Genomic DNA, 62,500 nt, shown 5'->3' with positions numbered 1-62,500 from the left:
AAAGGCTAAATTGGCATTCTCAACAAATTTGAAACGAATATTTTTGTGTTCGTTGATAGCTCACACGGTAGAGCCACGCTCTCACCTGCCAGGCGGAGTTGTCGTACCAATAAGGTCGCAGGTTCAAACCCCACCACCGCCGCGAAATAATTTTTATTCTCTATTGTCTTCTGGCACTTTTCTATTCACTTCATATCTTGTTACTACTACTACTACTACTACTACTACAACTACTACTACTACTACTACTACTACCAATATGTCTTTTATCTTCCATTATAGTCTGGAAAGTTCTGTTCCCTGACGCTGACCTCTGCTTATCAATTAGATCAGCCCCTGGGGCACACTATCCTCTACCCACGCCACGCTTACATTTCATTCATACTGCAACCACCATTGAGTACAGACGACACAAGTTATTTTCCATTATATTTTATTTGTTTTCCACGTTTATTTGTGTATTGTTGTGCTGACGAAGGGTTTGTACCCGAAACGTCCATTGTCTGTTTTGTTCCCATACGAAGCCTTTCCATTTTCACTCTTTCGTTAGTATTTTACGATCACCGGCTTCAGGCAGCCCTTACCGTTTTCTACTTTTCCATTCTCAACAACACCGCCAAAAGTAATGGGCACTAATTGATATCGAGTAGTATCTTCTCAACTATCGACGAAGCATTTTATTACGAATGATAATCAGTACTTTGCTAATTAATAATGGCGACTATAGAGCAGTAAAGTTAGGTGCCCCAAACGTAAACAAAGGTCGAGAAGCACGTGGCAAACCACATGTTCCTGTCTTGACAGCTCACGTTCCAATGTAAATAATAGAAAAAAATAACCTTTAAAATTTGGCTGTTAGGTGGCAAAAGAAACACATATTCATAAATACTCGATCATGCATCAAATAATGTCTAGATATGGATATTTTATGGAACAAAAGGTAAAATTTTCTAAAATTTATCAAAAGTTACAGTCTATCTATTTTTAGACCAGAGCAAATTATTGCGCTGGTGTGAACAAAACGAGAATTATTCGGAGCCTGATTTTCATAATAATTTAGCCTTATATTATTATTTCTGCAACTGTTAGATTTTATGTAAACATATTTTCAATACTGAAAGTGTATTGCCTACAACTCAAACTACAAAATTGGGAGACCTATATTGTGCGTAAATTATTCCGGTCCCTAACGGAAATCACTAGCAACTTGTTATTGTTTACGTTTGGGGCAGCAAACTTTACTGTTCTATTGTCATGAGTCTGAGATTAAAAGCGCGATTATGAACTTGATATTTTGCGTTGGTTTTGAGAGTATTTTCATTAGGCTACAACAATAAGACCCTAATAATGTGCGGGCCACCCGACACGACTTCACCTGTACTGATCGCAATTTGATTCACGCAATCGTCTACAAATATTGCCACAAGGCATAACGTAGAAGAAATTGGCAAGAGATTAAGCGACAGGATTGGACAACATCTGCGGCCCATTGAAAACGACGGGGACAAACCTGTCGCCCACCACTTCAACTGTTCCAGTCATCAAGGATTGCATGACAATCAACTTGCCCTCCTTCTGTTCTGCCACACCATTGAACAACTTAGGGTATACAGAGAGGCAGGACTGATTCATAACCCTGTCATCTCACGGCATTAACTTAAGACTGGAGCTTTTGAAAATATTATAAAACTTTTATCTCTTGCCCCTCCGACTCCCCAGGAGTCTATACATCAAATTGCACAAAACCTATCATTATTATCTTTATCGTCACAACACTGCTGCTGTTGCTACTACTACTACTACTACTATTATTACTACTACTACTACTACCACCACTACTACTACAACAACAACTACTACTACTACTACCACCACTACTACTACTACTACTGCCACTACTACTGCTACTATTACTACTACTACTACTACTACTACTACTACTACTACTACTACTACTACTACTACTACTGCTGCTACTACTACTACTACTACTACTACTACTACTACTACTACTACAATAACTATTATTATTACTACAAACTACTACTACTACTACTACTACTACTACTACTACTACTACTACTACTACTACTACTACTACTACTACTACTACTACTACTACACTACTACTGCTACTACTACTACTACTACTACTACTACTACTACTACTACTACTACTACTACTGCTGCTACTACTACTACTACTACTACTACTACTACTACTACTACTACTACTACTACTACTACAACAACTACTACTACTACTACCACCACTACTACTACTGCCACTACTACTGCTACTACTACTACTACTACTACTACTACTACTACTACTACTACTACAATAACTATTATTATTACTACTACTACTACTACTACTACTACTACTACTACTACTACTACTACTACTACTACTACTACTACTGCTACTACTATTACGATTGCTACTACTACTACTACTACTACTACTACTGCTGCTGCTGCTGCTACTACTACTACTACTACTACTACTACTACTACTACTACTACTACTGCTGCTACTATTACGATTGCTACTACAATTACTACCACCACCACTAATACCACAAAAAATTATAGTACATCTTTTATAAATATTCATTGGGTTTAGTTTTAATTCGAAATTATTTGTTTTCAGGAGCCGTCCATTTCCTGTTCCATCATTGTTTTACAATGCTATTCTTTCATCTCTCATTCTCATTCAAATTTGTTTCATTCATCCTGTTTTGTTGATAAAGGGGAAACCCGAAACGGCCACACTATCTGTCTTCGTTAATTTAATTGAAGCTTCCATTCCATTTGACTACTGTTGTTACTATTATGTTAAATGTTGCGAAAAATGGAGAATAAGGTTTTAGACAAATAATTTAAAGGATGCTCTGGATTACTATATATAAATATATAAGTATGATCAAAAATAAATCAAGAAACATTTAAAATCGTCACCATATCTGAATTTGGAAACCTAGCATAAATCTGTTTGCAAATATCCTTTTTCGTATAATGAACTGTGTCAGTATCTTTGATTTTTTTTAAAAAATGTCTCAATCTGCCTTCTACACAATATGCACTGTTGATTTAACATCTCTGCACTCTATTGTTTACAAGAAGCACCCAGGGCAAAAATCTTACACATGCTGTCTTTCTTGACTCCTTCCAATTTAAAACCGTCTTTTGTCGTTTATTCCAACAAACACTGACAATGCAAAGATCTAATTTAGAGGCATGTGGGCGTGCGGTTGGACACATTGACTCACATGCCTCAGTTAGTAAAGTAGCAATAGAGTCACATTTTACAAAATTGATAATCCAGTCATTGATGAAACGTCATCAAGTCAATTTAGACAGCTAGAAATCAACGAATAAACTATCCATTAGTTTAAGTTGAACAATCTTGCAACTTCACTAACCGAAGCGCCTGATTCAATGTTTCCAACCTTATGACCATATGATTCTAAATTAGATCAAACATGGTCAATGAATTTTGGAAGCAAAGACTTCAGTTGTTTTTCTGAGTGGAAAGAAGGCAAGCAAGAAAATACATATACATGTTTTGCCCTACATGCTTCTTGTAAAGAGTTGAATGCAAAAGGATTAAAACCGCGCGTGCGTATCGTGGAGAATAAAAATTGAGGTAAAAGTAAAAATCTTAAAAATAATTACACATTTCATAACATCAAAACCTACATAGCCAAAGAGATTTTCGCTATATTTCAAAATATAAGGACGCTTTTAAATGTTTATACTTTTTTAAAATCACAAGTAAAAACCATTAAAAAAAGATAGTATTAATAGGTTATTTCAATGCAGGTCAGACACATAAACGGTTAATTGGAACATGGCTTAATTGAAACGATTTTTTACGTAAGTGGCTCGCGCTGTACAAGCACACCCAACACACACGTTTATCTTCAAAGATCGTGGGATTAGGAGAGTTCTGCGTAAAAGTAACTTTGGTTAACCCGCAAACTCCTACCGAGTATTCGTGTGCTGAATGTCGCCGAAATACTCCTTATTCTTTATGACAATGTTCTTGATCTATGTCGAACAATCATTTCTATTAAACTAACAATTTTTGGTTAAGACATGGATCAATAGAAAGTTACAAATGCCATGAAAATTGTGAAGAACAACTGCCGAGATATTATTGAAAAAAAAAAAAAAAAAAACATTAAAAAAAAACAGTACAAGATATCGATACCCAACAATGGTTGCTCATCACCCATCACTAAGCACATTCTACTTTCTACTTTCTATTTTAGGCAGTGAGGCTAAACGTCTACTTTCGTTTGTTTGTGAGTGGTTAGCCCGTTATCGACCAAAATCATCATAAGATTGAAAATTGTACCACAAAATGGATTCAAAAGATTTACACATTACAGAAGAAACTGAACAAAATACATCTACCTCAAAATCTTCATTAAAGAAGAAGAAGAAGCACAAACCTGGGATCATTTATCTAAGTAGTGTTCCAGATTACATGCCTTTACCGAAACTGAAGTTGACATTCTCAGAATATGGAGAAGTCGATAGAACATACTTTCAGCCTTCAGGTGAGATGATACATTTAATCTTAATTTTTTAAACCATCTAATAAAAGCGTTCTTGTTAAAAACCGTTTTATGTTGTGTCAGTGTAGTCGGGTCATGTCTTGACAATTCAATGACAAAGTAGTCAAAGTAAGAAGTAAGAGAAGATATGAATTAATTAGTGAGGTTTTTAAAATGGAGGCAACTTTAACCCTGCCCTCATTGCTCTAATGGGAGGCCTTCTGAAAGCTCCTACATCCCCAGTATTCTTTTTTTCCCTATAATGTTCTAGTAGGGGGTTTGTGAGGGAAAAACTTTTTTGAAAAAAAAAAAGTCTCCCCCCTCCTAACCCCCTACTAGAACTAGAACATTATAAAAAAAGTTCCCCCCCCCTCCCAAACCTCGTCTCGTACTAGAACATTATTTAAAAAAAAGAATTCTGGGGATGTAGGAGCTTTCGGAAGGCCTCCTGCCCTAATATTTAGTCCACGAAAGAAAAATGACAAGACTCTACTTCAATCTTTGGTGAATATGTCTATGTAAAGAAACTTCTTTTTCAAATATTACAATTTACACAATTTAGTTTTATCTTCAGAAAGAACATTTTGAGTGATACTGACCATACAAATTTTCTGAGATTACAAGTTAAAGCACAATAAGAATAATAATTATGATAATGATGATATTAATAAGGAAGCCGCTATTTTCACCGTATGGTGAAAATAGTCTGTCATGCTATTTTCACCGTACGATGAGCGGGTGGTTGGATGGGAGCATCACCATTGAATCATATACCTATGATGTTCGCATGGGTTTACGATCCGATAGTGATGTCGTTTCTTCTTCTCTTTACTAGCCTATCCTGCTTCTTTGGTTTGTGATTGTATTTTTGACAGGGGATATTTTTTTTTCTGTAAATCTTCTGCCTGTTTGTTCTTGGTTATTTTTAATTTAGCTTATGATATCTTTAGGTTATGATTTTGATTTACATTTGTACTATTTTTGTTAGATTGCTTGTTTTTTTGTTTCAGCGGTCTCTCATATAACCTCAATTGTGTTGGAAGAGACCTAAAGCAACAAACAAAACAAAAAACCGTACGGTGATAATAGCCTGACCGTGTGGAGGAGGCTATTTTCACTGTACGGTAATATCTTGGTGAACTATTGTCACCGTACGATGATGATAGTGTGGGAGACTTTTTTCACTGTCCCGTAATATTATGGTGGACGATTCTCAGTGTACGGTGATAATAGTGTGGGAGACTTTGTTCAACATACCGTCATATCTTCGTGGACGATTTTCACCGTACGGTGATAATAATGTGGGAGACTTCTTTCACCGTACAGTGATAATAGTGTGGTAGTGGTAGACTTTTCACTGTCCCGTAATATTTTGGTGGATGATTTTCAGCGTACGGTGATAATAGTGTGGGAGACTTTTATCACCGTATGGTAATATTTTGGTGGACGATTTTTACCGTACGGTGATAATAGTGCAGGAGACTTTTTTCACCGTACGGTGATAATGGTGTGGAAGGCTATATTCAGTGCACGGTGATAATAGTGCGAGAGACTACATATGTGACCCTTCACCTCAAAACGGTATTAAGTCGGGTTGGTTAAGATGTTGAAAATTGAATTTATAGCCAGAAATATCAGACTTGAGTTTATACGATTTATTGAGGAGAATGGATACTATATTTTGGGGTTTTAATACCTACAGTTTATATTTTTGACCAGTTTAACATTTAATTCGGCTTTTAAGCATCTGGATCGTTCCGACATAATACCGTTTTGAGACGATGGGTCACATATATTCATTATAATGGTGTGGAAAGCTATATTCATCGTACGGTGATAATAGTGTGGGAGACGATTTTCATCTTACGGTGAAAATAGCCTGACACACTATTCACCGTATGGTGATAATGGTGAAAATAGCCTGAAACACTATTTTCACCGTACAGTGATAATGCTGTGGAAGGCTATATTCAGTGTACGGTGATAATAGTGTGGGAGACGATTTTCATCTTACGGTGAAAATAACCTGACACACTATTCACCGTATGGTGATAATGGTGTGGAAGTGGAAGGCTATATTCAGTGTACGGTGATAATAGTGTGGGAGACTATATTCACTATAACGGTGTGGCAGGCTATATTCACTGTACGGTGTTAATAGTGTGGGAGACTATTTTCACTGTACGTTAATATCTTGGTGGACGATTTTCACTGTACGGTGATAATGGTGTGGAAGGCTATATTCAGTGTACGGTGATAATAGTGCGGGAGACTACCTACATATATTCATTATAATGGTGTGGAAAGCTGTATTCATCGTACGGTGATAATAGTGTGGGAGACGATTTTCCTCTTGCGGTGAAAATCGCCTGACACACTATTTTCACCGTACGGTAATAATGGTGTGGAAGGCTATATTATTCACTGCACGGTGATAATAGTGGGGCCGACTATTTTCACCGTACGGTGATAATGCTGTGGAAGGCTATATTCAGTGTACGGTGATAATAGTGTGGGAGACGATTTTCATCTTGCGGTGAAAATCGCCTGACACACTATTTTCACCGTACGGTAATAATGGTGTGGAAGGCTATATTATTCACTGCACGGTGATAATAGTGGGGCCGACTATTTTCATCGTACGGTAATATCTTGGTGATAATAGTGTGGGAGACTATTTTCACCATACAGTCATATCTTGGTGGACGATTTTCACCATACGGTGATATATGTGGAAGACTTTTTTCACCATCCCGTAATATTTTTGGTGGACGATTTTCAGCGTACGGTGATAATAGTGTGGGAGACTTTTATCACCGTACTGTAATATTTTGGTGGACGATTTTTACCGTACGGTGATAATAGTGTAGGAGGCTTTTTTTTCACCGTACGGTAGTATCTTGGTGGACGATTTTCACCATACGGTGAAAATAGCCTGACACACTATTTTCACCATACGGTGATAATGATAATGGTGTGGGAGACGATTTTCATGTTACGGTGAAAATAGCCTGACACTACACCATTTATCGTATGGTGATAATGGTGTGGAAGGCTATATTCAGCGTACGGTGATAATAGTGTGGGAGACTATATTCACTATAACGGTGTGGCAGGCTATATTCACTGTACGGTGATAATATTGTGGGAGACTTATTTTTACCGTACGGTAATATCTTGGTGGACGATTTCCACCGTACGGTGAATATAGCCTAACATTTTCACCGTATGGTGATAATGGTATCTTGGTAGTTAACAAATGGTTTAAAAAATGGATAAAATAGCATAGAAACAGCAGGGGCAAACAATTGATTTGCATGGCATATGCTAATGGATTCCGCATTTTCATGTGTCTGATTCCCAAAGCAGTGCAACAGGGTAGGCATGTCTGATACATCCTTGGTTCAAGTCCAGCTGAGATCGGTGCAAAGTTGAGTCCTTGGAAAGGACTCTTCTTGACTCACATTCTATCACATCACTTGTGAATAAAATGAGTGACCGGTTGGTAGCATAGGTGTCCCTATTGAAAAAGCTATAAATGTTAAGTGGATATTGTGCTGCATCACCTTTACCAATACTGCTACAGTGCAATCCGCATATTATTGTGACTGATGATATTTTATGTTATTTCCGATAAACGCGTAAAAATAAAGAAAATCTGAAGGTAAAATGCAAGGCCTTGTGTATCAATGAGAGGAGTCAATTCCGAGCTGTTTTAGGTGCTGAGAGTTTTTGGTAGCTTTTAAAAGTGCCATTTTAGATACTGGGGTTTTTAATGTTCATAATGTCATCAGTTTGATGAATTGAAGAAATCCTTAATTATGAAAAACATTTTTTAGAATGATATTACTCACCTTTTATGCTTGTGCAAAAATGTCAGACAGTGATTGGTGAACTAGTAGTAGTAGTGAGCATTGTCGTTGGTTGTCAGAACATAAAAGACATTGATTTCATTGAGCAAGCTTTTTCATTTTTGATCAAAAGTTTCAAATCTGTCTTAACTGGGTATCTCATGTGTGGGATTTATTAAATTATATGTCATATATTAATTTCATAACTAATAATATGTAGGTGGGGGTGGGGGATGGGACTTTAACTCGACGTCATTATGAGCGAGATGCCATTACGTCATTATTAGTGCGTTATGCTGTAGATTAAATGTTTCAGCACAATCTAAATTGATTCTAGTTTCCAGATTTGATTTTATTTCAATTTAATTTTTTTCTTCTTATCTTTTCTACAGAAAAATATTTTAACTTCAGAAAAGGCCAGATGTTCAAAGAAGGTTGGGTTGAATTTCGACGAAAAAGTGTGGCCAAATTGGTTGCAATGACCCTTAACAACAAATCGGTTGGTGGCAAGAAACGAGATTCCTGGTACAGTTGTATTTGGAACATCAAATATCTGCCAAAGTTTACCTGGGAGGATGTCAATGCAGATACGGAGTTGAAACGTCAACAGCGAAAGAGTCAGCTTCGGGCTGAGATCTCACAAGCTAAAAAACAAACCAACTTCTACTCGGCCAATGTTGAGCAGGGAGAAGCCTTAGATAAAATGAACAGCAAACGATCGAGATTAGGAAAGGAGAAAAAATATACAGAGTTTGTCCACATCAAACAGCGGTTGACAGAAGATGAACATTTGGCGAATAAATCCAAGAGGAGGCAGGAGGGCGGTGACACAGTCGACAGCAAAAGGAGAAGGGTCCTCGATGAGTATGAAAGGAAGCATAAATTTGTTATGAGCAATATTTTTGGTTGACACTCTTCTAAGATTGAAGATTCAATTCAGTGATACGGTTAAGCAGTGACTTTATCAAGAACAATATCGTTGATGGGTGTTTTTTAAATACAGTATCAATTTGGTATGGAAAAAATTAATGATTGATATTACATCAGTCTTGTGTTTTAAGAGCCTTTGCAAGTGGTGGATTTCATTGTAATGTATGGCAATTACTTATGGCGTATTCAAAGAGGGCTAAAATACTCTTTTACTCTATATTGTTGTAATTCAAGCAGATGCCAAGAATGATTTTATTTTTCCTCTTTTCAGTCATGTCAAATGTGAAGTAAACATGACAATGTTTTTCATTGTTTTATTTTTTAAAATCATGGCCTCCCTCTTCTATTATGGCAAGGATGAACCAGATGCACTAAAAATTGAATTTAATGTCAGAATTATGACATTTGAATTAGATAAAGATACTTTAATTGAGGAGAATGAATGTGTTGTTTTTGATGAAAGTTAAAATCTGTAATTCTAATAATAGATTATTAGACTTCAATTCAATTCTTGTACCTGGATCACCCCAACATATTATGCTATTGAGACAAGGGATCCCAAATCTTCACTATTATCCATCATCATCAAATCTAACTAAAATTTATTGGGGATGTTGTGTTCGTCTGCCTAGGCCAGTCATGGTTTGAGTCTTCGGTATTGCATTATTTCGTCTCAGATCTTTTGCTATTATCCATATAATCCATTTATTATTTATTATTTAGCAACATTCATGGATGTATTACCAGATTGAAATGAAGTACATCAATTATAAAGAAAGTGACACATTTTTTTGTTTGCAAATATGGGTCGAAAATCTTGCATTTTGGGTTGATGCAGTTTTTGAATAAAATTAAGTTATGTGTGTGCAGAAGGTTTGCTTATTTTGATACACGTTGATTACAAATATGTAATCACAATTTTAAATCGATCGACTATTAACAATTTAAGAAATTTGATTTTAGTCAATTTATCAGAGTTCAAATCACTGAATTCTCATAATTGCCTGCATTCGTTCAAGCGTGTTGAAAAATCAAGCATGTTTTGTTTCTACTTGTACGGCGTTTGTTCGACATCAACGGTTTCTCCTCATTGAACATTGATGTCATTTTTTTGTGGCATTCAATTGTCCGAATGGCGTAAACGTATATATATATATAATCAAGGCCCAAAATCACCCATTTCGTCATGAGAGCTATTGTACTTCTTCTAGCTATTTTTTGTATTTTATAGAACCTCTGCATTTGCCATAATTATAGCAAATATTTTATTATACTACAGATTTATTTCTTGATCCTAATATTTTACGACTGATAATTGACGTCACTATTCTGTCTTACTTTTTGTGTCTGTTGGTATGAGAAGTGGGTGAATCCTTGTTATTGTTCCTTTATATATAAGGAACGAAATTGACATCACTCAGGCTTTTTTTAGTTTTTATGCCACATTTTTATGAGTATTCCACTAAATTATATGCAATCAACTTATATTAATGTCAAGATTACACATGTTTTATATATTGTATGTTTACCATGCAGATGCTATGAGTATTTTAGCTGACTGCATAGCCTCAGTTAGTCGGCTAATGGCCCTGGACTCTTTTTCTACCCAGTCAACTCAACAAACAGGTTGGTCAAATTAATCAAACCACAGTCGGACAGATAGTCCTTGTTTATATCTCTTTTTGTTAGTAGTCTAATGGCCCCCGGGAGTCGGCTAATGGTCCTGGACTCTTTTTCTACTCAGTCAATAAACAGGCAGGGTGGTCAAATTAATCAAACTACAGTGGGAGAGATAGTCCTTGTAGTTTGTCTCTTTTTGTTAGTTGATTTTAGTCAATTTATCAGAGTTCAAATCACTGAATTCTCATAATTGCCTGCATTCGTTCCAAGCCGTTGTTGAAAAAATCAAGCATGTTTTGTTTCTACTTGGTACGGCGGTTTTGTTCGACATTCCAACGGTTTTCTCCTCCATGTGAACAGTTGATGTCATTCTTTTTGGGCATTCAATTGTCCGAAATGGCGTAAACGTATATATATATATATATCAAGGGCCAAAATCAGCCCATTTTCTGTCATGAGAGCTAGTTGTACTTCTTCTAGCTATTTTTTGTATTTTATGAGAACCTACTGCATTTGCCATAAATTATAGCAACTATTATTATTACTACACAGAATTATTTCTTGATCCTAATATTTTACGACTGATCTAAATTGACGTCACCTATTCTGTCTTACTTTTTGTGTCTGTTGGGTATGGAGGAGTGGGGGTGAATCCTTGGTTATGTGTCTCCTTTTGATATATAAGGAACGAAATTGACATCACTCAGCCCTTTGTTATTGTTTTTAGCCAGCCATTTTTATGAGTAGTTCTCACTAAATTATATCAATCAGACTATCATTTAAATGTTCAAGATTACACATGGTTTTATAAATTGGTATGTTTTACCCGGCTGGCAGATGCTATGGGTGAATCTTGGTAGGTCTCCTTGATTAAGAGAAATTGACATACTGCAGCCTGTTATCGGCTATTAGCCAGGACTCTTTTTCACAGTCAGACTACACATTTAAATTTCAATACACAGTCAATCAGACTAGTCATGTTATATATTTTGTAGATCAATGCCCGAGTCGGCTAATGGCCTGGACTCTTTTTCTACCAGTCAATAACACAGGTGGTCAAATTAATCAAACACAGTGGAAGATAGTCCTTGTAGTATTTTGTAGCTACTGTCTATGCCTCAGTTAGTCGGCTAATGGCCCTGGACTCTTTTTCTACTCAGTCAATACAAGTGCACAGGTTGTCAATAATTAATCAATACTACAGTGGAGAATAGTCCTTGTATTTGTCCTTTTGTATGTCTAATGGCCCCGGTTTGTTTTAATGTTCATAAAATGGTCCAGGCACATGCTTTTTCTTAAGTAGTCAATAAATGGCATTCGTCATGTAATAGAACGAGAGATGTACCAGTTTGTTATGTTTTAGAGTTTTATTTGTGAGTAAATCATAATGGCCAGCATTATGATTTAATATGCTCAATACACAATGTTGTTTGGTTATACGGTGCAAATATTGTGAGTTTCTAAGGAGAAATCATTTTTCTGAAAGGTTGACAAGCTTTGTTTTGTTTTTACAATTTAAATTTGTGAGTGTTTCATAATCACATTAGAAAAATTTTCAGCGTTGTATGTTTGAAATAAGAGTGGCGTGATATTTGAGTAGAAAAAATTGTTTTTTGAAAGGGGAAAAAATGGGTGAAAAGGAGGAAAAAAAAAAAAAGAGAAGATGCGTTTTATGCATTTTAAATGCATTATAGTTATGCTTGTAACCTGTAATTTTCAACCATTAGTGGTAATGGCAACTCCAATTGTAACTTTCCATAAAAAGATCAATAAAGTTAATCATAAAATATTTATAAGATTATATTATTTATCTTTTTTTTTTTTTTTTTGCGATGATTTGAGATGGCCACTTGGTTTATACTTCCTCATCGGTTCACAACCTGTATCTCATTTATTCCCATACAAATACAAGCATTTGCCCTTACCATGTGATTGGTATGTTCTAGAATGAGATCATTTCTCTTATAATTATAAGAGAGAGGCGAACACTGACATCATTTTGTGAGATATATTTTATTCCCTCTCTTTATTGCACGTCTTACTGGTTGAGGTTCCCGACCGCCCATAGTGGGCAGGCTGGGTGGGGTTCCTACCTCCCATAGCGGGCAGGGAGGTACTTGCAAGTTGCTGTCTTCTATCCCCTCTTATCTGTTTTCCAATTGCTTTCTGTCTTTGTCTTTGAATGAGATTGCTTGTCCTGACCTTGGTCGGAGTCCTTGGCTGAGAGGGAAACAGTCGAATGTATAGTTATAGGTTTGGGAGATATTTTTTTTCCTTGTAAATCATCTCTGTTATGTACTGTTATTTAAAAAAAATTTTAACATATGATTTGTAAACATTTGAGCGTGTTCCTCTTAGTGGGATCTATGCTTGTCTCTGGATGAGACTTTTAGGTGATCTCATACTAAGTATTTTGATAGTGGGGTCTTGGAATGGACATCTGTTTCCTATTTGAACCAATTCCCCTTTGTCTTACCTTTTCTTGGATGCTTTAATTGTAATTCTAGAACTTTTTACTATCCCGTTTTCTTCCTTTTTACTGGCGCTGATATGACCTTAATGTGTTGCAAGCGCCGTAAAACTCTTAAAAACAACACAAACATAGTGGGCAGGGAGTGAGGTACACTGTTGTGTCTTCTACTTCTATCCCCTGTATCCGTTTTCCAATTGCTAGATTACTAAGTTTTGTACTGACCCTGGCTGGAGTTCTTGGCTGGGAAGGAAACAGTCGAATGTATAGTTTTAGGAAATGACAATTTTTCCTTGTAAATCAACTCCCTGTTATGTACTGCTATTTTTTATTTTTTAACTTATGATTTGTAAATGTTTGAGTGCATTCCCTTTAGTGGGATCTTGGGCTAGTGTCTGGGTGAAACATTTAGGTAATCTCAAAATAAGTACACTAGTAGAGTTCTCTTGGATCTACGTCTGTTCCCTATTGGTACCATTCCCTTTTGTTTAACTTTTTCCTCAAGTCCTTTTAATTGGACGTCTAAAATGTTTTAACTATCCAATTTTCATTCTTTTTAATGGGGTTGATATGACCTAAATGTGTTGAAAGCACCGTAAAACCCTCAAAAACAAATTGCATACATTGAAAAAAAAAAATTACGGCTTTCTGCGCATGATCATCAGATGCTGTCACCTAGATATTCCATGATGGAATATGGATACGATGTTGTCAAACGCTTCTCTAACCCCATTGATCTATATTCTGTGGCATCACGGATGGAATATAAAATATATTTTAATGCTGCAGTAAAACGAATTTCAGTCTGTCTGGTCGTTTGAGATGAGAATTACATGTGAGCCGTGAACCTGGAATATTGTGAGTGCACTCTATTCCTGTATTGAGAAGAAGAGTTTTAGGTTCATCCGTTGAGAAAGCAATGTGAACGAGTGAGAATGTAGTGTGAAGTCGAAGTTGTAAGAAAAGTGGGCCCACTGTCTCGGCCCTAATGGAGATCATTCCACAAATTTTGTCCTTGACATTATGCATAGCATGCCAACTAGCTAATACTATCACTTTTCTGCTGGAGTGTGTTCATCAACATCTGTGCTTCATTCCCCTTGACATGCAGTAGGGCTGCTTCTTCATCTTCATTAACTGACGCGGGTAGTTAAGTCTCTTTCTTTCAATCTATTAGAAATGGCATCAACAGAGATGTCACTCTTTATTGCTACGTCTTGATTGATTTTAACATATTCCTTTGGATGACATCTAAATTGCCAAGACGATCAAACAGGCAACACAGCTGTTTGTGCGGCTTTTTGGTCTTGTTATAGATCATTCAACTGGTAGGTCCTTGGGTCAAGTCTAGGTGTGCAAAGTTGAGTCCTTGGCAAAGGGTCTTTACCCACATCCCCCCCCCCCCCCCCAACTCAGGTATAAAATAAAATGAGTTGAGTACCTGGCCAGTGATGCCAATGCCCGTTTCAAAATATTGTGATATCGCCTCACTCACAGGCAAATTGTCTCTTCTACATGTCAAGTTTTGCTGTCCTCTTAGTACTTTACCCCCCTGTAAAGCGCTTTGAACTTGGTGGATATTGTGAGTGAAAATATTTAAATAGAGAACAGAACCCCCCCCCCCCCCCCCCCCCACCAAAGAAACGAGAGCATTCAACTTCTAGCAATATGGAAAGAACAAATTTTATAATGGGATAGAAGTAGGTATCCCAAACTAAAATTTCAACTGCAGAAAACTGCTGTTATTTTGAATTGAACAAATACAGATTGTCAAACCATGAACAACAGTCTTTAAATGATTAAAATCGGACAACAAATAAAAAAGTTACGAATTTTTTATTTATTTAATAACTTGTAATTTTCGTACACCAACAGAACATGCTACCAAACAGCAAGTTTAAGGTGCATCAAAACAAACAAAATAATAACAAAATTGAATAATTTGCAAGCAATCGCAAGCCATGGACATAGAGAATAAGAAAAATACTCAAACAAATATTCACCTAGTATAATTCAGTTACTATACAGCATCAAAATCAAGAAAAAACATGACCCGCGTGAAAATAATTTCACCGAAATCGCCAGATGTACCATCTTCGGCACTTTGCAGACTCGTCAGTAATCTAAATTAAGGCATGAAACTTATCTGAGCCTTAGAACTGGCACCAGACAGTAAGCCCAATTTTTTTCAGAGAGATAGAGGCAATAATTACTGAGATTTTACGACTCAAAATTCGAAAAAAGGCCGAAATCGCCAAAGGAAGACATTTTGAGAAATAAACAGTGTTTCCGCTACAAAAAATTTAAATGATGAGATATGGCTATGAAACTTCACATACAAATGATTTGAGGGATGGGGAATCCAAATTTTATGTCCTTTTCACAATAAGAATGACAAAAACAGAGTTATGAGAAGAAATCAAGATTTAAGCTCTCGAAAATCAACAGAAATATATGTCAAAAAGGGGGGAAAAGTCAAAAATTCATACCACGACCTAACACAATAATGGAAGTTAATGCTGCACCTACTGGTGGCGCACAGTCGATCAAATAAAATAAATAAATAAAAACATTAGACAAAAAAGTCAGTACACAAAAGCATACAATATCCAATGCAACCCACGAACATGAAAATTTATACCTATCCATAAGTACATATTTTGAGACACCTCAACAATCAACCTAAAATTCAACGCCCTGCCCTAACACATTTTAGTTTATATAACTAAGGCAACGGTATAAGGACACGCTTTAATGCATATAAATGCACAGACACCGGGCAAACCTATCTTAGCGCTCTTGTTACTCATCATGTTGAGCGTCAGCAAGATGGCTTTCTATTATTTCAACATTTTTAACATGCCTGAGTGTACTTAAACACTTTAATATGTTTTTTTACCCGGAAGTTCATATTCATACAGGGAGTCCAATATAATATCTAATAACAGATTATACATACGCGGACTCTGGAAGCTGATCATATCCACATAGCCTATAAATGATAAAGATTAATTTAAACACTGACTATAATATTGCTATTATGGTCTAATAGCCTAACATCAGTATGAGTATAAGGGTTATCATTGGCTCTCCACTATACACATTTTAAATGCATCTATAAAATGTTTAAATAGAAATAGACATTATATTGGACTCCCTTATTGTATGAATACGAACTTCCAGGTAAAAAAAACATATTAAAGTGTTTAAGTACACTCAGACGTGTTAAAAATGTTGAAATAATAGAAAGCCATCTTGCTTGACGCTAAACATGATGAGTAAATAAAACATATGTAATAATCAGAAAAGCTACATGATAGGTACATAATTATGAGAAACAACAATTGTTTAAACAAAGCATGTCACTGATCAAATGTAAAGTGATGGAAATAGATACATAATTTCATTAATCAATATAATGTAAATGTTGCTACTCGAAGCGATAAATAATGTGAAATTGAATGTAAGCTTCAATTTAATTATAAAAACAGATAGAAGAATGGATGTTTCGTGTTTCCCCTTTACCAACAAACGCATTCAACTTAACGGCACTACCACATCATCTATACTGTTTGGTTCATCCTGTTTGTTGACAAAGGAGAAACCTGAAACGTCCATTCTATCTGGTTTTGTAATTAAACTGAAGCTTGAATTTAATCTCATAGTGTTATTCAATCAACATCAGAATCTGAAACCCTTCTTCGTTTGACAGCAGTTGACAAAAAAGTTGCTTCTGCCTCATCATCAGTAATCATCCTTAACAAATAAATTTCTCAAAAATAACATCAATCTTTTTGACATAAGAGGGGAATGACCCATAAGGAATTTTACTTTTCATCAACTCCCAGTATGGCCCAGTGATAGATTAAACAGTGAAATAGCAGCAACTAAAGAAATTACCCTACTATCCCTCAAATCTGCAACAATACTTTGAAGCTTTAAATTGTCACCTGAAAACAAGAACATGTTTATGATGGTACAAAAGAGCATGAGCATTTTCAAATATATTATTGAAACGATTACTTCTAAAACTGCAAAACTGAGACTTAATATTATTAGCTTCAGAATAATTTAGCCATTCTTCCCTTGCCCCATTTTTCTCATCCCCCCGAGGTCCCAATACTTCTGCAGTTAGTCTTATAGCACGTAAGGCTGCACTTTCTTTACCAATACTAGACTGAAAATGATTAAACTTTTGCTGACTGTCCCTCCAAGTGAACCCCCCACTTTAATTACATCCCTCTCAAATTCTAACACAGCACTCTCAACAGCTTTAGATAGACCAAGCAAAAAATGCGCGTTACAATACAAAAAATGTGTACATAGACTGTCTATATTCCTCATCATGCAAAACACTCTTACGCCATTCATGAATTTTTTTATTTAAAAGTTTCATATTTGCCGCTCTATCGGACATAAGTTTTGTTCTTTAATTTTAAATTAAAAATTTCTTTCTTTAAAATATTACATTCTGATGAATCGACTTTATAGATGAAAACAATTTTTTGGAAGAGACAGACTTTGATAATCTTCTAACATGGTCAACATTAACAATTGTGGAAGAAAGTGGGATGTGGGACTCTGAAAAAGATTCTGGCAATAAAACAGAAGTGATCAATGCAGGGGTACATTCAGGTTTGGCTGGATTCTGAGTAGAAACAGACGTAGAGGGTAGAGGGGTAGAACCAAAAGTGAATGACGATGATGGTAGTGGTGCTGAACATGAATCAGGTGTGGACACATTCCGAGAATTAATATTCGTGGAGAGATGAGGGGTAGAACCAGATACAGTAGAAATGCAGGACGATGGTGGTGGTGGTGAGCTGAGAATCTTAGTAGAAGTAGAAGGTTGACTTGATGATGGTAGTACAGATGAAGGAAATAAAACGGTTGGCTGAGGACTCAGTGCTGGCCAGTCAACAGTAGACGACGGTGGTGGTGAGCTGAGAATCTTAGTAGAAGTAGAAGGTTGACTCGATGATGGTAGTACAGATGAAGGAAATAAAACGGTTGGCTGAGGACTCAGTGCTGGCCAGTCAACAGTAGATGACAGTGGGGGTGGTGGTGGTGGCGATGACGAGGGTGGCTTTGTGGCTGTGGCAGGAGGAGAGTTTAGCTGAATTTCCGTCAGATGAAAGGGAAAGAAGGGTTTCCTGAGCCATGCCTGAAGTGCTGCTGGGTCCCTGCTGATATTTTTTATCAGCTTCCCCTTCTTTGTTTCTGCAGCGAGATACATGCCTCGCAACTTCTCTCTCGTGCAAATTACAGAAGACGATATGTCTCCTAGAAATTTATGGAAGTCTCCATAAGTATGTCCATGTTTCAGGAGAAAATTGCCGAGGTCCACAGCAATTTCCTTTGACACAACAGTCTTTTTAAAATTGTTCTTCTCCAATGTCATGTCTACACCAATGGCATTGAGGGCATCACTGATGTGGTGAAGATCCACAGGTGCATTCAAAAACGTTTTATCTTTCCCTTTTGCCGCCTTCACCACCTTCAAAATTTTTCGCCAGATACTATTGACAGGATAACTTGAGTCTGGACTTAACATGGAGAACCATTGTTCCACCTAGAAGGGAGAAAATAACCAGAAAATATTGAAGGGCTTATAACTAATGCATTAGTGTATTAGAACAGAAAAAAAATAGAATCTTATACAAAAAGATAACCCTTGATAATACATCAGAATCCAACAAGTTTAAAAAAAGATAAGGATTAGGTATGAAAAAATTAATATACTTTGCTCGAGAGAGGAACACAGGGATGGTTTAGAATTTAATTGTATTCCATAGCAAACATCTAGTCTTGTCTAACCTAGTAAAGACCTTTTCAACTAGTGCTATTATACCAACAGCACATGGCCCATTGCTAATTGCTGACTGTTGCAGGCATGCTTAAATTATATCATAAAAAGAGCCATAAACACGTCTTTTACTTGTCTATGTCACTCAGTCACTTGTAACTACAAACCCAAATAAACTCAACCATACATGTTAACAATAAAATCTACTCGCAACCATCATGAACTTATATGAATCTGAAAGCTCCATAGCGGGACCTTGTGTTTTACAAAAAAAAAATCAAATCATAAGCTGGTTTAGCCTCACTGTACTGATAATATTAGCGCAGTAAAAAACATCAAAAACAACCAAAATATTTATCAAAAAAATATAATGGTGGCCTGTGACAACGAAAACAGATGTGTCATATATTCATAGAAACCTTACCTCAGACACTGTCGTTTTGGCTTCAAAGCGCAGATGATAAAGCTGGACAAACAGGTGTCACTTGCACAGGTGGGAGTGCAGGTCTACGACCTTTCCCCCTTCATCAAAAATGAAGCCCTGAGACGACTCATTTGTTCGTCATCTGAAAATGGAGAATTAAAATGTTCAAACTTATTTGAGATGTGATAATAATAATAAATAGTTTCTATACACCGCCTTACCCCGTATTTCAACAAGCTCAACGCGCTAAATGATTACTCATTACCATCAACACTATCTATCAAAACTCAACTGTCAAATTCAAATAGGCAGGATTCAAGAGTTTAATATAAATCTAAAACTGATATTATAAACAAGCAACCATCACCAAGTCAATCCAATAGCATCAAATAAAAACAAGCCTTTCTACCAAGTAGTCTATACAGTAAAAGGTTAAACGTTAAATTTAAACTGGAGTTTGAGTCACTATATTATAATAGTAATAGTTCCATCAATCATGGCATGGTTGAAACTGGATCTTAAAAAAACGATTGAAAAACAAACAAGTTAGATACCACTCATTGATGACACCTGATGAAGAATGGAGCAATCCTGTTAAGATTATTATTATAAGATCAAACAATGTGCACCAGATTTCGTCCCAATTGTCAATAATTTCTTAATGAATGAGCTTGATCTAAATTTCAGAAAATTGAGAAACAACTAGACTTAGACGTCGATAGTGTGATACTTTCCATTTCCTAGTACTAGTAGGACTCACAATCACAAGCACAAGTCTAGCAGTCAGGACGGACACTGACACGACCAGTTTCTATTATTTTATTTTTCATCGAGAAGTATCAGTGATAATGATGACATGACACGTTCATTCTTAGCGATCGGTGGGCTCCGATAATAATAATAATAATAATCATGATAATAATAATAATAATAATAATAATAATAATAATAATAATAATAATAATAATAATAATAATAATAATAATAATAATAATAATAGCCTTCATGAATGAACACGAATACAAACATTATCCATTAATTCAGAAAAGTGAGTGGAGCAAACAGTATCATGATAAGATTAAGACAAGATAGAGAAAAGCTTCGATCTACTCAAACACCGATCATAATAAAATAAAAAACAATAAGATTTACTTACCACATAATTCAAGTAAGTCCATGTCCATAATTGAAACACTTTTGACTATTCTATATGGCTGTTTGGAAACGTTACAATCGGTCTCGGTCACCGGCAGTGTATCAACTCACGCGTCGGACTCGGAGAGAAAGAAAGAGAAAGCGGAAACAAAGGCTTTGCTTTTAAAGATGGCGCTATGTGTTGAATCAAGCCAGCATGCTGGATTTTTGATATTATAGCCTTCAAATGCTGCAGATTTTTATGGTGTAATTTTTTCGCCGTTTATTAACCGTTAAGAGAGTCAAATTTTCAGTCAAAAATAGGGCAAATTCAGTTAAATTTTAATAATATTTTTGTTGTGTTTATAAACGAAAAAATTACACCACACGAAAGGGCATTAAAAGGAGATTCTCCCACACTTGATTTCACAGCTGTTGGTCCGTTCAGCTTTAAGCGCGAGCAGATCTTGTGACGAGACCCGAATTTCGGTCGATCGGTACGCAGTTTTCACAGCGAAAATTTGCAATCGGATCTCTTTATGAGAGCGTTTTTGAATAGCTGTTAAAAAGTTCACATAGCTTGAATAGTTTAAATATTTAGCTCATCTTGTAGAGCAGATATTGAAATATAATATTATCCTTTTTTTTTATTAAATAAAGTTTAATTCAAGAGAGAGAGAGACAGATATTAACACCCCACTTTTTGATCGATCCCGGCAAATTCGCCTGCCACACAGCGGTAGTTTGGGATACCTAATAGAAGTAGAAGCAGCAGCAAGATCGACCACCTTCCCCCATCTGAATACTAATTTCAACCATAAAATAAAACACTAAAGTCCCAAACCTGAGACTTCAAGGTTAGATTGGGTCATCTGCAGCTTTGTGGTCCCACATTCAGCTTCAGACTGTAAACCTCTGGTTCGAGTCCTGCTTTGTGAAGTACAGGGTTCAGTCCTTAGCGGATAGGGCTCTTCACTCACATTCTCTTACGGCACTGATATAAAATGAGTACTAGAGTCCCTGACCAGTAAATGCATTGTCTGTCAAAAAAAATTATAATTGGTGTTCGTCTCATCCCACATGTTGCTGTAGTCAGAGGACCGTTTGTAAAGCACTTCCAGCACACAAATTTTTTGTTATTTCTGGCCATCATCTTGGATAAACAGGTTTTGTTACAATTACATAAAATAAAGACCTAACAAAAACACACAAATTCAACACTAGTAGTTTATTAATAATAAACAGCATAAAATGATTTCAATTAAATGATTCATAAAAACGAACATATTAATTTCATGAAAGAGAAAAAAAACCCCCAATAAATTCAGAATGGTTCACATTATGTAAATCAAACGAACGATATAATGTGTAAAATGTTCTGAATCATTGATTGATACCCCTATTATATGTCCAATGAAGACTCGGATAATGAAAATCTACTTTGACATGGTTCAATTTCTGCAATGAACCACTTTGATTGTGAGAATGAGATTTCTTTTATAAAGGAGACTGGAGATAATGACCTAGATAGAAATCATGAGGTCGATAATGATGGTGACAGTGACAGGCGTGAATTTCACTAATCCAAAATATCTTATAAAAAATGACTGGCTCTATGAACTTCGAGGAAATAAACACTCAAGGCAAAAACTAATATACATACTTCTAACTTACAACATTTGACTACTCAAACTTTCTTACCTAAATTCTCTAACCCTATATGTCACCTTGTTGCCATATCGTAACACCTTTGTGTGCTAAAACCACAGTGGCTGTAACACACTATTTTGTAGAGACTGATATATTTATGGTTAAGTCCCTTGGTCTCATTGAGCTGTCAGGAAAGAAAATAAGAGCTACGTTTTCTTTTGCTGCCAGGAACAATCGGAGCTCTTCACTGCAAAAGTTTACACAGCCTCTTTTTGATAGTGCCAGGCATTCGGAACATTTTCATGTTCCTGTTCCGATTGTGTTCCTGGTGGCGTTGTTCCTGTTCCGAAACATGTTCCTGGTCCAAATTGGAGCGATTCGCGATTGTTCCGGTCAAAGAGTTTCATATCAGTCATGTCCTAAGTAGTACGGCGTGCATACTCGTGTTTGTAGGTGATTCCAACCACAGACTGAGAGGGAGGCTGGTTTGCGCACTCTCTCTCACATACACACACACATACACACGCATACAGGGACACATCATAACAATAACGTCCGCCCATCCCCACCTCCTCGTCTCATTCTTCACCCGTAGACTGAACCCTTCCTCACGCTTCTCCTCACCAAATCACATCTTTTTGTTGACACTTGACACAGGAACAGGAACATGTTCCTGGTGTTCCTGTTCTGGAGAACCAAAACCCGTGCGGCACTACTTTTTGAATCAAACCAAATCCAAAATGGCTGTCCCCTGTTCCACAGGCAAGAACATCGAGCTCCTTGTGATAGGAGAAGAGATCAGGGCTAGTGTATGTAATTATCTATGTAAACATCGAGCTCCTTGAGATGGGAGAAGAGAGCAGGGCTAGTGTAATAATTATCTATGTAAACATCGAGCTCCTTGTGATAGGAGAAGAGATCAGGGCTAGTGTAATAATTATCTATGTAAACATCGAGCTCCTTGTGATAGAAGAAGAGATCAGGGCTAGTGTAATAATTATCTATGTAAACATCAAGCTCCTTGTGATAGGAGAAGAGATCAGGGCTAGTGTAATAATTATCTATGTAAACATCGAGCTCCTTGTGATAGGAGAAGAGATCAGGGCTAGTGTAATAATTATCTATGTAAACATCGAGCTCCTTGTGATAGGAGAAGAGATCATTGCTAGTGTAATAATTATCTATGTAAACATCGAGCTCCTTGAGATGGGAGAAGAGATCAGGGCTAGTGTAATAATTATCTATGTAAACATCAAGCTCCTTGTGATAGGAGAAGAGATCAGGGCTAGTGTAATAATTATCTATGTAAACATCGAGCTCCTTGAGATAGGAGAAGAGATCAGGGCTAGTGTAATAATTATCTATGTAAACATCGAGCTCCTTGAGATGGGAGAAGAGATCAGGGCTAGTGTAATAATTATCTATGTAAACATCGAGCTCCTTGAGATGGGAGAAGAGATCAGGGCTAGTGTAATAATTATCTATGTACAGTCTCATGCCACCTTCAGTGTACGGGTAGATGAGTCTGTCCACCACGTCGAACATTGCTCTGTGTGAGGAGCTCTCCTTCTTTCCGGAGTAGATTTCAAAATTGTGACAGTAACTGGTGGCACTGTAACAAAGTTAAAAAACCTTGATTCCAAACTTATCCAGCTTGTCAGGATTGTAGACTTTGAAGGACAGGGTACCCCACCATGCAATAATCGCCTCATCAAATGCAATGTTCATTCCCGGAGTAAATGCCGACATGATATTATCTCTCAGGGCAGAGATGAAGGTCCGAATCTTGTAGAGGGGATTATATCTTTCATCATCACTGGGAGGCTGGTGGTTGTTGTTGCAGATGTGGAGGAAGGACAAACCTATAGCGTCTCATGACGGCTGAAGACATCCTGTGTTCAAACATCTTTCATCTGCATAAAAAGGGAATGCTAGTTTTTGTGACGTGACAAGGACAAACCCTTATTGGAAATTGCCTTTTTTAAATTGCTGATGAAATATGATAAGCATACAGGATTGGTGTGGCATCATGAAAAACCAATGAAAGGGCTCATGTTCCTGAAAAATTTTGTCCACCCAAAAAAAAAAGTGATATTTTTTGTATAGTCAAAAGAATTTTTGATAAATTCCAATGCCTTTTCAAGGATACTACAATCTTCTGAGGACAGGAAGGAGTGCCAAACAGGTTGGTCTTTCCCATTAGCATCTAAACACATAACTGTGAGTAGAGCACAGTGGTAGATATTAGTATTATATGTTAAATCCATAACAAGAACATCAACATAACGTGACAGATAAGACATGTAACATCAGTCTGGAGAGAACAAATCAATGACTCAGACATAATGAAATTGAATTCTGCGTTGCCACCTATTCCATTGATATCATCTAAAAGATGCTGCACCTCAGTAGCATCTGGGTTTTTATTGACTAGCCAAACCTTGACGTTCCAGACATCAATGGTAATGGTAGCACTCCTCGCTCCAGTTGGGTGGCGTCCCTCAAATCATTATTTTAGAGGCTGGGTAACGATAGCTGGTGTTGTACCTGACTCATAATCTCTACATGGCTCTTCTTAGGAAAAGTTTGGAGAACCTGAAACAAAGAGATAATAAATAAATACAATAAAAGCTTATACCATAACCCACCATTGTAAAGTGTAACATTCTGATACAAACTATGGCATCTTTAAGCGGGTCATCATGAAGCAAATTTCAGACTCAAGCATGCTAAATTATTCCAACCAAATTCTTGATATGCGAACTTCCCGCCTTTAAGTAAGCACGGTAACTTTATTACATGACCCTATCTAATTCTGATTATTAACTGTTATCCATTCCCTTTCATGGCCCTTTCAGCAAGAGTCATCACAACTTTACCAGAGAGAGAGATATATATATATATATATATATATATATATATTATATATATATGATGAGAGGAGAGAGAGAGAGAGAGAGAGAGAGAGAGAGAGAGAGAGAGAGAGAGAGAGAGAGAGAGAGAAGGCGAGTGAGGGATAGAGAGAAAGGCAGCCACACCTACAAACCGCGCACAAAGTCAATGCACAGGCATACAAGAAACAAAGAAGTGTTGCAGGAAATAGGTCTTAATGCTGGCTGCAGTTTCACAGATTAACAGAGCATTATTTCATATTACTAGCAAAGCTCAATTACTGAATTCCTTTCACCAAAAAGGGCCGCAAGACAAAGATAGAAAGCAACTCATAAAACAGATATAGAGGTATAGAAGACACACATCTCATTCCAAGACAAAGACAGAAAACAACTCATAAAACAGATACAGAGGTTTAAGTGACTTCCCTGCCCAACCTCAAGAAGGAGAAATGTGTAATTTGGCAGAGAAAAAAAGTGTAATTTTAAATATCAAGGTCTAATCAAGCACAGTTTGAATTTCATGAGTAAGAATTGAACTTGAACACCATTCACATACGCTTAACCTCAATAAATACAGAAAAAATAGACAATTTCCCTTGATCTTTGTAATTTTCATATTTGGCAGCATGTAATGGCTGCTGTCTATTTAAAAGTACAGAAATTGGAATAAGCAAAATGACTTAGGACTTCCCTGTATACCAGACCTGCCAACCCTTCACATTGCAAAAGTGGAATCAGAATGCCTGAAAATAGGAATTTGAGACAAAAAATTGGAATTTCACCTTTTTAACCCCCCCCCCCCCCCCTCCCCCATCTTTGTTCTTTTTTATTCTTACCATTATCATCATTTTTTGAAACTCAGAATTGTTAGAGACAATGGCAGAATAGTATACAAAGGAAAAGTGAAAATAGGAATGATTCCGCCAAAAGCTGACCGGTTGGCAGGTATGCTATACTCATGACAGAAACGTCTCTTACTAGTCTACCATCCAAGCCACTAACAGACTACACTTGTCAGCCTATGAGTTAACTGTACTGTACTTCACCATCAAATGCTTAAGTAAGAAACCTAAAGCATGTTCTACAATGTAATTGTTTAAATCTTTAAACTGATTTTACAGCAATTATTAATAATAAAAATCAAAGACAAGAAAAAAAAAAATTCTTCTTCTCTTGAGAAGACCTAGCAAACTTACATCTTTCGAAGGAGTAGGAGTGTCATCAATTAAATTGGCCATTGTAATACCAATAAGAATGTGTCATCAATCTCTTTAATCGATGCATGTATTTTGGCACAGCTCAGATTCACATACCTAGACAAAGACAAATTGGATACAACTTAGATTATAAAATTTTCATAACTGTACTGTAAGGATGAGAAAAGGTCAAAATAAAAATAACATGAATACATGTGTAAAGGCAAGACATACAAAGCTTGTTAAACAAGAACAGTGAACACAAGGGAAACAAAAAGGATAATGTTTTTTTTTTTTTTAGGGTTTACAGCGATTGCAACACATTTAGGTCATACCAGCACCAATAAAATGGAGGAAAACGGGACCATCAAAAAATTCTAGAATTACAATTAAAGCACCCCATGGGTGCCAGTTTTCCGGTTCATGTCGGAATTTCGGTTTCACGATATCTCAAAGTCAAATACCTCCGGTTTCAGTGTTTTGAGTAAAATAACCTAATAGCATCGGTAAAAATTCGAAAACGTGATTCAGCCACTTTTCAGTGTATGGAGGTAGATTCGTGTCATGTGTTTGCTGTGTAATCATTTAATAATGGTATAAAAACGGTGATGAAATAAGAGTAAAGTTTAGGCCGCATTTTCAGTAGGAACATTTTCAGGTTTGGCAAAGTGTCGAGATTTTAGTTTCAGGTTTCAGCACTTCTTCCTGCTGGCACCCATGAAGCACCCACAAAAAAGCAAGACAAAGGGGAAATGGTTAAAATAGGGAACAGGTGTAGATTCTTAGAGCAGACCATTAAGTTAAATAATAAATAAAATTTCCTTTATTCATCCCTTAGGGGAAATTTGTCTTTAGGGTCTATTCTGAGGGAAGACCGGAATAACCCAGGTGTCAGCCGCAGTGCAGCGCTGCAAACTGAGCTAGGGTGAAATGACTTGCTCAAGACCACACAGCAGGTAATCAAACTTGGTACCTTTCGGGTAAGAAGCAAAGACTGTACTACTCTCATAGACAATATTACCTTTACCCCCTGACCAATAGGCAAGAAAATATTTATATCTTTATTTAATTTTACTAAATTAAAACCTTTGAAAAAAAAATGGATCTCATAACTTTTCGTAGCTTTGTCTCTTATAAGTTTTTAAAAAAAAATGGAATAAAAATTTAGTCTTCAAAATTCATGCATGCATTATCACTAAATCCCAAACACCTACTAGGGAGATGTGACTGATTATCTCTTGCACCATAGTGAAAGTTATTGGTATCACGTATGGATATTATACAATTTCTTCCAGCAGAGTGGTGAAGTGTTGATCAAATTCATATCATTCAGCATTTCATCTTACACCTGAAAGAAAAAAATGGTAACAGAAATAAAAAGACATTTTTGAGATTGCACTGGAAAATATTTGACTATTGACCTATAAAATTTTGATAATAAATATCAATAATTATGTTTGGTAGAGAATAAATATGGTTGTTTTTTATTTTAGGGGTTTTTCATTGCTTGTTTCACTTACAGGACATATTTGGTGAGGGGAATCGGATCCTAAAAACCTCCTAATCGTAGAAAGCATGAAATTTACATACATTGTAAAGCAAGAAAATTTTATATATATACGTATTCTATAATTTATGGTATGGGACCAATGTGAGAGACAGATATTAGCCGAGACAGGCTTTTATAAAACAGGAGAATTTTTAAATGGGAAACTATCGCTCATTGCCTAGGGTCAATGTGTAAGAACAATGTTTTATTTTTTGGATTAATACCTTTCTGATTCGATGGGCTGCAACTGTGCATATCCATCTTAAAAAAAAAATCTTATTGCAATAATGATGACTTGAGAGAGAGAGAGAGAGAGAGAGAGAGAGAGAGAGAGAGAGAGAGAGAGAGAGAGAGAGAGAGAGAGAGAGAGAGAGAGAAAGAGAGAGAGAGAGAGAGAGAGAGAGAGAGAGAGAGAGAGAGAGAGAGAGAGAGAGAGAGAGAGAGAGAGAGAGAGAGAGAGAGAGTTCATTGTTAGCAGAACTGATAAGTATGTATGTATTTTCATTTAGAAAAGTAAAAAATAAGAGGACAAATGACAATTTATCAAAACTCTTTTATTCAAGTGTAATGAGGATACAGTAGAACATGAAAGTAACGTACTCGGAAATAGCGAGTAAAATCTAAATCCCCGTTTTTTTCCCTTATTTGAGTCAATAAAATTAGCATGAAAGTAGCGAGTATGAAAAAGAGGTCAACTCGGAAATAACGAGCATTTCCTGCCCCAGCCTAGGACTGCGAACGAAGTAAAGCAAAACAAGAGACAATGGCAATTTAAATATTTTTAGCCTAGCCTCTTTTCTTTTCTTATTTTTCGTTACGAGTAATATTACATAGTAGCCTAGTCTGTAGTAGTACATAATAGGCGAAACAAATTTGGGTGGGGGTTGGGTTTGTGTGCGTGTGTGTGTATTGGGGGTGGGGGTCAATTATTCACCTAATGTGGTGCCACGCGACGCGCGAGGTAAGCACATGTCAACATGCCTCACTTCGCAGCATCGGTCAGCGAGTAGCATCGTTAACGAACGACACGATCAGCGAGAGAGGGGAGTGTGGAACCATTATTTCAATGGGTCAGTGATTGAGTGATGCGCTTGCTTACCTCATCAAACATGCCGAGTGCATACAAACACTCGCGCGCACACGCACACGCACACGCACACACACACACACAAATATTTTTAGCCTAGCCTCTTTTCTTTTCTTATTTTTCGTTACGAGTAATATTACAAAGTAGCCTAGTCTGTAGTAGTACATAATAGGCGAAACTGATTTTACTTGAAAAAAACAAAAACAACAAAAACACAAAAAACAAAAAAACACCAAAAAAACCCAAAGCATTCTGCCACTTCTGTGAAGAAATTGAAATAGGGGCGACGGCTTTTACTCGAATTACACACTGAGGGGAATAACCAGCAATATTATAACCTTTCCTGGCAACTCGGGAATAGCGAGAACTCGGAAATAGCGAGTAATCAGGAGTGGACCCGTCGAACTCGCTATTTCCGAGTTCTACTGTATGTATGGACGGAACATTCAAATGGTTTACTTACCTGACCCCAAATTCTGCTCCCTTCTTTACGAGTAAACATTTGTTTGTTTGTTTTCACAGCCAAACTTTAGCATTTATTGAAAGAAAGAACAAGTATTTTAGAGTAGAGTGTACCAACTACAAGATCAAGCCAAAATCATAAAGTATTTTAGAGTAGAGTGTACCAACTACAAGATCAAGCCAAAATCATAACTATGTTTGAGTAATCTGTAATTCAATTGACTCACTCAATCCTAGAGATTTTTGCTACTTTTCAAAACTGGAAAAAAATGTATTCAAAATGAACATGTACATAGATAAGTTTTATTCAACTATCATTAGCTTTGATAATACGCCTATAATTTGTCTCATAAAAATGAAATAAATAGGAATGGGGTAAAAAGTAACATGAGTAAACTGCTGATATAGCCGGTGTTAGAGTTGAGTGAGTTAATCAACATTTCAAAACTTTGAATAGAGTGCTGGTTGCGAAATTATCATTTACACAATGTTTAAAATACATGTAGGATTTTTTTTTCTTCATTTTTAAACAAAATATTATTTTATAAAATAAACGCTGGAATAAGATTGTTGTAATGTTTGGTATTGATTAAGGATGGATTATTTATAAGAATTATCTCTTTTAATTTATTTTTCTAATTGGCTGAAGGAACTTATGGTATTTGTGACGCTCTTTAAGAGAGAAAGAAAAAGAGAAACAGAGGGGGAGGGGGGGGAGGAAGAGAGAGAGAGAGAGATAGAGAGAGAGGGAGGGAGAGAGAGAGAGAGAGAGAGAGAGAGAGAGAGAGAGAGAGAGAGAGAGAGAGAGAGAGAGAGAGAGAGAGAGAGAGAGAGAGAGAGAGAGGAGTTGCGAAGGATTGTTTTAATTGAATCTATCTGAAGGGAAAGAAGGGGTGATGCCTTGTCGAGAAAAAAGATAGAGTACTATAATTATAGTAAAGAAAACTTCACATCCTCAAGTTGTGTAAATTGTCTCCAAACGCTGGAACTCAACAGTCGATTACTCATTATTATCAGTTCAGTCCTTGAGTTCCAATTCCAATGAATTCCACACTGAATATCATCATATATATACCAAAGTTTGTTGTTTGTTGCTTCACAATTATCTCGAGTGAAAACTGTAATGACAACAGGACCAGGCTTTAAAAAAAGTTATATTCCCTTTTTTTTCTTCCTCTATGTCGCGTTTAGTCATTTAGATTTCACGGCTGCCCTTTCTTCTTCTTCAGTCCTCATCCAGCGGTGGGTACGGACCACTGATGAAACTGTTCCATCCTCTTCTGTCATTGGCCAGTCTTTCCATCTCCTGCCGGCACATCCCAGATTCTCTCCAATCTCCAGCTCTACCAGAAGGTCTCTCCTCCATGTTGACTATGGTCTTCCTTTTTTCCTCTTTCTGGATGGATTCCATTGCAGGGCTGTCCTTGTGATAGTGTCCTTTGATTTTCTTAAAGTGTGTCGGGGATGCCCTTTGCTAAAGTAAAATAAAAACCTGAAAATGTTTCTTGTAAAGACCCTGATGAAAATGTTTCTCGTAAACATCCATAGATGAAAATGTGTCTCGTAAAGACCCGAGATGAAAATGTTTCTCATAAAGCCCCAATATGCAAATGTTTCTCGTAAAGACCAATAGATGAAAATGTTTCTCGTAAAGGCCCTAGATGAAAATGTTTCTCATAAAGGCCCTAGATGAAAATGTTCCTCGTAAAGACCCAAGATATGAAAATGTTTCTCGTAAAGACCCAAGATATGAAAATGAATCTCGTAAAGACCCAAAGATGAAAATGTTTCTCGTAAAGACCCTAGATGAAAATGTTTCTCGTAAAGACCAATAGATGAAAATGTTTCTCGTAAAGACCATAGATGAAAATGTTTCTTGCAAAACTTCTCTTCATCAAATGCGATCACCCTTAAATCATAGAAAAGGATAAATATACATCTAGACACCCCTTAACTGTTGTCTTTAAACAACAAATGCTTACATCTTTGAAAAAGGCTTTAGCCAGAAAAAGGGGCCTCCTTGTATTATAACAGGGACCTATCAGAGCAAAAAAGCTCATAACAGGGGTTGTTTGTTTTTGTTTTAAAGGGTTTACAATGCTTGCAACACATTCAGGTCATTTCAGCGCCAGTAAAGAGGAAGAAAATGGGATAATTAAAAAAATTATATAATTACAATTAAAGCACCCAAGAGAAAGTACGACATAGGGGAATTGGTACTGGTACCAAAAGAGAACAGGTGTAGATTCCAAGAGCACACTATCAGTTTTGTGTACTTAGTTTGAGATCACCTAAAAGTCTCATCCAGACACAAACACAAGATCTGACTAAGAGGAACACACTCAAATACTTATATACATTCAAAACAACAAAGAAAACAATACATAACAGAGAGATGATTTACAACGAATAAAAAAATATATCTCCCAAAACTATAACTATACATTTGGCCGTTTCCCTCCCAGTCAAGGACTCTGTCCAGGGAAAGGACAAAACCAAATCATCTCATTCCAAGCAGATATATATAGGAGCATTGAAGACACAGTAAGTGCCCACCTGCCCACTATGGAAGATCAAGAACCCCACCCAAATAACAGGGATTCAAAGACTAGCATACTAACTACCATATTATCACAACTACAACAACCACTATTGATTTCACTTGAAGTAGTTGAGACTTTTTTCTGACCAACACCCATCCTTCCAGTAGTGATCAAGTATCTGAGTCTGTAGTCCTTCAGAGCCATTCGGCCCATGGAGCCGGAGTTTATCCCAGTTTCCATAGCGTGAAATGGATAACAGCAATTGCTTTGGATAGGACGCTAGCCTATTGCAAAGTAATTTCTGCCAGATCAAACAACACAACCACTGCTGGGTGGACAGGGGGTGGGGGTCAGAAAAAATCTCGACTACACCTGGGATCGATCTCAGTCCCTTTGCGTGTAAAGCAAGTGCTCTACCAACTGAGCTACTGGGGCCCCTTGGGTCTGTTACTGTTAGACCTGGTGAAAACCACTTTGCGATAGATTAGGGTCCTAAAGGTAGCAAGAAATTGCAATTGTCTTTTCAACCTGACATGGCGGTTTTTTGCAAAAATAAATCCCAAATTTTGCAACCAAAATCCCAAATTTTGCAAGCTAAAAATTTTGCAAAAAGTTGCGATTAATTTTCCTAAAAACCCATAATTCGTTCATGAAAGAGAAACGTATTTGTTTGTTTTTAAGGATTTCACGGCGCTTGCAACAAATGTAAGGTCATATCAGCACCAGTAAAAAGGAAGAAAATGGGATCTAGTAAAAAGTTCTAGAATTACAATTAAAGTACCCAAGAAAAAAGAAGAACATGCTATCAGTGTACTTATTTTGAGATTATCTAACTGACGCAAGCACAGGTCCCCCAGTGATGAAAATGAAAATTTGTCAAAAAGGAGGAAAATCTACCGGCCCGTCAGTCAAACCCAAATCTAATGCAAATATAACATAGCTATTCATAGTTATTTAATATATTATTAGTCCTAAAGCACTTCTGATCATTAGACACATCCTGACCTTTTGCAAATATAATTTAATGAATTGTCATTTCCAACTAAACATTTTAGAGGCCTATAATGTCGCCCACTATATCAAGTGATTATGATAAACTATTGGCCAAAAGACCAGGAGGTGTTTGTTTTTACATAACAAACCCGGTTAGTGTCTGTATTATTGCAACCTTGTGATGATGCAGCTTATAAATAAGAATCTTTAATTAATTGCAAAACATATTCCATCAACAAATCAAATTTAAATTAGCCTTTAAACAATCATTTCTTAAATCGATCAGCCTAACTTATTATCTCTCTATTACCAAATGATATCTATAAACTTAATATGAAGATAGAAGGGTGGCTGAGAGAGAGAGAGAGAGAGAGAGAGAGAGAGAGAGAGAGAGAGAGAGAGAGAGAGAGAGAGAAAGAGAGAGAGAGAGAGAGAGAGAGAGGGGGGGGGGAGAATTGATGCATTTATTTTTTAAAAATTGTTTTATAATTAGACACAAGTTGTATTGAATACTTTTAACAAATTCAGAACAATCAAACAAAAACAAAACAAAAAAATCAAAAAGGAAAAAAAAAGAAAAAAAGACAGGCTTGTAAAACTTATAAAATCGCCAAATGTACTATCATGGTACATAAATATTTACACCCATTTGCTCCATTCCCATCCCTTTCGATCATCTTCTCATCCATCTAATATAAATATATATGTATTCTGTGTTTACTTGATAAAGGCCAAGGGCCGAAACGTCGTTTGTTTTGTGTTGTTCATTCATAAGTCAGATTTACTCCCTTTATCTTTATCTCCATTAGAAACTGTATAAGACCTTTTCAAACTTGAATTCAGGGTGGGCAATGACCTCAGGCCCACTGATACTGATAAAGAATGGCCCTCATTAGAGAAGTTCTGAACTTCAGTCTGTTGGCAGCCATTTGGCGGTTCCTCTTGCTGATATGGAATCCAAGAAGCTTTTTTTGTCAGCTCAGAGGAGACAACATCCCTTCCTGCTAGGAACCTTATTGATTTTAACTCACTCAACCCTAAAACTGACTATATCCGTAGTTTACCCGGTTTACTTTTACCCCATGCCTATTTATTACATTTTTTTGAGACAAATTATAGGCGTAGTATCAAAGCTAATGTTTTTAATTTCAACATGTTAACTGTTAATGATAATTGAATAAAAATATCTATGCACATGCTCATTTTTAAAAATACATTTTTTTCCTTCCAATTTTGAAAAGTAGCAAAAATCTCTAGGATTGAGTGAGTTAAGTCAACATCCATCTTTTCATTTTCATTGCATCCTTTTAGGAAGTCAGGGAAAATGAGTAAACAAGCAAGTTAACAAGCAATAATATTTTAATATAATTATTTCACATCTTTACTTTCAAATAATGTAAATATTAATTTATTAATTTATTTGTTTTGCAATCTTTTCAATTTTCAATTTATAGTGACAGTTTTAACTATTTTACAGTGTTGAAATAATTCGTATTATAAAGCGCGGCTCGGGTTATGGAGCTGCTCCTTTTTATTATATACATCCTATTTCCATTATATTTTTTATCTTATTGTGTAAATTATTACACGTCTGTACAAAAAAATTCCTTTTTGGGATGCAATAAAGTATTAATATTATTAAATTGGCTATTGGGATATTACTTGGTTTGTAAAGGGTCGTTCCATGCATGATGTATTTGGGAAGGTTTGTTTGTTTGTTTGTTTGTTGTTGCTTTAGGTCTCTTCCAACACAATTGAGGTTATATGAGAGACCGCTGTAACAAAAAAAACAAGCAATCTAACAAAAATAGTACAAATGTAAATCAAAATCATAACCTAAAGATATCATAAGCTAAATTATAAATAACCAAGAACAAACAGGCAGAAGATTTACAGAAAAAAAAAATATCCCCTGTCAAAAATTTGGGAAGGATTACCCCCATCTAGCCTTGACTCCTGACCATCAGTCATCGTCTTCAACCAAACATTAAGGGGCTGGGTTGTTGCTTTCACTGTGGACTCTTTGGGTTCTGACAGAATGTATTTCTGACACATGTGCTTTGATTTGTGGAAGTTAAAGTCCATCCCTTCGATGTCAATGCCTTTACCCTATAGTTTTAACAGTGCTCAGCTGCGGAAAAACATAATGCTTGCTATGGAGAACCTGGTTGGCACACGAAGCAGTCCCTCTTATTATCAACAAAAGAAAATCAAAGGAAATGCTTTCAATCCAGAAGGACACAAAACCAAATGGAAGTACTATAGGTAAAAGGGGATAGCGGAGACAACAACAATAGATATAAAGATTGAGTGACATGTATTCCTAACCCTTGCTCGAATAAAATAATTTAAGACAAGGAATCCATGAAAACAAGAGATATGCAAAACTTGTACAAAGAAAAAAGATAAAATGTATAAAATTCGTGTATTGGATCCAGAGAATGAGGAATTAGAGGACAAGAAAGGCATACTGCACTACATTTAGAATCTAGAAACATTCATCAACCTCCCTCTTTCATGGCAAGGAGGAGAGAATAGTGATTTACATTTCTCCACTTGAGGAGATCGCCGAATGCATTCCCTCCTTTGAAATTGCCATTATAACATTTATTTTAAAAATGTAAATAAAATCACTATATGATTTTTGACACTTTCCATTTTAAGAGTAATAAAAAAGATGAACACAAAAAATGACCATGACCATCATTTAATCGTCCAAAAACCAAAACAACAACAAAAAAAATCTCTAAAAAAAAAAAGCGACAAAGAATTTTTAAAAACATGCAAAACTTTTAACATTAAAAAATACATCAATATTGGACTGATGAAAATGGATCAAGATGACAATTCCTTTTATTTTTGTGGATGAGATGAAAGTGTGATCATGTTATTGACGGTTGTTGGGGCACATGAGAAGAAATGGAAATAATAAAACGCGAATTGTCAATATCATCATTCACAAAAATATGTGCTAGAATCGTTTGAGACATTAGGGTTTTATCTTATTTAGAGTGGAAAATCAATAAAAATTTATGTGACTTGTGAGTTTTGTTCACTAAATATCTGAAAACTATGAATTTGGATTCCATGGAATTATGGATGAAAGTGTTTCATTCAATATTTTTTCTCGATGAACTCAAATCTAAAATTCCAAGTAAATCTTCAAATCAAGTGTGATTTTCTTACTTATTTTCCAATTGTAACAATCTCTCCCAACCATTACATTTTGATCATTAAAAGTGTACTTTGATAAGAAAAGTTAACTTTAGCAATTTAAAAGATTAACATTTTATCCAATCTCTGTAGCCTATTTGTCAGACCATCACACATGTGGAAATTGGCAGAGAGTTCATTACATCATCGTGAGTGGAATCATACCCTTGCTAAAAAAAAAAACCGGTTTGATGGCATCCAGGAATAAAAAAAGGAATACAATATAAAGAAGTATCATTGGTTTAGTCAGTCTTAATTGATTTGGTTGCTAAGCGTGGAGATACACATCATGATTCAAGTTCTTGTTGCAGGCTTTATACAATTTTATAACAAAAATAATATAAACTTTACAACAGTCATCGACATTCTTAAAAATTTGATTCTTTAAAAAAATAATAATAAATAAAAGTAGAAGGCAAAAAGAAAAACAGAAGAAAAAAAAGTGGAAATGCAGCAATATAACATGAAATTTTAAGTCATTGGAGCTATCATAAACTATAAGATAAGAAAACCTTCCATGGTACCCATGCACGTATGATGATTCATTAGTTAGGTTTAGACTAAAAGGGCTCCGAGAACCAAACAAGAAATACCACATAACTAAGAATCATCAACTAAGAGTCCACATTTATGATGACGTCAAAATTGATGCTGGCAGTTTATCTGTGTAACTTGAGTTAAAACAATGATCTCATTTCAGGCAAATAACCTCTCTTGTCAAACTGCTGATTCCTTAGTACCTTTGATTAGGGGGTGGGGGTGGGGGTTGACCTCCTCCTCCTCCTCCTCCTCCTCCTCCTCCTCCCATGGGCGGCATGGGGCCAAAATTGTTAAAGTCCTGGCCGCCCATGGCTCCCATAGCTTGCATCCCATGCATGTTGAAGGCAGCCAAGTTGGCAGCGGTCAATGCAGCCAAATTATTGTCATACTGCTGATGGCCGAACATCCCCATGTTCATGTCACCACCTCCCTGCATTGCCATCCCCATGGCCATTGCCATTTCATTGGCCTGATGGGGAGGCATTCCCATGCCATGAGATGCTGGGATTCCCTGGCTGTTGCCCATCATACCTCCTTGGCCAGAACTCGACAGAGGTGGTGCTGGATTGATGTTAGACGTGGACATAAGCCCTGCTGAAGATGCTGGAGGAGGCGGCGGTTCTGAGCCAGAGCCGAAACTTTTCAAAAGATCGGGTCCGCTTTGAATCAAATTGTTTAGAGCTTGTTGGACGTTGGGGTTGTCAAAATTGATAAGGTTTGCTCCACCCCCTCCTGACTTTGCCCCTGACGAGGCGAGATTTTCCGATGGTGCTGGTGGCGGGGCAGGTTTAGGAGCAGGAACTTGAGCCACACTGCTAGATGACTGGGTGGTCAGTTTGTTGGCAATGTTTGGGTCAACCCCTTGAAAGATGCTCAAGATCTTCTTGGTAAGTTCTTCATGAGTGCTTTGCACTTCATCCCTTTTAGACTCGGATGCCTTGCTGCTTGTTTCGCTTGATGCCCTGTCTGTTCTCTCGGTTTTGCCATCTTTATCTGAAAAAAGAATAATGAATACATGAGTCGAACTGATTAACCAATCTTTTCATCGGTTGAATAATTATGTTACTTCAATCTAAGATGGCTATGTGGTCTTGTAGTATGACACTCACTTTCTGATCGGAAGGTCCTTGTACTCAGATGTAAAATGAGTACCTGGCCATTAACAGTATTGTCTCTGTCTGAAAAAATTCTAATATCGCCTAACAGGCGTCATGTCACGTCCTACATGTTAAGTGTTGCTGTTCGCCAGGGACCCACTGTACAGCGTATTGAGCAACTCTCATTGGAGCAACTTAAAGAATGAGACTCACAAAACTCGAAAATTTGCAATTTTAATTTTTGTTTCAACAGCCTAATTGTTTGAATTAAAATTTTGTATAATTTTATCACTAATATTGCAACAACATCTATGTGTCAAAAAAAAAAAAAAAAAAAAAAAGGAAAAAGAAACTGTATTTAATCACATGAGAATGGTATGGTCTTCACATTGTGACAAGTAGATACTCGGATAGCCATGAGCAAGTCACCTCAACCGAGCTTAGAAGGTGTTATGTCTTTAAAGGTTTTACATCGCTTGTGGCGCATCTAGGTCAGTTCAACAAAAGGGAGATAATGGGATAGTGAAGAAATTCTAGAATTATAAGTAAATGTACCCAGGAAAAAGTAAGATAAAGGTTCAAAGAGGGAACATTTGTAGATTTTAAGAGCACACCATCAGTGTACCTAGTTAGTGATCACCTCAAAGTCTTATCCGGACACAACCACTAAGAGGAATAGACTAAAATGTTTACAGAATATATCCAGAACAGAAAACATAACTAACAATACATAACAGAGAGATGATTTACTAGAGGAAAAAAAAATTAATCTCCCAAAACTAATACTAAATATTGACTATTCCTCTCAGCTAAGGTGCTCCACAAGGGCCAGGATAATTCCAAGCAATTCCATTTCAGCAAAAAGACAGACAGCAGCTCAGAAAACAGGCACAGACACAGCAAGTGACCTCCTGCCCACGACAGGATGCCAAAGGTGCCTAGGTTATCAAAGTAAGACGGAGGGAAATGGTTTAAAGTCCCAGGAACAATCTAAACCAGTGCCCAGCCTAAGGCTACCCAGTCACACAGACAATAACATGGGATCCTCAGCAAAATGGAGACACTTAGATAGGTCCTAATTCTAAATCCCAACCCAAAGAAAAATAACCAAAAAAAAACCCCCAAAAAAAAACCATCTTCAAAGACAAGTCTCCTTTCAAGTATGGGTAAAAACAAGTCCGTCTCATTATAGGCCAAGAACAGAAAACTGCAGGGAAAAGGAAGTTATTTTTGAGAGCCAGAGGAATATCAGTAGCCATACCTCCCATCAACTGTCAGTAAACAAGGTCTCATCCAGGACTAAGACAGAGAGCCACGAGGAAAGGGTTTGTTTTCAGGAATTTAATGTGCGCTAGCAACACTTAAAACTGCTTGAACCCCAAAAAAGAAAGGGTTAAAGTTCAAGTCCATAAGATACAAAAGGTAGAATTTGCCCATCACTGCAAACTTTATACAAATCATTTATAAATCTATCGAATCACATGTATCCTATCACTATCACTCCAGTCGTTCAATCCTCTTGGTGCTCTGTGTATGTGGAAAACGTGTTTCATATGATATGGAGTCTTAAGCGTCTATCGTGTCATGCAGCAGCTTGTTCCGACTCTCACTGTCCAAGGGAAAAAACCTGAATTTGTATGTGTTTGTTCTTGCGAATGGCAGATGGAATTTGTCAATGTGATGAAGACTGGTGGAATATCAGTTATTTGAATTGCTGATATAGCCAGGAATGTCTAAGGTCAAGTGTTTGATTTTGACTTCTTTATGTCTGAAATAGACGTATTTGTGCCTTCTCTCTACCAGACTGGGGTGTTGCAATCTCAGTAGGTTGTCAGGAGCTGCCGTCACACACACTAGTTCTGTCTTGTGGAAATTTGCAGCTGTTCTCTGAATATTTGTACAGTTATCAGCAGTACAAGCATACTCCAATATTGGTCTAATAAATTGAGTATGTGCCAGAGCCTTTTCAGGGCATTGGTGAAGATTTCTTTAGATAACATTGTGTTTTTTAGGCCTTTGTCAAAATGTGGAGAACGTGATGGTCCCATTGCAGGGTACTATTTAGGTGGACTCTTGAGTGTTTGGCCCAGCATTTTATAATCAAAGCTCACTGTATTTCTCTTGGTGGAGTTTGACATCACACAGCACTTTTCAAGATGGAAATTCATTTGCCACACGTATGAACATTGTATAAGTGAATCTAAATCTGACTACAAAACATTTGCATTATTATAGTCTCCTATTGTCCCGAATAAGAGACTATCCGTCTGCGAGTGAATTCAGACTTGTTTAATGGGATAGATTTAGCCCAAGCCATTTATGAAAATGAGGAAGCAAAGTATCCCCAATACAGTTCCCTGAGCCACTCCAGAAAGCACTCTACATTTTTAACTGGTTTTCCTATCCAGCACCACCTCTTGAGTCTGATCACATAACTAATCGTTAAACCAATTGTGTGCCAGTTGTAACTCGTTTACGAAACAAAGGTATGGAGATATTTCATTGGCACATTCCAGTTTGAAGCTGATTATAAGATATTTTCCAAAAAGTTATTCCCTGTCTAATTTATTCTTTAGAAGACAGCTTTCCTCTCCCTCTCTCTCTCTCTCTCCCCCCTCCCCCCACCCCAAACACACACACACACATACAAAAGTAGAAATGTACTTCTGTTTGGTACTTTCAGCATGCCCTTGAGAGAATCAGTTGTAAATTCATTATGAGCTGAATCTTTTCTCTCTTGAAGTTTTTCAGTCTCAGAAGTTATTTGCCCTCATATTCTTTATAATATGATTGGCAGAGCGAATCACCTCGTATGGAAGATGATTTCCAATGATAAGAATATATAACAATGCCAGTTGTTCAACAATGCCATAATGGATCATAGAACTCCATCATTTGAGAGAAAAGGAAGCCAACCTGTCAGTGTATAACCATGACAAAGAATATGCAGTGTGATGTAGGTAAGCTGCAAAAATAAATAAAGCAGCACTGAAAAGTTTCAACATTTACAAATTCGCAATGCCACTTATACATAGCACAAACACAGTAGAGTTCCAGTTTAAAATGAAAAAAAAAAAAAAAAGAAAAAAAAAGAAATGGTTACAGAAAACACATAAAGTCTGGTAAAAGTTGGATGTGAACGGATGAATGTGCAAGATACGGTTTCGTCGCATTCTAAAAAGAGACGGATAGTGCTGGATTTATTGTGCACTTTTATCACAATATATTGAATGGAGAAAAAATATAATAAAAAAGAAATCATCTTTTGGCATCAGTGCAATGAACAATGCAGTATGGTACTTGGAGTTTGTTCTACGCAATCACCTGTTACTGAAGACCAAACTAAAGGAAAGAATAGTTAAGGCATGTTCAAGGGAAATTTCTTTAAATTAAATCCATTAACTTGGGAAAATTACCCTTGAATTCTATGCTAACAAAGAGGAAAGTTTCAGGAATATTTGAAAACCAAAACACTATGATAGCAATTTAATTTACATGCCTTACAAAAAAACACATCTAAGATTAGCCAACTGCCAAAAATTTGTTGTATTTTTCGAGTTTTAAAACAATGTCCAAATCCAAAAACTCAAAGTGGAAGTGTCGTTTAGGCCTTTTTTGGGGGGTTGGGGTTGGGTATTCCTAAATGGCACAATGGTATATCTTTGTTTTATTATAAGATCCAGCAAATTACTTCATTTCTTCTGCAGCAATTCATTGCGGAAAACAGTCCTAAGAAGATTTTTAAAGATATCTGCAAGAACAGAGGGAAATTTTATGGCCAACGAAAACATTTATTATTTATGATTTAAATCGCCACATTACTTAACCTGGTCACATTTAAGAGGGAATGGTGTAGAAAAAGCAGTGCTAACAGGAAAAACAGAAAGGACTGGAAGAAAAATGACACATGGAAGAAGTGTCAATGTGGATGACAGGTCTCAGAGGAAAGAGAGGATTGGAGAGACACTACAGCAGTGTTTGCAACGGATCTGACACTCAATCGATTCAAATATATTTCTGTCTTACAATGCTCGATGTCCCACCTAGTAGTAATAGTCCTTCAGAGCCATGTAAATGGTCCCCCCCCCCCTCCCCCTACTATCCATAATCTTTTCCATAAATTACATACCAGTATCATTACTACAATGACTACTACTACGATGCTGCCGCAGTCTAGTACTACTACTACTACTAAAAGTACTACTGTTGCTTCTGCTGCTGGTACTGCCACTAATGATTATACTAATACCTACATCCTTATATTTTGTATTTATTTCCAATTCCATTGTATTAATTTTCCAACAATATACACTTATTTTATTTCACTTTCTACATTGAATAAAACAGTTCCTCCCTACCTTCCCTTTTTTGACTTAATTAATTGCACACCTTTTATAAATATCTATTGTTCTATTTTAAGTTGTGCTTTCTTACAATTGAAGCTTACATTCAATTTCACATTGTTATTTACTTCAGACCCATGAGGCCAGAGCATACCCTGGTTTCTATAGCATGAAATGGACAATAGCAATTGCTTGCTACCTTTCGGATTAGAAAATTAGACTCTAGTCTATTGTACAATGTCCCATTTACTCCTTATAAAATATCAACACTTGATAAACTTATACAGCAAGGAAAGGAGACGAAACAAAAACACATAGGCGTGTAACTTTACAACTAGACTTAGTCTGCTTAAGTTCCAAAGCATTAGTTTCTTTCCATTACTTTCAAAACCACATCTCTTGAAAGCCAGGCTTACAATGGAAAAATTATGAGAATTGAAAATGTGATACCAAGTTGCTAGAAGCTGTGGACTGTAAAAAGTAATGAATAAAAATGAATATACAGCTTTGGAAAAGACTAAAAACAAAAAACAAATACAGAATATCTCAGGCTCAGAGCTCTTCTACAGCCAATAAGAAAAAAAATAAAAACATTAACTCTAGTACCGCATTGGGGTCAACAGGAAATAACGACCGGTTCCCAGTACTTGCCTAGCAAGTTTGAATGACGTAGCTAAGATATAGCGTCACTCGAGTTTGATCGCGTCATTTCATACATCAATAACTAGCTTTATACTCAACTCGAACAGCTTAAATAAACTGTTTGCTGATTTGTTGAAACTAATAATATCAATCAATCAAACTTCGGCTTTTATTTCATAAAGAACACAATGGAATTTTTACTGAATCAAGGTCGGGTCTGTGTTACGTTTTTACAACTGACGGGTGTGTGGCTCGGAAAAGGTGTGTTACATTAAAACCACCGCCGCGGTATTGGGGTCGGAATGGTGTGTTACGTTTATACAACGGTCGAGGATCGGGGGTTAATACTTCACTCAAATTCCAGACAGATGGCAGAGGTTTTTATTGTTTTAGGTATTGGCTGAAGAAGAGTTTTGAGCAAAATGTGATGGTTTTGTGTATCCAATATGTTTCATGTATTGTTCGGGAATGAAAGTTTTGGTTATCAAGCTACTGTACATTTTTGACAATCAAAACGGTTTAGGTCGGAAAATTGAACTCACCACAATTGACATCAAAACCGATTAGTGTCGCACCCTGAATCATCAAATAGAGCTGGTTATTTATAAAAGAAAGAATGAATGAAGTCAACATCACTCTGCTCTTTGTTATTTTTTTTCCCCCAAAGAATTGAAGCATTTTACTTTTTGTTTCTCGAATGTGAGCACTCAATTCTTAAACATACACTGATGTAAGACGCTCTCCGTTTTCAGATATTGTCCATTATACAGTCGAACAATTTGGGCATTCTTAAGAAAAGAAACTATCCTCTTTCACTTTCATATTAAAAAAGAGAAATAAATAAGTAAAATAATACAACATCGGGGACAGTCAGTAGCTTTGTAAAACCAAATCATCCTATTTGAGAGCATGGCTAGAAAGCATGTTAAAAAAAGGACAGCAATGGGGTAGGGAGGGAAAGAGAATAGAAGAGAGTTATCAGATAACCCACCAGTAGTTACCATCAATATTATACAGATGGGCAACGATAGCATGTAAACCAGATAAAAATGAAAACGGAGTATATCTCAGGTTTATACAAAATTTTTAAAATATATATAAATACCATCGTTGACTACTGGTCTTTTATCAACATCAATCAGCTTGTCCCTTCTCTCCTGCAAGTACTTGATAACGCTGTCCAATTCTGGCACCGTCAAAGCTCTGTTGTCTGCCAGCAAATTCAAAAGATAAGTGACTTCGGACGAAGGAGGGAGGAAAATGCGACTTGAAGAAGCTCCAGCACTCGATGTTGAAGGAGCGGCTGAGTTAGCATTAGTTTTAGCTCTTAACTCTTCAACATACTTTTCAAAACTGCGTCCGATTAGGCCAATTGCGTCATTCAATGGCATGTTTCTGTGTTCTGAAACCAAAGAGGGATTCGGGAAAGACGAAAATAGAAAATTTTTTTTATCAATTGAGTTTGATAATCACAAAACCGAATAAACAAAATGAAAGAGAAAATTTAGGATTTTATCATCCATACGTTGACTCAAACCATCATGTAAAGACTTTGCAATTAATTCATCTATAATGTTTTGAGAAAATGATTGAATATCATTCAAAACAAATTATACTCCCACAAAAATTCCTGTGTAACTCTTCAATCTTAAGCAAGTGGAATCAGTCTATGGATTCATCTTTTCTTTAAAAAAAACTAAGGAATAATTATACTTACAATAAAATTCAAGAAAAGAGTATCTAGCTATTCTGTTCATTATATGATATTAGATTAAAGAATGACGACTCACTATGTGAAAGATTTTTTCACATAAATGAAGTAAATGGTGAAAATGATATGTGATTTTAAATTAGTCACTCAATACCTGATAACATGCGCGTTTTCCAATAAAATGTAAGACGAAACGGTTTAAAAAAAGACCGAACCGAATTATTTGCTCATTATTTAATCGTAAACTAAATCAAAATGAATTTGATCTCCCCTAAATATCAATACCAATTTATTTCTAAAAATCAGGGCTATAATTATAATATTTCTATTATCATTTTCAAATACGATTTTCTATTAAACATTTAATAAAATTGAATATAAATTATTTTAAAAAGAATGCACTTTGCCCACATCAGGGGTATTAAATTTTGTGTAAATGCAAACGAATTTCTATGACTAATTGCAGCATAATTCAGCTTTCAATAAATATCTTTGAGGTAAAAAAACAAACTTCATTTTCATATTTGCAAATTCTAGAAAAATGTGATGGGTCGAAAAATGCCGGAGAAAAATCAAAATTGAGCAATGAAATCGTAATTCAGCATTACACCAAAATGATGATTCGAAAATAACCATTTCAAAATTGCGCATCGGAAAACAGTCTTCCAAAATCAAAATAGAAATAGAAATTGAAAATTGAAACCGTCTTTCGCCGGTACATCAGAAATGATGGATCGAAATCTTTCAAAATTGCACATCAAAAAAAGTCTCCTCCCAAATGAAAATACGCTAAATAAAACCGTAAATCGGCGGTAATTCAAAATATAGCAACCTCAAAATTTGGCTTCGGGAAAGTTTCTTTCAAAATCAAAACTCGATCGAAATCGCTTTTCTCCGCTAAAGCAAAAACAAAAGCACTTACAGAAATGTGTGTTATTAAGTGTACCATCTCATAATTAAAAAAAAAAAATTAAATCCAGGTACAGAAATACCAATGACATAATCCATAAGTTCAAATCATATTAATTGCTAAATTAAAAAGGTTTTGGGCACATACACCTCAAAATTAGTGTAATCTCAGCCAAAGTTGTCTTGTGATTTTTGTTTAAAACTATACCATTTGATGAATACATGATAAGCTGAAATGAACTCGCAAACTGAATCCTGAATTATGAAAATCAGGAAAACTAAAATCTTTTCATGGGGGACCTTGCTGTTACTTGAAGTTGTATTAGTTGTCATAAGAAACGAAATCGGCCGAAAACAAAATATTGCAATCGCAAAAAATTATTTATTCGAAAACTTTGCCAACTTATCTTAAAACGACGATATCTCCATTCTAAAAATCGGAAAGCTACATCGCTTGGCCCGCATCTGCCCCAAAAATGAGCAGTTAGGATCGACGAAAACTTAAAGAAGAAAAATACAGCACTCCTTGTATAAGACTGAAATACATAACCCTCTTACTCTACATAACTGTTAATCAAAATTCATTACGAAAAAAATTCAACACTATAATTTCACGTGCTTACCTTGGGGAGTGCCATGCAGAATATTCAGTGTCAGAGAACGATGCATTTCATTTTGAGCATTGAGAAATATGGCAAACAATCCCCCTTTGACGGTCAATTCCTCTACCATTTGTGGTGCAGTGCGGCCCTCAGGAATGACAGAAAGGGTTGTAATGATGGACTGTTCCTTCACTTTCCTCTCAATTATTTCACCATATGTCCTGAAAAAAGATTAACAAAGCTTTCTCAGAGAACAGAATTATTAATTCTAATGCAGACATGAGAACCAATTGAAAGCAATAGTAAAAACGATAGCAGTATCATTACATTGTTAAAGTACTTTTTGGAACAAGAGAAAGCTGTGAAAAGAATAAATATTGATTAAATTTTCACTCTTTAAATCAACGCTTATTGAAAATGTTTATTCGATAGTTTTCATTGGCATAATATTGTGAACAGTGTACTTAAAAACTCATTGATGAGTTAAAAATTACACATAATATATAGAATTAATTATGGCAAATAAAATGTTCTATAAATAATTATTTTACGACTAAATTCAGAAAAGATAGTAATAACCACACGACATTAATATTCACTGATTCCAAAAATACAATCTGACAAAAAATCATCAAAGGTTTTCTGGAGATGATAATAGCAATAATATAAGTATTTAGAAACGGGCTGAAATTCTATTAAATCTATAAGATCCACTTAGCATTTGCCTTCTTGAAAAGCTTAAATGATGATTTCATCATGGCTACAATCCCTGCAAATAATGTGCTCTGCACATAACAATAGTTGATGCATTTAACAGGAATAAAAATAAATTACAGTAAACAGCAACATTAGACTTTATTTCTTCCTATCTAATTTTAAATAGAATGTATACCTGAAACGTCCCAAAACAATTTCAAATCCTTTAGTTAGTAAATATCTATTTCTAAGACCATTGATTTCCATCGACTTTGCACAGCACAAAAGATGCCAATGCTGCCAAAGATCAGGACTCACCTTAGCTGTGGATTAACAATGAACACTTCACACTCAACAGGCCCAATAGGTACTGCTGGTGGAGGTGGTGCTCTTCCAGCGAATGGATCTCTGTATGGGTCAGCATATGGGTCACGCCTGGGTGGAAGAAATCATATTCTGGTGTTATGGTAGGATTCTTGATCTACCATGTGACATGGTGGTTGATGAATATCATTAAACAAGGCATCACAAAAGGTGCTTTGTCAATTGCATAGACAAAATATATCATATAATATGGTCAACAGTATGCATGGATCAAGAAATAATTTAGACAAATAAATATAGTCGACGCCACTCAACTACCCATAAACCATTCCAATTATGCAGCATTCTAATTAACTGATTTTTCGGATGGCCTTCATAAATGGACAATCTGTCAAGACTACTCACATGTAGTAATTGTAATAACATTTGTAGATGTGGTAATTAAGTAACTCTTAATATAGAATGCAGAGTTTCTATTGTTTTGCTTACCTCACAGTTTGCCTTCTTCTACATAACATGTATGTCACCATAATGAGAGTTGTAAAGAGAATGAGAGATCATTTAATAACGAGACATTTATTAATATTAAACTCTCATTACACTCATAGCCTTCAAACATCCAATATGAATTAAACTATTCCACCATTGTTTGCAACAAACTACACAATTCCATCCAACAAGACATACTCGTTTAAAGCATGCAACCATTTACATTATAACATATCCCTTACCAACTATTTATTGCTCGCCGAGACACTCAAATTGTAAATTCTAGCAAATAAGAATGATTCTAAGTGATTAAATGGCACAGCTCATTGTGAACCTACATAATAGCATAATAATTACTTTTTAAAATAAAACTTTTTTTCTTTGGATTATTGGAAAAATGGGTCAAAGGAGTTTGATGAAGCTCATAAATGATTTAACCAGCATGAATTTTGATTAAAATTTAGATTTTTAAATATAGTGCAATAGCTGTGAGTTTCAGGGAAATTCTAAAATCAGTATATTCTCCCAATGTTGTTCCTTGACAGGGAAGTGTTCAAGACACTCATCATCGGTTTTTGTTTTCATAGCTTACTAATAATTTGACTATTAAACTGAATAATACTTGGTCTACAATTCCAGCATAGATTTGATTGAGTTCAAATTATAGCCTTCATCCCATTTGAAATACATTTGTCTAATTTCTCGTTCCCAATGTAATTTCTTAAGGCATGAGAGTTCCCCCCCCCCCCTCTCTCTCTCTCTCTCTAGCACACAATAATGAAAAGATCATTTAGTGCATTAACAATTATGTGATACAATTTATTTGTGTAACATAATTTTATTGTGACTTTAATAGTGATAAACGGTATACAATTGGAACAACAAGATTCAATTATAAAAATATGGAAACCTTAGCATTGCAACCAATGGCATTGTACTGTAGATGTTGAGTAATGTAAATATAGCATCTACGCCTGTACCATTTCAAGAGATGCAATATCACATATTATGCCACTGTTCACCCCTTGTGTTTCATACATTATTTTGTGACAAATATATGCCGGAGGGATAAATCCCTATGATCCTTCGACTATTTTGATTAATAATAATCATAATTTGCATGGTTTGTTTTCACAACATTACACTCCAGGAATGCTCCAAATGATCAATTTTGATGAATTGTTTACAAGGTAATGGTTGATCAAAGCCATTCAGCTCCAGAACTATATAAGTGAGAACTCTTCTAATGCGTTCAACACATTATCTGATCAATATGCCATGTTTCATTTTCTGATTCCACTTATTTTATTGAGAAAAATACAGCCATGACCCCCCCCCCCCCCCCTCCAAAAAAAAAAAAAAAAGGCTGAAAAAGTGTCCGATATTCTTTTACTTCCCTTTTCAAAATTCCCCTCTGTGGGTCGTCTAAACCAATGATAGCTTTAAAACTGCATAACTTAAAATATTTATAGATGGATTTTCACAATGCGAAAAGAAATTTACTGAGTAGAGATAGGGTGGTAGCAGCAATGATTATGTGGTGTTAGTGGTAGTAGCAGTGGTACAAGTGGTTGTAGTAGCAGTGGTACAGGTGGTTGTAGTAGCAGTGGTTGTCGTAGCAGTGGTACAAGTGGTTGTCGTAGCAGTGGTACAAGTGGTTGTAGTAGCAGTGGTACAAGTGGTTGTAGTAGCAGTGGTACAAGTGGTTGTAGTAGCAGTGGTACAAGTGGTTGTAGTAGTAGTGGTACAAGTGGTTGTAGTAGCAGTGGTACAAGTGGTTGTAGTAGCAGTGGTACACGTGGTTGTACCAGCAATGGTACAAGTGGTTGTAGTAGTGGTAGTAGAGATGATAATAAGATAGCAGTTGTCTAATTAGTGGGAGTAGTGTTTATGATAATGATGATAGCTATGGTTACTTTTTATTTTAAAATGAGCAACGTCTACCTTGACTGATGCAGAGTATTTCCCAAAAAACCCCAAAAAACAAACAACGATTTTTTTCATTGTCACCGCTAATAAATTACTTTAAAATTCATCACCAACCTGTATGGGTCCTCTGGGGGCATCCAAGGGTCTGGGGGATAGCCTCTTCTATAAGGGTCGGGAGGAAAATACGGATCCCTCATGCCGTAATCACTAACAAAAACAAAAGGTGGATTTGATAGAATGAATTTTTGTTTAAAAAGATGCATGAATTGAACAACAACGGTAGCTTCAAGTACAAAAAGAAAATAGTTTTCAAAATGGATTTGGTCTCCCTAACCAACTTTATAGTGGTGAAGGAAATCAGGATTTCTTTTGTTTGTTTGTTGCTTTAGGTCTCTTCCAACACAATTGAGGTTATATGAGAGACCGCTGAAACAAAAAAACAAGCAATCTAACAAAAATAGTACAAATGTAAATCAAAATCATAACCTAAAGATATCATAAGCTAAACTATAAATAACCAAGAACAAACAGGCAGAAGATTTACAGAAAAAAAAAAATCCCCTGTCAAAAATACAATCACAAACCAAAGAAGCAGGATAGGCTAGTAACGAGAAGAAGAAACGACATCACTATCGGATCGTACACCCATGCGAACATCATAGGTATATGATTCAAGGGTGATGCTCCCATCCAACCACCCGCAATCAGGATTTCTAATCATTCCATCTTATGGTATAGTGTAAGAATAGCATAGTCCATCAAAGATCCTTGACACCAAAAGAAGGACCTCTTACTTTGAATCTGACATATCACTTATACAAACACGATTTGTACAAAAATGGAATCATTAACATCAATGATAAGTCACAATTAATCTTACAATGATGAAGATGATGACGAAAATGATAATGATACTGGTGATTATATAAAAGTAACAATTGGTATTATAATTCATAAGAAATATCACTGAAACTGCTTTATCAAATAACAAATAATGAATTCAATATGATGATAGACTGGTAATTGTAATTGTGGTAGATTTGATGATGAAGCAGTGGTGGTGATTGTAGTGATGAATATGTGGTGGGTGGTGGTGGTGGTTGTAGTCGTGTAGTAATGATGATTGTGTGATGGTGGTTGTATTTAAGGCAGTGATGATGATGATGATGATGATGATGATGTAGTAGTGGTGGTTGTAGCAGTGGTACAAGTGATGATGATGTGGTGTTAGTGGTTGTTTGTTTTTAAGGGTTTTACGGTGCTTGCAACACATTAAGGTCATATCAGCGCCAGTAAAAAGGAAGAAAATGGGATAGTCAAAAGTTCTAGAATTACAATTAAAGCACAAAAGAAAAGGTAAGACAAAGGGGAATTGGTTCAAATAGGGAACAGGTGTAGATTCCAAGAGCACACTGTCAAAGTACTTCGTTTGAGATCACCTAAAAATCTCATCCAGACACAAGCACAGGTCCCAACTAAGAGGAATACACTCAAATGTTTACCAATCCTATAATATAATATGTAAACTAAACATAATACAATGCATAACAGAGAGGTGATTTACAAGGAAAAAAATATCATCTCCCAAAACTATAACTATACATTCGACTATATCCCTCCCAGCTAAGGAACTCCGGCAAGGATCAGGACAAAACCAAGTAATCTCATTCCAAGACAATGACAGGAAACAATTGAAAAGCAGGTACAGGGGAATAGAAGACACAGTAAGTACCTCCCTGCCCACAATGGGAGGTCGGTGTTAGTGGTTGTAGTAATGGTCCTGGTGATGATGATGTCTGGTGGTGGCAGTTGTTGTGGTGGTAGCAGCAATGATTATGTGGTGTTAGTGATAGGAGCAGTGGTACAAATGATGATGATGTGGTGATAATGGTGGTAGTAGTAATGATGATGTATTGGTAATGGTGGTGGTTGTAGTAGTGGTAGTGATGATGATGTGGCGTTAGTGGTGGTAATAATAGATGATGTGATGGTGGTGGTTGTCATGATGGTGGTAGAGATGATAAGGTAACTGTAGTGTTGGTGATGATGATGACGATGATGATGATGATGATGATGATGATGATAGCTATTATCATTGTGAGTGTTAAAAAAACTCAGACTAGTTAACATATTTTCAAAACTAATTCTTGTCACAAATTCTTCTACAGACCAAGGAAACTTGACAATCCAGAAAAGTAGGAATCGTCATACTTACATGAATGGACACTAGCTGCAGTGCATAACAAAAATGAACGACCGATTAAATATGCATATATAGTGTACAATTCCACTCCTTCATCGATAGCCTTCAAACAAGAATGAACATTTGTTTGATTGCCCATTCATGTGAACATGAGAGAGTTAAGTGGTAAATGTACTTCGTGTCTAAAATTTTCACCAAAAAGACCATATGGAACAAAATTTCCAATTCAATCAAAACCTACTGTAGTTATAAAATATAATAGAAATGTCAAATTTTATGAACTATCTTATTCATTTTATAACCACAGAACTTACTCGCCAGGAGGGAAAGGTGGTGGGCCTCTTCTCTCATGAATAAACGGGTCTGGTCCATAAGGGTCTCGGTCTCTCTCTCTATCCCTATCTCCCCTGTCCCGAGGTGGTCGACCTCCTTGTTCATTCATACGACCTCTTTGGTTATTCGCTCCCCCACTTTTGCGATTTTCATTGGCCATCTTGACATCTGAATAAAACATCAAAATAAAAACGTCATTGCAGCAAATGCTAGGTCTCAAAAATTAATTACAGGTTAACCCTCTCCTTACCACCCATAGGAAAATCGTCACATTTGTAACGATGTAACCGACAATTTTCTTATTCTGATTTCTCTTGTACATTATAAAATTTAAATAAATGCTTTGATTACAGCTATAAATACTGAACACTGTGTTGTAAAGCTCACTTGTTACTTTTTTGTTTGAATAAGAAAAGTCTATTTTTGTGCTGGGTGTGTATGAATTTTTGGGGGGAAATTCTAATAATAGCTGGTAAGGAGAGAGTTAAGCAATAAGTATCAACAGAGTTGAATTTCCTGCATTGAGCTCTTATGTCTTTGGTTGGAACAGTGTCTGACCTTTGACTTTTCGGAGCTCCCTCCCTTAATTAATGGTACGATTCACCTTACTTCAGAGATGAGACTCCCTTTGTATGTCTTTTTTTTACATTGTGTTACTCCAGTCTTCCCTTGGAAGATGATTTCCCAATGGGGATGAATAAAAGTAATAAAGTACTTTATCAAATGAGCCATCAGGACCCCCAAAAGTAAAGTAGATCAAATAACATGTTCATTTGACGATACCGATACCGATACCGATTACAACTGAAACTTGGAACTTACCCATCCTGAAGCCATTAAGTGTACTTCCATTTTCTCCTTCCACGGCAAGTCTGGCATGATCTTCCTTCAAGTACTGGACAAATATGTAATTCTTGGGATGGATGAGGCAGTCTGGGGGAATGACAAAACAATACAAAATAATGCATGAAGTTTTACAAGAAACCAGAAAGTATAAATAAAAACGATTTGAAAAATGGGAAATATATATATTCATTATATATATATATATATATATATATATATATATATATATATATATAAATATATATATATATATATATATATATATATATATATATGAGAGAGAGAGAGAGAGAGAGAGAGAGAGAGAGAGAGAGAGAGAGAGAGAGAGAGAGAGAGAGAGAGAGAGAGAGAGACAGAGAGAGAGAGAGAGAGAGAGAGAGAGAGAGAGAGAGAGAGAGAGAGAGAGAGAGAGAGAGAGAGAGAGAGAAGTTTAAAAAGGCAACAGGTACCTACAACAGAGAGACAACCTAGACCCATTTGTCCCTCCCCTTTAATCATCAACTACTAATCAAAGAACACCACTGGTCTTTTGTATCAACTGAGACTTTGACCCATGTATGTTCATAGTGTTATTCAACTACCACTATCATGTAAAGATTAAAAATAGTAGCTTCAATAATACATGTATGTAATTTGTCTCAGCAAAATAAGTTGACAAAGAAAATGTTTATCAAGTGTCTTACATTTCAATTTCAGTTGTTTTACTGAGGCATATATGTATATGTATATAATATTATGTTACTTTTCTTTGTGTGTCATGATTGGAATCTTGATGAGGGAATGTTTTGTTTGTTTTGTTTTTAAGGGTTTTACGGCGCTTGCAACACATTAAGGTCATATCAGCGCCAGTAAAAAGGAAGAGAATGGGATAGTTAAAAGTTCTAGAATTACAATGAAAGCGCAAAAGAAAAGGTAAGACAAAGGGGAACGGGTTCAAATAGGGAACAGATGTAGATTCCAAGAGCACACCGTTAAAGTACTTAGTTTGAGATCACCCAAAAGTCTCATCCAGACACAAGCACAGGTCCCAACTAAGAGGAATACACTCAAATGTTTACCAATCATATAATATAATATGTAAACTAAACATAATACAATGCATAACAGAGAGATGATTTACAAGGAAAAAAATATCATCTCCCAAAACTATAACTATACATTCGACTGTTTCCCTCCCAGTCAAGGATCAGGACAAAACTAAGTAATCTCATTCCAAGACAATGACAGGAAACAATTGGAAAACAGGTATGGGGGGATAGAAGACACAGCATGTACCTCCCTGCCCACTATGGGAGGTCAGGATCCCCACCCAGAGGGAATGTTTTAAAGGAAAATGTATTACTATGTATTTTTATGCACTATGTGCTAAAACCTATGTCGGTCAAAGGCTTCTATTAGTCTGACTACATTATCTATGAAACATTTTAAAATGCCGACAATAAATAAATATTTGAATTGAACTGAATAGTAAGTCGACATATTTGAAGAAAATGGTCATAATAATACTTACCAACCACGTTTCCATACTTCTCAAAATGAGTGACAATCTCTGCTTTTGTTATCTCTTTAGAGTTTACATTTGCCACAAAGATACGGGCATTGACATACTTTGGACGAGTGCTAGCTGCAAGGCGGGTGGTAGATGTACGGGAATCATTACTACTAGAACTGCTGCTCTGTCTGCGTCTGGATTTGTCACCCCCTCGGCCTTTGGCCATATCACGACCTCTTCCTGCATCACGACTGTTACTTCTAGGGCTGCGGCTTCTGGATTTAATCCTCTTGTCTTCAAATTTCTGATTTTGACGTCCCCTAGAACCAGAACTAGACCTTGAACGACTCCTTGAATCTGGTCTTTTGTAATCATCTCTGAGCCACGGTAAGCTCATTTTTAGATTGTTTTCCCCTCCTGAAAATTAGAAGTAAAATTAAATGATGAATTCTCTCCAACAAGTACTTGGCCAAGTTAGTTTAGCTAAATGTTATCATAAATGCTTTAAAAATTTGTTGTTTTTTTTTCAAGGTTCTAAAAATATGAGTAGAATTCTTTAACGCTCTCGAGTTCATATGCATGGGAAATCGAACAAATTTGTTTGATGTTCGAGAGTTAAAAAGCAGCCAACATGTTATTTTAAAAAATAATTTTAAAAATGAAAATATCAGATTCTGATTATCTGAAAATAATACATATATACCATGCATATATCTAGCTGGTTTCCTCGAGCCATTCTGGGGGCACTGATTTTCTTTATAGGGATTCATAACAATGCAAGTATACTCTGAAGATGGCCTAACAAGATTTTTTATAAGGAATCCTGGTGCTATTTTAGCATCCTTTTTCTATAAATAAGAAAATTTTCAATAATCTGGCAGATAACTTTCAGCCTTTTATTTTTTTTATAGGTATTGTGACTCAACTCTGAATCAATGAGTTCTGTAATTGCGACTCAACTCTGAATAACTCTCTACAGTTGTTCAGAGTCGACTGAATAACTGTAGAGAGTTATTCAGAGTTGACTGAATAAACGCAGCCTTCCAGTTAGCATCGGGAGCACATTGTTAGGAGAAATAGAGTTCAGATTATTTCCAGAGCTTTAGGAGAAATAAAGTTCAAGTTTATTTTCCCGAACATTCAGAGAAATAGAGCCAGCCAATATTATATGTGTGGTTTCTTTATGAGCATTACGAAAGTTTTCGAATTTTCGAAAAAGTATAAAACAAATGTTTAAAAGAGCAAAGTTTCAAAAAGTCGTCCAAACTGTGAATAATCACCTGTCTGACATCATGTCTGTCAATTTATTAAATATCACGAATCACATTATCATAAATCTGCCGATATAGAAAAACGATTATTGCCAGACAGTGTCTGGAGTGTCTGGGGATTTTTTGGAGATAATGATGATTGCCGGGGATTTGTTTATTTCGCTGACATATCCCTAGGCCTAGGTGTTGTTCGCCCCAAAACCGACCACAACTACTACTTCACTGTCTTTTATTATCACACGTCCACAAAACTAGATCCAACATCATATTATCTGAATCAGAGATGAAAATAACTATCAAAACAAGGAAGCAAAGATGGAAAATTATCTAGCTCATATATAAATTTTAATATATATCAATATCGGTGTGGATAGACAGCTCACTGGGTTAGACCACCTTTCATTTTGTTCCTTTTTGCTGCACTAGATCGAACCCACTCTTTTTTCTTTTTCTCTCAATACCTACACCCATCATCCCATACCTTGGTATCTGTCAGTCTTATCCCATGTGCCTAGTAAATCCCTCCCTACACCCATCATCCCATACCTTGGTATCTGTCAGTCTTATCCCATGTGCCTAGTAAATCCCTCCCTACACCCATCATCCCATACCTTGGTATCTGTCAGTCTTATCCCATGTGCCTAGTAAATCCCTCCCTACACCCATCATCCCATACCTTGGCATATGTCAGTCCTATCCCATGTGCCTAGTAAATCCCTCCCTACACCCATCATCCCATACCTTGGCATCTGTCAGTCCTATCCCATGTGCCTAGTAAATCCCTCCCTACACCCATCATCCCATACCTTGGTATCTGTCAGTCTTATCCCATGTGCCTAGTAAATCCCTCCCTACACCCATCATCCCATACCTTGGCATATGTCAGTCCTATCCCATGTGCCTAGTAAATCCCTCCCTACACCCATCATCCCATACCTTGGCATCTGTCAGTCCTATCCCATGTGCCTAGTAAATCCCTCCTTACACCCATCATCCCATACCTTGGTATCTGTCAGTCTTATCCCATGTGCCTAGTAAATCCCTCCCTACACCCATCATCCCATACCTTGGTATATGTCAGTCTTATCCCATGTGCCTAGTAAATCCCTCCCTACACCCATCATCCCATACCTTGGTATCTGTCAGTCTTATCCCATGTGCCTAGTAAATCCCTCCCTACACCCATCATCCCATACCTTGGCATCTGTCAGTCTTATCCCATGTGCCTAGTAAATCCCTCCCTACACCCATCATCCCATACCTTGGCATCTGTCAGTCTTATCCAATGTGCCTAGTAAATCCCTCCCTACACCCATCATCCCATACCTTGGTATCTGTCAGTCTTATCCCATGTGCCTAGTAAATCCCTCCCTACACCCATCATCCCATACCTTGGCATCTGTCAGTCTTATCCCATGTGCCTAGTAAATCCCTCCCTACACCCATCATCCCATACCTTGGCATCTGTCAGTCCTATCCCATGTGCCAAGTAAATCCCACCCTACACCCATCATCCCATACCTTGGCATCTGTCAGTCCTATCCCATGTGCCTAGTAAATCCCTCCCCACACCCATCATCCCATACCTTGGCATCTGTCAGTCCTATCCCATGTGCCTAGTAAATCCCTCCCTACACCCATCATCCCATACCTTGGCATCTGTCAGTCCTATCCCATGTGCCTAGTAAATCCCTCCCTACACCCATCATCCCATACCTTGGCATCTGTCAGTCCTATCCCATGTGCCTAGTAAATCCCTCCCTACACCCATCATCCCATACATTGGCATCTGTCAGTCCTATCCCATGTGCCTAGTAAATCCCTCCCTACACCCATCATCCCATACCTTGGTATCTGTCAGTCTTATCCCATGTGCCTAGTAAATCCCTCCCTACACCCATCATCCCATACCTTGGCATATGTCAGTCCTATCCCATGTGCCTAGTAAATCCCTCCCTACACCCATCATCCCATACCTTGGTATCTGTCAGTCTTATCCCATGTGCCTAGTAAATCCATCCCTACACCCATCATCCCATACCTTGGTATCTGTCAGTCTTATCCCATGTGCCTAGTAAATCCCTCCCTACACCCATCATCCCATACCTTGGCATCTGTCAGTCTTATCCCATGTGCCTAGTAAATCCCTCCCTACACCCATCATCCCATACCTTGGCATCTGTCAGTCTTATCCCATGTGCCTAGTAAATCCCTCCCTACACCCATCATCCCATACCTTGGTATCTGTCAGTCTTATCCCATGTGCCTAGTAAATCCCTCCCTACACCCATCATCCCATACCTTGGCATCTGTCAGTCTTATCCCATGTGCCTAGTAAATCCCTCCCTACACCCATCATCCCATACCTTGGTATCTGTCAGTCTTATCCCATGTGCCTAGTAAATCCCTCCCTACACCCATCATCCCATACCTTGGTATCTGTCAGTCTTATCCCATGTGCCTAGTAAATCCCTCCCTACACCCATCATCCCATACCTTGGCATCTGTCAGTCTTATCCCATGTGCCTAGTAAATCCCTCCCTACACCCATCATCCCATACCTTGGTATCTGTCAGTCTTATCCCATATGCCTAGTAAATCCCTCCCTACACCCATCATCCCATACCTTGGCATCTGTCAGTCTTATCCCATGTGCCTAGTAAATCCCTCCCTACACCCATCATCCCATACCTTGGTATCTGTCAGTCTTATCCCATGTGCCAAGTAAATCCCTCCCTACACCCATCATCCCATACCTTGGCATCTGTCAGTCCTATCCCATGTGCCTAGTAAATCCCTCCCTACACCCATCATCCCATACCTTGGCATCTGTCAGTCTTATCCCATGTGCCTAGTAAATCCCTCCCTACACCCATCATCCCATACCTTGGTATCTGTCAGTCTTATCCCATGTGCCAAGTAAATCCCTCCCTACACCCATCATCCCATACCTTGGTATCTGTCAGTCTTATCCCATGTGCCTAGTAAATCCCTCCCTACACCCATCATCCCATACATTGGCATCTGTCAGTCCTATCCCATGTGCCTAGTAAATCCCTCCCTACACCCATCATCCCATACATTGGCATCTGTCAGTCCTATCCCATGTGCCTAGTAAATCCCTCCCTACACCCATCATCCCATACCTTGGCATCTGTCAGTCTTATCCCATGTGCCTAGTAAATCCCTCCCCACACCCATCATCCCATACCTTGGTATCTGTCAGTCCTATCCCATGTGCCTAGTAAATCCCTCCCTACACCCATCATCCCATACCTTGGTATCTGTCAGTCCTATCCCATGTGCCTAGTAAATCCCTCCCTACACCCATCATCCCATACCTTGGTATCTGTCAGTCTTATCCCATGTGCCTAGTAAATCCCTCCCTACACCCATCATCCCATACCTTGGCATCTGTCAGTCCTATCCCATGTGCCTAGTAAATCCCTCCCTACACCCATCATCCCATACCCTGGCATCTGTCAGTCCTATCCCATGTGCCAAGTAAGTCCCTCCCTAACTCAGAATTTTAAAATAAATATAATTAATAAAAATGTTCTTCTAATTTCAACAATTTTTGGAGTAGACACATAGGACTTGGTATCGAACCTATTGTAAATTTGATGCTGAACAAGAATCTGAAGTCAAAACAGCGAAAATCAGAGAGAGAAAAAATTGTCCACTTTTTTATATTGCTGCGTCCCTGATCCATCGCTGATCGCTCAGGAAATTAGGACTTTCGAGCGACCATCCGTCATCAGGCTTGCCCCCCACCCCCTTTCCCACTAGTCATTTTATTCAGCCACAAATCATATGCCAGGTGTTTTTTAAACGCCGATTAAAAAAGAAAAAGGCGAAATATGCGACAAGGTCATTTTTCTTTAATTTAAAATATAAAAGACGAAATATGGGGTAAAGACATGCGGAAGGCAAAAATATGCGGCTGCATTATATTATGCGGATGCTGTAGCATTTTCCTGGAGGGACAGCAAAAAATATCCCTTGTCATCTATAACCTATACTATAAATGTGAATGTGTACATCCCATTCTGATTATCATTCCCCCCCCCCCCCCAACAAAAAAAAAACAACAAAATTCCACCATCCAAGTGCCGGCGGCTTTTTCTCTTTGATCTTGTATCACGGTTTCCCCTACGGCCAACAACACCTCAGTTGTTTGTGGGTCACTCCTCCCCACCTTCCCCCACCATCAGGTGAGGCCTGAGGTAGTCTCCATTCTTCTATCCTCCGTTTCTTGTCAATTGAAAGCCGACAGCAGATGTTTGGTTTTTTTTTGAAGTTCAACTGTATGTCTCAGTAGAATATAGGAACATTTAAAAAGTGAGTTTGCATATATACTACTGGTTAAATGAATCTGAGGTTGGCTCTAACTCTAAGTATAAGTTGGTCCCATAAAAGGTACTTTACTAAAGTCAATGAAGACAAAAAAAAAAAAAAAAAATTAAAATTAAAAAAAAAAAGGGGGGGGGGGTGTCTCTGTTCGTTGGATGCAAGGTGTTCGTTGAGTATGTTCCTCTCCTTACGTCCAGTATCACTGAAAGTAAAAGCAGTCACGAGAGAGATGATGATGATGATTGGGTGAAGTAGCGAGGGGGGGGGGGGGTGAGAATAGCGAGAAGGTGCCACTACCTCTATTCTCATCCAGGATGAAAATAGTAACTCCGTTTTCTTTATTATTGGCAGACATACCTGGCAATAATCACATTCACATATCATCATATATGCTATCGAGATTTTGAATGAAGATGGATAGGTACCCTACTCTTTGAAGTCAAATCAAAGCAGAACATTGTTCAAGGTGATAAAAAGCATAGAGCTAAAATACAATTGTATTTTTACATTACTTCCACTTCCACTCCATCCCCGCAGGCAGGCGGGGGCAGGGGCACTGCTACTGAAGGCTACTCAACTACTGACTGGCACTGGTAGACACTCTTCTCGACTACGACGTTGAGCCCACAAAATGAGCACAGTCATGACCGCATTGACAATCGAACAGTTCGAGCTAGCGTCAATGTAGTTTGTTTTATATAAAATGTTCAAAATAAAAGTAAAAGCAAGAAAATCGGGTCAGGCCCACCCAATTCAGACTCCAGTCCCAGGCCAGGTCATTAATTTTGATCACGAAGACGAAAGGTGAATCGGCTGATTATTTATGTCACAGATCCATGACTAAGTGCATGGGCCTAGGAAATGTTTGAACTAATTGCTTAACGTAACCTACCTTGTGTTATTCTAATATTAAAGAATTTTTAAACGCTTTCAAATTAAAATTAATTATCGACGGCTGGTGTTCAGAGTCAGAGCATAGTTTTTTGTTTTTTTCAGTTTCAATGTTGTTTAGATGGGCACTAAATGATACTGACATTTCTTTCAAGTACCAAATAAAGTGAAAAAATAACGATAAGTATTGAAATGTAAGCTCCGATTTCGGGTTTCCCTTTTATCAACAAAACACGATGAATGAAAAAAAAATAAAAAAAAAAAAAATAAATCAACAAAAAAAATCATCATAACGAAGGAAACAGAAGCAGTTAATGCCAATGCCTTTTTACTGCTACTACTACTAAACATAATAATGAACCAAACAAATAAAATTGTTACTAATTAAGAGGGTCATTAGATAGGATGGCCTGGGTCTAAAAAAAAAAAAAAAAATTCATTCATTGCTCCATTCATTGCTACACGCCTATTGAATACGATACAAAAGAATGATCTGTTCCATTGTTCCTGAATAAAGACTTCATCATTATAAAAAAACAAAAAAACACGATGAATGAAACACTAAGGACGAATGAGAGATGTGTGAATGGCGTAGTTAAGGTGAATAAACAAAAACAATGATGGGACAGGAAAAAGAAATATATAGGTTGAAAGGGGTAGGTGAAATAATGCAGCCCTGTCTGACACCAACTATAATTTTGAATGGATTCCCTATCTCATTGTTAGGTAGTACGGCACTTGTTGCATTTTCATAGAGTGATTCAAATGTTTTTATGATCCCTTCATCAAAATCCAGGGACGGCTGGTAATAATGGGCAGGGTGGGCAAATACCAGCCTGTTTTTTCAAGTTATATGCTGTATTACCAGGTCCGAAATAATCAAATCTAAATTAGATAATTTCAAAAGTTACTACTTAAAATTGATACTTTGTACTGAAATCAATTTGTGTGTATTTTTGATAGATTGCGAATCACCATGCATCCCGTAATACATAAACCAGGATACGCTCCTGTTCTTTTTATCACCCCCCCCCCCCAACCACTCCACTCCACTCCGCCCACATCGTCATCTCATCGTCACGTCGCCTGACGGTGATTTTGCTGTCTGGCCTCTCTAGTACTAGGTCGGGCTAATTCAAATGAGCCCACCTTATTAACCAGTGTACACTAAATAGAGATTTTGGCAAACGAACTTTTTCTTATTTATTGCCTTACTTGTGCTGGGAAGGTTCCAGTATTGAATTAAATTTATTAATTTACTAATATTATATCAATTTAGTATTAGTTTGTGTTGTTTTAATATATTTGTTTATCCATTTAAATTATTTCTTTTTTTTTCCCCTCGTTTTCTTTAGTGTTTCTCAAAACTCATTTATTTAAATTGTTTTCTTATTTGTTTGTTGTTGTTGTTGTTGTTTTTTGTTGTTGTTTTTTGTTTT

General features: G+C 36.8%; 3 protein-coding genes across 3 annotated transcripts in view; 1 reads left to right on the top strand and 2 right to left on the bottom strand.

Moving 5' to 3' along the window:
- Positions 1 to 10,361, top strand: part of LOC144976694 (activator of basal transcription 1-like) — an 11,610-nt gene extending 1,249 nt beyond the window's left edge. The window contains exons 2-3 of the mRNA XM_078921040.1: positions 4,281 to 4,571; positions 8,812 to 10,361. Of these exons, the coding sequence (XP_078777166.1) occupies positions 4,373 to 4,571; positions 8,812 to 9,329 (717 nt within the window). The 5' untranslated portion in view covers positions 4,281 to 4,372 and the 3' untranslated portion in view covers positions 9,330 to 10,361. The remainder of the gene's footprint in view (positions 1 to 4,280; positions 4,572 to 8,811) is intronic.
- Positions 10,362 to 17,655: 7,294 nt separating this feature from the next.
- On the bottom strand, positions 17,656 to 21,556 carry LOC144976693 (uncharacterized). Its single transcript, XM_078921039.1, has 3 exons — positions 20,826 to 21,556; positions 19,670 to 19,811; positions 17,656 to 19,011 (listed from the first exon to the last, which is right to left on the bottom strand). The coding sequence occupies exon 3, from the start codon at positions 18,991 to 18,993 to the stop codon at positions 17,896 to 17,898; it is 1,098 nt and encodes a 365-aa protein (XP_078777165.1). The 5' UTR covers positions 18,994 to 19,011; positions 19,670 to 19,811; positions 20,826 to 21,556; the 3' UTR covers positions 17,656 to 17,895.
- Positions 21,557 to 35,868: 14,312 nt separating this feature from the next.
- LOC144976692 (uncharacterized) lies at positions 35,869 to 61,201 on the bottom strand. The gene is made up of 9 exons (XM_078921038.1): positions 61,063 to 61,201; positions 54,565 to 54,963; positions 53,031 to 53,141; positions 52,190 to 52,376; positions 49,787 to 49,879; positions 47,249 to 47,365; positions 46,256 to 46,455; positions 44,118 to 44,414; positions 35,869 to 37,923 (listed from the first exon to the last, which is right to left on the bottom strand). The coding sequence occupies exons 2-9, from the start codon at positions 54,941 to 54,943 to the stop codon at positions 37,124 to 37,126; spliced, it is 2,184 nt and encodes a 727-aa protein (XP_078777164.1). The 5' UTR covers positions 54,944 to 54,963; positions 61,063 to 61,201; the 3' UTR covers positions 35,869 to 37,123.
- Positions 61,202 to 62,500: the final 1,299 nt, after the last annotated feature.

The sequence above is a fragment of the Berghia stephanieae genome, chromosome 7 (genome assembly GCF_034508935.2).
Source record: "Berghia stephanieae isolate SIO BIC M18660-M18661 chromosome 7, UCSD_Bste_1.3, whole genome shotgun sequence".
NCBI lineage: Eukaryota > Metazoa > Mollusca > Gastropoda > Nudibranchia > Aeolidiidae > Berghia > Berghia stephanieae.
The sequence above is the reverse complement of the archived record's forward strand: the minus strand, read 5'-3'. Positions and strand labels throughout refer to the sequence as shown.

Bases quoted from the DNA above. Each gene is read 5' to 3' on its own strand.
- LOC144976693 (XM_078921039.1), bottom strand. From the start codon at position 18,993: ATGTTAAGTCCAGACTCAAGTTATCCTGTCAATAGTATCTGGCGAAAA.
- LOC144976692 (XM_078921038.1), bottom strand. From the start codon at position 54,943: ATGAGCTTACCGTGGCTCAGAGATGATTACAAAAGACCAGATTCAAGG. The intron at 52,377-53,030 runs GTAAGTTCCAAG...TGTTTTATTCAG, and splicing joins ACTTAATGGCTTCAGGATGG to ATGTCAAGATGGCCAATGAA. The intron at 37,924-44,117 runs GTATTTATATAT...TTCTTTTTTCAG, and splicing joins AAGACCAGTAGTCAACGATG to ATAAAGATGGCAAAACCGAG.